General features: G+C 37.9%; 2 protein-coding genes and 2 pseudogenes across 2 annotated transcripts; 2 read left to right on the forward strand and 2 right to left on the reverse strand.

Annotated features, from left to right (window-relative positions):
* LOC104736950 (UDP-glycosyltransferase 79B8-like) lies at nucleotides 8756-10455 on the forward strand. Its single transcript, XM_010457038.2, has one exon. The coding sequence runs from the start codon at nucleotides 9037-9039 to the stop codon at nucleotides 10363-10365; it is 1329 nt and encodes a 442-aa protein (XP_010455340.1). The 5' UTR covers nucleotides 8756-9036; the 3' UTR covers nucleotides 10366-10455.
* Nucleotides 15950-17764, reverse strand: LOC104738307 (annotated as a pseudogene).
* On the reverse strand, nucleotides 45140-48413 carry LOC104736951 (alkaline/neutral invertase CINV2). Its single transcript, XM_010457039.2, has 6 exons — nucleotides 48243-48413; nucleotides 47256-47677; nucleotides 46382-46813; nucleotides 46106-46296; nucleotides 45663-46030; nucleotides 45140-45586 (listed from the first exon to the last, which is right to left on the reverse strand). Exons 2-6 carry the CDS (start codon nucleotides 47646-47648, stop codon nucleotides 45291-45293), a joined length of 1680 nt encoding a protein of 559 aa, XP_010455341.1. The 5' UTR covers nucleotides 47649-47677; nucleotides 48243-48413; the 3' UTR covers nucleotides 45140-45290.
* Nucleotides 48464-57142, forward strand: LOC104738308 (annotated as a pseudogene).

The following is a 67152-nucleotide window of genomic DNA, read 5'->3' on the forward strand; positions in this document are numbered from 1 at the left end:
TACCCTCAACCAACCTTTCTTTCAAGCCATGTTATATATTGTGTGTGTGAGGCCTATTTTTAGGATTGAGCTTGGTAGAAAGTGTTAGGTTTGAACTGACAAGAATAAAACCTTGTGTAGTTCTAGTTTGCATTTTTCAAACTAGATAGGACTAGGAGGTTTAAATTCTGGGTTGGGACTTGGTATGTTTAAAAACAGAAAAGAAAAGAGAGAAAAGATAAAAAAAAAAGGGTAAAGTCTTTAGGAGAGAAGTGTTTTAAAGCAAATTTTATACTCTAAGTGAAAGAATGGGAAACAAGTAAGAAAGAGAACCTTAGAATTTAAGAAAGAAACCCCCATTCCACTTGAGAAATCAGTAAAAAACCTCTCCTAGAACTGAAAAACAAAAGGGAAAAAAGGCAAAAGAGAAAAGATGAAGTTAAAGGGTAGAATTAGGACATTATGGGATTAGAATGTTAGGAACAAACACTTTGGGTACCTTTGGGTAGACAAGGTTCTGTTCTTGTATGAGTCTAAATGATCTTACCTTTAACCTTCTTTTATAGCTCAATCCACTTTTTGTGAGAGAACCCTTGTGTTTGATAAGCCCCACTCAAAAGAAAGACAATTTTTTGTCTCTAAACCCTTATTACCAAGCCAAATGAGTTTAAACATTGCATAATCTGATTCATGTTCTTGCTTAATGAATGTTAAAGGAAATGACTGATTTGAATACATGTGGAAGCCTAAGGCTTGAATCAGTTAAGGTTGTGAAAGGCTTGTCTAAAATCTTTAAGTATAGCTCATTCACCTTGCATCATAGTACTAGTAACTTGGACATTGATTCTAGCTAGTTTACAAACATGTTTAAGGTTATGAGATCCCACCTTCAAACCTGTCCTCCTTCTTATGTCTTGTTTGTTTCAAGCAAAGACTAAGTTTGGGGGAGTTGATGTACATATATTTTACTATGTTTAAGCATAGTTTAGCCTTCTCTTTTGCATTGTTTAGTAGTAATTCTTTAGGTTTTATAGCCATTTCGGTCCAAATTTGCACTTAGAATATTTAGAAGCATGCATTGCATACATTTGTGCATTTGGAGTATTATTAGGTGTTATGGAGCTTTAAAAGTCTAAGGAAGGACTTGGGGCTATTTATGAAGCTAAACAAGAGGACTAGAAGCATCAAGATCGTAAAAGAAAGCACTCCACCATGCCACTCGACCAGACACAAGGTCGAGTACTCTGTTGGATTCATAACGAGCTCCTCAAAGATTAATTCTAATGAAGATTTTTCGTTGAGATTCAGCTTCAGAATCCTTCTTAAAAGTTGTAGAAAATCGAGCTACCTTTCCAATGCCGGTGGTCTGAGGTCAACCCAATGTGTATTGCAAGAGTTATCGCTGTTTTACTGAATAGATATCACCACACCCGAAGTCCCTCGACCGTGTGCTGAGAGGGACTCGACTGTTGGAAGAAGTAGAAGATGAGTTCACTCGACCGAGCACATGGTCGAGTTGACCGATCCGCCTTCCTATTTTGTCTTCTAGCCATTTTAGGGCTTCCCTTCCTTACTATATAAACTTATTGTACTCTATGGCCGCAAAGAAGTCACTTTTACAGAGGAAAAATATCACAAAAACCAAGTTTTTACCCTTTTGGGAGTTTAGCTTTTGTGTTTACATCATCAGCCACTTTTAAGCTTTTTCCTTAGATTTTCATACTTTGTTGCTTCTGTAACTTTCTGGGTATTGAGAATCTAAGTTTATTTCTTTGAACAAAGTTGTAGATCTTCATCTTATCTTTCTAATCACGCAAGTTTCATTGATTTCTGGGTTTATGATTTTGTTCATCATGTTTTGTTCATCTAAGTAGTGTGTTAGGATCTTAGGGATAGATTAGGTTGGATGAGTGTTATGGTAGTTTAGACTGATCAATCTTGATTGTTTAAATTTCTCTTCTAGATTAGGCATGTTCTATGTTGTTCTTATATCTGAGAGGGTAAGAACATATCCTAGGTTGCTTAGCATCATACCAATGTTTAAGTTTCTGGATAATACTAATGCTAGAGATTATTGTGTCCATCCCAAGAGATTGGTTGTATAGGGTGGTTTTTCACATGTGATGATCTGGATCTTTATGCCTGCTTTTATATGCAATAGCTAGTGAGAACTAGGTCTAGAGTATCTAAGCTTGATTGTTATTGTCATGAGTATGAATTAACAAGTATTAGAGGATCATTGTCTAGAGATAGCTCACTGTTAATTGAGGTTTGTTGATTAGTTTAGATTAGTATAGCTCAAGTCCAGCCCATGAATCCATCCCTAGGACCTTCTGTGTTTATTGATTTCTCTATTTGATTATTGTCATCCGATTTCTGTTTGATGTACTTTCAACCTGCTCTGTTTTGATTGTTGTTCTGTCTCTGTTCTTCATCCGGAAGTCCACGCGACCCCCCCACTCGACCATGCACTCGACCGAGTGCTAGGTCGAGCTCCAGTTTACTTTCTTGTTTATGCATTGTTCTGTTCTAGTTTGCTCTTGTTTACATTTGCGTATTAGTTAATTCTGTTTATTAGTTAATTCTGCTTAGTCTTGTTTATTGCACTTGTTTTATAGTTTAATTATGCATTAATATCGCCTTAAGTTGCTTTAATCTTCTACATTTACAATTCTGTCATTAGGTTGTTAAAAACAAATTAACTTGATATTTGGCTTAACTTGAATGCATTGGTCACATCTTGACTGATTACATGTTACACTCTTTATGGGTTGACATCCTTTATGCTTCAACATCATAAGGGTATTGAAACACCTTGCACCCCATTTAAGCATCTTAGCCTAATTTTGTTTGTTTGTTCATCATCCATTCATTCATAGGTTAAGATAGAAAAATCTATGTTTCAACACACCCCTGGTGTCGATCGACACCCATCCCCAAATTGCACTATTTGGTTCGCGGATGTTACAATTCTCCCCCGCCAACAAGGATTCGTCCTTGAATCCTACAGCACCGTCCATCCGCCAAGGACCTCCGTACCACCGTCAACACGGCCCGCACGTCCTTCGACCGGACTGAACACCGTCAGCCAAGGTTCCCGTGCAGCTGTCGCAACAGTCCGTACACCTCCGACTGAACCCCAAGGTCTTTCTCTAGCCAATATACTCACATCTAAGACGTTATTTGCTCACAACTCAGTACTTCCCACGTCCGTGGTCGCAACAAACGAATCATGTCGGCTCTCTATCAGGCCAACCGCCATAAGCTACGACATCCAGGAAGTCACTCACACACACTCCCCCTGCTTTTGGGTCGCAACCCTCGACAACAACAGTCAAACATAAAGAAAAATACTCATCTTATTAATCTCAAAATGTCATAATCGTTACAACCTTAACGAAAATACAAAAGAAAAATAAGATACAACAATCCAAGCCATCAACCCGCATCCTGAGCACCACCTCAACCACCCCTAAGCGACCAAGTATCAAGAGAGATGGGCTGGAATACTCCATACCCGCTCCAACCACGGACTATCATTGAGACCCGGCTAAACAGGCTCGCCTCTCAAACCACTTCTTAAACCTTGCCTTCATCCTCGCCTCTGGCTCCCAAGTCTGCTCATCTACTCCATCACAGTCCCACAAGACTCTCATCAAAGGAATCTTCTTCTTCCGAAGTTCCTTGACTCTCCTCTCAAGCACCCTCAACGGTTTCGCCTCCAAGGTCATGTTGGGCTGAAGATCCTCGGGAATCTTAGCCAACAACCGATCACCCTCATGAAGACACTTCCTCAGCATCGACACATGAAATACCTTGTAGAACGCACGCATAACCTTACGTAACTCCAGCCGTTATACCACTGGTCCCACCCGCTTTACTACTCTGAGCGGACCCATATACCTCGGACTCAACTTAGTCTCTGTCAATGACCTGTTCGGACCCCGCAACATGGCCATCTTGAGGTTCACTCTGTCACCCACCTGAAACTCAAGATCCTTCCTCCTCTTATAAGCATAACTCCTCTGCCGATCCTGAGCCTCCTTCATGTTCAGCTTCAGAACCCGGATCTTCTCCAACGTCTCCTGAACAAAGTCTGCACCAAACATGTTCCTCTCCCCACCTGAGTCCAGCATAATGGTATACGACATTGCCTCCCAGATTGTGGTAACCCTTGCAACGAGTGAAACACATCCTCAAACTCCTCCACAACCCGAATACCTCCGACAGAAGACTGCCCCACTGACTCCGACATCGAAATTGTAACCAAGTAGGCCTCACCTCCCTTCTCAAGCATCTTCCCAGCCTGCACGGCCGAGATCACAAGACTCCCCAAAGTCGGCCTCACCCCCTCGAAGACCAACTTCCCCTTTGGACGCTTAAAGACCGTTCTACCCCTGTAACAGTTCAGATGTACCTTGTGACGATGCAAAAAATCCATCCCCAAGATGACATCATACAACTCCACAGAACTGATAATCAAATCCGCAAGCCTCGACTCCCCTACAATCTGAATATCCACATCCTTCACGCGACGAAGAACTTTCAAGAACTTGCCCTCCCCGCAACTCTGACAACCCGTGCTCGCTCCCCGGGAGCCCCTTTGATCTCTGCACCCTCTGCGCACTCTGGAGTAATGAAGCTATGGGTAGCTCCAGAATCAAACAAAACATGGGACGTAAACCCGCCCACCAACAAGGTCCCTACACAAACCTCATGTGTTGAGAACCTAACATTCTATAACAAAACAACAAGCATAAAATCTGAACTATTGAAATGACCAAGTTCGAGTCTCAGAAGTTATACATGTGATCGCTCCTGCACTGGTGCCACCGGCTTCCACAGTCGAGTACACCCGCGGCATCGGCTCGATCAACCCCACCGGCTGCACACCCAGCTGCACTACTGGCTGTCCTCCAGCCTGTACTGCTGCTACTGCCATCTGCTGTAACTTGGGACAACGAGGTTTGATATGCCCCGTCACTCTGCAGTGGTAACACAGTCGGGTATATGCCCGCTGCTCCTTCACCGCCCGCTGCTCAACCCCTGCGGACAGTTGGCCACCTTGTGGTCCATGCTACCAGACCCAAAACATCCCGCACTACCGGACCCCGATCTCTGCATCGCATTAAACTTCCGCTTCTGCCCTTGCGTAGACTTGCCGCCCTTGCTAGGAAAAAAATGCGATTGGGTCCGCTTTGGCTGCGCCGGAGGATTGACCACCACTACCTGTGACCTCAGGTCATCTTTTATCCGAGCAGCAATCTTAGATCATCCAGCAGAGCCAACAAGAACCTCCGCACCTGAGCCAATTCTGGCTCCAAAGCCCGACCTGCATACACCACAAGCCGACTAAACTCTACATCCAGCTCCCGCACTATACGGTTCCCTTGGGTCAACCCTAAGAAGCTCCCCTCCATGTGATCAAGTGCCTCCTGAGGAAAATACTTGGAGTTATACTCCCCCACAAAATCTCTCCAAGTCATACCACCCTGCACCCTCCGTACTGCCACCAACCTCCACCACACACGTGCATCTCCTGACAGATAATGCACTGCCAAGTCCACCCTATACTGGTCAACACACCAAAGCGACTGGAAAATTTCCTCCATCCGCTCTGTCCACTCATCCGCTGCACTCAGATCCGTGCTTCCTGCAAAGGACCCCGCACCCACCTACCGCAACTGTACCGACATCTGCACATACTGTGCATCCACTACCCCGGCCCCCGGCTGCACACCTGCCCACCAACCACTGGCGGCACCACTGGAACCTGCCCACCATCCACTGGCGGCACTACTGCTGGAAGCCGCGCAAAAACCTAAGCTAGCAAGGCCATTAGAACATCCTCTCTACCTGGAGCACCCTCTTCTGCAACCCCAACTCCCAGGGCAACACCGGGACCATTTGCCATGCCACCACCCAAACCAGCCTGGTCTCCAGAGACACTAGAACAAACCTGTGACTCTTCCACCTCCTCACTGGCCATGCTCTGGGTCACAATCTCGCTGACATCGGGAACCTGTCCCCGTCCACGGCCACGCCCGCGACCACGACTACAACCTCGCCCGCGACCAGCAGATCCCTCACCTCTAGCCATTTGTATCACCATGAAAAAAAGACTAAGCAAAGACAAAAGATTCTACTACACGAGAAACACAACTTACCGTGGAATCACAAGGTAGGCTCGAAGAGGATGTTCTAGGACCTCATGCCACGCACAATTGACCATATCACATAATCAACTCAAGCATGAAATCCAAACATCAACACCAAAAACACCAGTGAACCTTAGACCTAGAACCGTAAGGGCTCTGATACCAAAATGAAACAACCCTTCCCATTTTTTTTTAATAATGATAATAAATCTCTAGTGGTCCCATATCCATTACCAACCTAATAACAAACATCAGCAGCGCATATTCAAAACAATTCCAATAACCAAATAAAATTCACAGTGAAGCAATCCAATAACCAAAACAATCAAATAACAATTCCAACATCCTGTAATGTTCTATCAACTAAATCTAGCAACCTTAGATAAGCTAGACCACAATCAATCAAGCCTCTAGAACATCCTCCTCCTCATCTCCTTGATTCCATGATCACACTTTGCCTTTACCTGCTTTACAAACACAAATTGAGATGCATGAGTATTGTCATAAACACTTAGTGAGGTCATCCTCTCATCTACTGGGCTATACACACAAGCAGCTGAGATTCTATTATTAAAGCCAACAAACCAAACACAAACAACACATCAAACAGGAAAAACAAGACTCGGTTAAGTTTGGTGTCGACCGACACTATGTCGGTATCGACCGACGCTAACACATCACTAGTGTTCACTAGGTCAGTGTCGACCGATACTCAACAAAACTTGGTGTCGACCGACACTTAACTCGTGTCGATCGACACCGCCTTCGCAGACACGATCTGCACGAAGTCGAACGGCGATCCTCCGTTCCAAACCGCTTCCAAACCGTCCCAAACTCTTCCAAACTCCTCAAGAACCTATGGGAACACGAAAACAACCAAACCACACAAGCAGAACACCACAAAAAACAAAGAACAACCATATCAACAGAGATCTCAGGCTTAGATCAGCCATAGTCAAGCACTCACCTCTTTTGCAGGAAGATTTGGTTGAGAAACGGTGGAAACAACGCCTCCATATGCTTCTCCTTTGTTCCCAGCAACAGGTCTCCCTTCTATAATCAAAGATCTCTCCAAAAACACCAAGAACAAACCCAAAATATCTCAAAAACCCAAGTTCTCTCCTGTTTCTCTCTTTTCTCACTCAACGACGACAAAACAATCCAAAAACCACAACCCTTGATTATATCAACAAAAGGCTATAATGATTCATTGCTTCTCTCCATTCTCGAGTATAAAGAACAAAAATAAAGTTGGTTCAGAAATGCACCAGCTCAAGAATATAATCAACGTTACAGTGAAATGATGAAATGATTAATTGGTAGATTTCTCAATTGAACCCACACAAGAATAAACCAAAAGATAGTCAGCCAGAGGTCTCTTTACCCTATTTCTCTATATGTTGGTGAATGAACATTAGATTAATGTTAACTAAACTAGTTGTTAATGAGTTTTAAAGTAAAATTTAATTTAAAAAAACAAATTTATAACTCTAATAAGTAAAAAAAATTATATTGGAAAAGTTTTAAAACAATAATGAGTGATTAGGCAATATAATATTTATTTTCATATAAAATTTTAAATAAACATAAAAAGAAAGAAAAATGAAAAATGGAGTAATCAAAAGGAACATATTTAGGTTTATGGAGTTAAAATCTAAATTATGAAAATAATCTTTTATATTTCTATTTTTGTGATTTTATATACAATAGTAAAAATGGTATTTAAATTTTTTTTGGCATAAGGCGTCTAAAATTCTCTAACCGGCTCCAAGTCTAGAACCATCTATAGAGTTACTAGCTATCATATTAACTGTGACGTGGCTTGATCATTGTCGCATGATTCAAGCGATGTGAATCTGTTCTTTGTCGTCACTTCCGTACATGTTCCAGGTTGTTGTGCTAACGTTCAGTTCTTGTTTGCAGGTGTATATAGCCGTTGCACAAACATGGGCTTGGACTCTTGTTTACAAGCTTCTCTATTTGGTTTGGGCTTTGTATCTTGCAGGCCTTTCGCCAAAATACTGCCGGTTTGAGCTCTCATGTTTACAGCTATAGACTACTAATAAGAGAAGGAAAAAATATCTCAGCCAAAGCCTTGCACTTTCTTAAGCCAAGACTCTAAACGAGAAAGAGAGTACTAAGCCACTTAATGTTGTATTCGGACTAGTAATTATGAATTGTTATGTCAATAAGTTTATAGAAACATTAGAGAAACAACTAGTATAGATGATTGAAAAAAACAACACACACAAGAATTAAATACTTTGAAAAAAAAGAACATGGATAGCTACAATCATGGGACATATATGGACGTTTATGTTCTATTGTCATTTTTAATATGTATTTTCGAATTTTTAAAAAAAACGATAAACATCGTACAAACCAGAATAAAACAGAAGAAAGTTACTTTATGGATAAGGACATCGTCATTTACTCATTTATCTAATCTTGTCCTATTTCACCTAATCTGTCCTATTTCAATGAAGAAAAAAACAAAGCAACTGGCCAAAGAAAAGAAAAACAAAGAAGTAATTCTTAATTATTGTGATAGATTTTTGTAACGTTCTTCTTCGCTGTCTTTGTCTTGTAACATGTTTTTTGTTGTGTCCTTAATTAGCTATTCTTTTCTTTTGACACCTGTTCTTCTTTCTTCTCTCTTGTGACTTGTTTATTTTTGTAGTGAATTGTTGGCTCTCTTCTCGAGTAGTGATCTTGTGACTTGGTTTTTGTAGTGTTCTTCTTAATTAACCAATTGTTTTTCTTCAAAACATGTGCTTCTGTAATACAACAATCAAAGCAAGAGACGAAGAAAAAAAAAAAGCATATACTTCTTATTGAATTCTTGAATACTTTGTTTAGTTGTTTTGTTTTGTTTCTTTTTACAATTTGAGGAAACGAAATGGATTCGAAATTCCATGCTTTTATGTTCCCCTGGTTTGCTTTTGGTCATATGATTCCCTTTTTACATCTTGCAAACAAACTAGCTGAGAAAGGTCACCGAGTTACATTCTTGCTACCTAAGAAAGCTCAAAAGCAGGTGGAACATCACAACCTGTTCCCAGATAGTATTGTCTTTCACCCTCTCACAGTCCCTCATGTCAATGGCCTCCCTCCTGGTGCCGAGACAACCTCGGATATCTCAATCTCAGAGGATAATTTATTGTCCGAAGCCTTAGATCTCACTCGCGGTCAGGTTGAAGCTGCGGTTCGTGCTTTGAGACCGGATTTGATCTTTTTCGATTTTGCTCTCTGGATTCCAGAAGTGGCTAAAGAGCTTATGATCAAGAGTGTGAGTTACATCATAGTATCTGCAACAACGATAGCTCATACACATGTCCCTGGTGGTTCATTAGGTGTTCCCCCGCCGGGTTATCCTTCATCGAAGGTTCGTTTCGGTGAAAACGATGCTCATGCCCTAGCAAAATTGTCGATCTTCTACAAGAGACTTTATCATCAGATCACTACTGGTTTTAAGAGATGTGATATCATTGCACTGAGGACATGCAAAGAAATCGAAGGTAAATTCTGTGACTATATAGCGCATCAATACCAAAAGAAGGTTCTCTTGACTGGTCCAATGCTCCCTGAGCCAGACACAAGTAAACCACTAGAAGAACACTGGAGTCATTTTCTGAGCGGGTTCCCACCACGTTCAGTAGTGTTTTGTGCACTTGGCAGCCAAATCGTTCTTGAGAAGGATCAATTTCAAGAACTCTGCTTAGGGATGGAGTTGATAGGTTTACCCTTTCTTTTAGCGGTAAAGCCACCGAAAGGATCATCAACGGTCCAAGAAGGTTTACCAGAAGGGTTCGAAGAGCGAATGAAGGGGCATGGTGTGGTTTGGGGAGGATGGGTGCAGCAACCTTTGATATTGTCTCATCCATCAGTAGGCTGCTTTGTGAACCATTGCGGTCCCGGAGCAATATGGGAGTGTATCATGAGTAATTGCCAAATGGTTTTGCTTCCATTTTTAAGTGATCAAACTCTCTTCACAAAACTGATGACCGAGGAATTCAAGGTCTCTGTAGAAGTGTTGAGGGAAAAAACAGGATGGTTTTCAAAAGAGAGCTTAAGAGATGCGATCAAGTCTGTGATGGATAAAGACAGCGACCTCGGGAAGCTAGTGAGGAGTAACCACGCTAATTTGAAGGAGATTCTTGTAAGTCCTGGATTATTGACTGGTTACGTGGATAGCTTTGTCGAGGCATTACAAGAGGAACTGAACTGATTAGTGATTACTGATTTACTGTATGTTGAAGACTTGTAATAATATTATATCCATATTTTAAGGTTGAGAGTTGAGACGCTTTTAGATTTTAGAAATTTTGGTTTACGAATAATAAATTTTGAGCTATAATAAATTTGAAAGGAATTGTCGTTACCTAGCCTAATTAATTTTTTACAACTGTATGAGTTGTATTATAATAGAACTAACAAATGACATTAATGACAAAAAATCGTTTGACTAAAAACAACAATACTGAAAATCCAATATTTTAGTTTTTATTTAAGAAATAATTTGATGAGTTAATTTTTTTTCACAAAGATTGAGTAATATTTTTGGTTAATCGGATTCTGAAAAAACAAGGAGAAAGTGGAAAGAAAACGAAAATGACATTTAATTAATTTTAAAAACTTTTGAATCGTTTATTAATTGAATATTTTGTTATATATATATATTTTCCTAAAAAAATCATGTAAATAACAAGTAAGTATTGTGGAAGCCAGAGATAATGCAATTTATTAACTCATTAATGCTTCTACACGAGGAGGTCTAGGGTTCGAGCCCCAAATAATACGATTTATTATTTGTGCAGATTAATAGAGGCAAATTTACAGACGATCTCCAGTTATGCGCAATTATCGCCGTTCGCCGTGATTCTACATACAACTGAAGGTGAGCATAGAAAAGGAGGTGTCCATCAAAAACATGGAGCTAGAGAGCAAAAATGTATGTAGTGAATCTAATAGGGTCGGAAGGAATTTTTCATGGTAGAATCACATGTAATAATTTGCAATCAATAATAATAAATCCAGAGTTTTTTTATTTTTAAAGTAAGTATTTAAACAATTACTTTCACAAAATGTTTGCATTTTAAATTTCATAAATGCTATTTTTTAGTTTTTAACTAGGTTTTGAACCCATGCTACGCATGAGTTTATTTTATATATTTTGGTGAAAATTATATATGATCGATGAGAGTTATGAAAACTTTAAGTTACTAATAAGAAAAAACTTTTATTCACAACTTTTAAAAAACATAAAAATCAGTTGTGCTAAAAAATCAAATCTGATCAAAAGAATAATAAACCAGGCGAGATGGATCGGACATTCGAGTTGGTGACCTTGTGATATGATTTTTGAGTTTCTGATACCACTTGATATGATTCTTGAGGCTCTGATACCACTTGATCTGATCCTCCCAAAGATTCGGCACCTTCGAGTTAGTAGATAGATACACCTAGATCCTAAAGACGATGATGCCTTAAGAATAAGGATGGTGGAATGAATGGTCGCACAAGAGTTGCGGAAAGACTCTTGATATACCGGTTTGATCTTTCAGCCTCACACCAAAAAGATCGGATCTCTCAGCCTCGCACCAAGGAGATCGGGGTTTTGACTATTGGAATCACACCAAGTAGTCGGTTTTGATTGTTGGAATCACACCAAGCAATCGATTTTGTTCACAAAGAACAGAAGAGAATCACTCTCAAAAAGAAAAGGTTTTATAAAAAAGTTGGATTTTTCTATTTCTTTGCTCTTACATGAGTTTATACAGGATAAGTAAACTTGGTAACCAAGCTAAGTATTATTCTTAAAACTAAAAATAATAAAGATAGATAGTTGAATGAAGATTCAACTCTTGGTGTTTCCCTTCCCAAGGTGACTTTTGAACTTTATTTTCGTCACTCTTCTTTGACCACAAAAGAAAGTGATTATTTTGGGCTTTCTTGGACTTGAATTAGGCTCAAAGTGGGGTGGACTTGATAGACATCATCCCCAATATAATTTTCTATGCTCTCTTTGGCCATAAGCTCTTGAATAAGCCCACTAAGTACATTCCTTGATTTTTTTATCTTTTTGGCTCCTTGATCCAATTTGCTGATGAGAAACAACATGGGTTGTACCATTTATTTATCTTGGGCTTAGTAGAAAATAACTCCTGGTTGCCAAACATAATTTTGGAAGCTCTTAAACCAATTGGACCTAAAACTCTTCGAGTGTAAAACTAGATCGGACCTTATGACATCCTTTGGCAAATGAGGCCTAACCTTGTAGTATGTTGGCAAAATCATGTGTTCTTGGCCTTGTTCGAAACATAATAGATCTATTGACATCCTCCAACTGATTTCTTATCGCAATTGTGGCAGAGTTGATCTGTGTAACACGATCTTTGGCTCAGACGTGAAACTGGTACTGGGGTAGATCCATTGACTTGAAATATCCATATCTTTCACATATGAACAGATCTTAATGTGATTCCAAATCTCTGTGGTTCTATGATGGATCAATATTTCAGAACAGTTTGGTTCATAGCTGGAATACTTCTGGATTGGTCGGAATCCTCCCTTGAATGCTCGTAGGTCTAAGTCGCGTAGCCATGAGTTCACCTGAGTTGTAAAATGAATAACTCCTTCGTCTGAACTATGATTGGACTGATTCCACCTCGAGATATGCTCCAGATGAGGTAAGAATGTATCTCAAATAGTAGTTTGGCTGGAAGAGTTGATCTTTGACTTCATTCGTGTTGAGCAAGACTCAAGGGTCGTCTTGGATGGTCTCGTGATCATATCACCTTGCATATATTAAACCATTTCTTTTGACCACCATACAAACAAAATATTTTTAGAATAATGAATTAATCTCATTTTCTCATATTTAATTGACCGCCACCATCTACGTCTTTGTGTTTTTTTTCCTTTATTTTCTTACTCTTCATATTATTTCTCGTCATTTTCAATGATAATTGTTATCGTTACTTTTACGGTTGGTTCTTTGCTATACTCTTCTTCTTCCTCTTCCTTTTCAGCTTCCTCCACTTAATAATCATTCAAAACCTTTTTTTTTAGACAACCACATAATTTGTTAACCCATCAAACTTCAAAACCAAAATCATTGCCTCTTTTCTCATAAAATTTCATCAATCAGCATAGTCACCACATGCACACAAATATTGATTCTTTCACCCGTATCCTTACTCGGTTTATTGAAACTTCTCAATCCAAAATCTTTAATACTTCGAAATTGTAAATTACTTGCAGAGAAAGTAATATGAACACATGTATAGCTATTTAAAATGTGTTTGTCGTGGATCATTTTTCTTTAAACCTCAAAAATTAACTCAAACAACATCAAATCAAGGTCTCGCAACGTGATCCTTCTTCCTCGTACCCAAAAATAAAAAAATTACTAAAACAATATCAAATCACCTATTAAGTCATACAAAAAAAAACATGTTTTACAGCTCATAAGAGATGTAAAACATGGAAAGAGATAAAATAAGATATTTTTAAGATATCAAAAAATCAATTATATAATATTTAATAATACTTAAACTTTTTTATTTTTTATAGAGTTTAATTATTATGATATTTTAAAATTTAGATGTAGTTTCAATATTTATAACATCTTAAAATTTTTAGAGTAAAATATTAATGATACTTAAACTTTTGATAGAGTTTAAATATTTATAATATTTTTAGCTTTCTATGGAGGTATTTATAATATTTTTAAACATTCTATAAAGTTTAAATATTTATAAAATTTTTGAACTTATAAAGGTTTTTGTTAATTACAATATTTTATACTTTTTTGTTTTAAATTTGGACGCCTCATAAATCAAGCTTCCTGCTCATTCGTAGTTTGAATCATATTAGTCTTATTTATAATGGTTCTCAGTCATTTTCTAAAATATTTATAGCCGATGTGGGATGTTGTGCATACAGTTATTTATAAGAATTTTAATATATAGATTTTACATAATTTAAAAATATTAAATATTGAGTTGTCTAATTTCGATTGGTCATTTTAAATATATATATATATATATATATATATATATATATATATATATNTATATATATATATATATATTATAGCTTTATAATTTTAAATTATAGGTCTATAAAATTGAAAGAAATCTTTAAAATTGAAAATGATATGTCTATAATAAATTATTAGTAGAAAAAACAATTAAACATACGGTATTTATAAGAATAAAATATATATTTTGAATCTGAAATGACCTGTGTATAATAAATTATTTTTTGGGTAACTACTATAATAGAAATATTAAGATTAAGAATATTTAGGAAAGTAGAAATATATCTTTACATATTAAAGACTTAGCTAGTAATTTGTGAGAAAAAGGTCTCACGTTTAATCTCACACTTAAAAATACGATTTTATTCTCAAAGAAAACATGATTTAAAGCTTCTGTATAATATATCTTTATATATTAAAGCATTAACAAGATTAAAAGTTAGTCTAGCCATTTAGAGTTAGTCAGTGATAAAAGGAAAAATAATTGCCAGCTACGCCAAGTATAGGCTAACATATGACAACACATACAAAGAATATAAATGTTTTGTTAGCTACACGAACTATTGTTATTAAATAAAAGTTTTATTTATTTTTTATAAACAACAAAAGTTAAAAAAAAATTACATAACTATAACAAAAGATTATATAATAAATATGTACTACAAAATAATACAACAAATATACATGTTCATTTTATAAATTCAAAAGTTGGTTTTTAATTTTATACCATATCATTTTTATACCCTATTATATTTTATTATGTAGCATGCTATTAAATATTTTTATATAACAAATAATGGTAAATCAAAGTTTGAATATATAGCAAGATGCAATATACTTTGACAAAAAAAAAAAAAATAACAAATTAGACTCATCTATAAAAAGTCTATGAACCTTTTCAAGCCAAAAAATTTTAAGAAAAGATTATATGTCTCATCATTTGTTATATACAATATTATATTTGTTATAGAAAAAGGAAAAGTTTGTATTATATAAAATTTTACTACAAAGTATTATAACAAATATACATTTCCCTTTTGTATATAATAAATATTATATGGTATAAAATTTAAAACTAAATTTTGAATTTACAAAGGACAATGTATTTGTTATATTATTTTGTAGTAAAATTTTATGATATAATCTTATAGTAAATTTATGTAATTATTTTGTTAATTTTTGTTGTTTATGAATTTTATTTTTGGGTCAACGCCGGTCAACATCGGTCAATGCCGGTCAATACCGGTCAACAACTGATTCCAGCAAAGAAGATATCATAATTAATGGTATGGTGTTGTACACATAACTCATGTTTGTTTATGCATGTCTGTATGTAATGACAATAGTTCGTGTAGTTAATAAAACATTTATATTGTTTGTATGTGTGGCGTTGTGTTGACGTATACTTGGCGATAATTAGCAATCATTTTTCCATGATAAAAATGGTAAAAGAAAAATTCTGAATGTATAATCCCATGACACGATTACCAAGCCCTAAGTCCAAGCTCTACGTTCAAATTAATAAAGCTAAGTTCAAATTATCGAAGTTTCAAAGTGATTGAAAATTTCTTATTTATTAAGTCTTATCATGTTATTCTAAACTTCAGTTCAATTGTTGAACAAGGTAAGAATAAATTGTAGGAACAAAAACTAAGGACATTGTTTTTCTTTTTGTTCGCAGAGAAAACAAAGAAATCAAATGACAAGAAAAAGCAAATTAGAAGAAACAAACTACAAAAGAACCAAAGGATAATATATAGAGTACAAATCAGCTGAAAGAACCACGACAGTTGACTGAACCACAAAAACAAATCTTGTTACCTTTGTAAATATTCTCATCTTCTCCAATACGCTGTATAGAAGAAACTCCATAGTCATATGTTAACTCTGTCATTGGAGGAATATGCTTCATCGCAAAAAGCCCAATGCGAATGTATGTATCATATTCAATAGGCTGCCATAAAACATTAGGCTTACAGCTGTGATTCATGAATCGAGCAACGTTCCCTTTTTCCTTGGCGCTTATCAAGACTTGCGTCGTAAGATTGAAAACCTCAGGGACACTTTCCCATACATCCTAACACACAAGCTCAGGTTCGTAGTTCCACTTAAACCTCATATAAAATCGAGCTGAGTCAAACAAGAAATTATCGTTTTCTTGTACTTCATCTTTTGTCTTCCTCACACCAGTAAACTCGCAGATAAAAGTCTCGGCTCGGATTGGATCCCAAGAACGTAAACCCCAACCACAATTTGTCATCTTGAACACTTCCATGTGTAACTTCAAACCGTTTTGAACCAATCAGTTTTTACAGTCGTTGGGACATGAACAAGATTCACCGCACTCATAAATCAATGGTTTACGGCAAACCAAAATTGAGTTATGGTACGGTAAATCGACACTCTTTCCTCGCATGCCCATGCAAATTTGATGAAAGCATGGCTGACCTTGACAATTATGGCATCTAAGTTCTTGGGGATCGATGTTTAAATCAAGCATCATTCTTGAGTGATCCTGAGATGTGATGTATTCAAATTCTTTAGGAATTGTTTTGTCATCTTCATCTATATCGTTAACCAGCGGCACTCTTAAATCTTCTTTTCCAAAAGAAAGATCTTCAAGTATAAAACCCTGCCTCAGGTCGTGCGTCCTCAATTCTTCAGCTAATTTCCAGTTTGCATAACCAGAATTAGGTTGGTTTGGTTTCCTCACCATTTTAAACTTGAACTCTTTACGCCCGCTTTTTCCTATCACAGAATACGTCTCAGAAACTAGATAAAGTCCATCGTAAAGGTATACCTTTCTCTTGTCATCATTGGGGTCGCCTCTACCTCGGATGACCCTAACGTCATTTCCTATTCTTCTACTGGTATCTAGTGCAAGGTTTCCTCTGTCCAAAGTTTGAGCACAAGGTACACCGTTATTATCCGCTCCGCCATATCCAGAATAAATCAAGCATTCAAGATCTTCAGTTTCATCATCGTACTGTCCTGATGTAACCACACTCGCTGCAAGAGGTTCTACTGCACCATCATCAGCCGTCATATAATCAATGCCGCCAACCGTTTGTTTGTGAATCCCGACTAAGCACATTTCACCCCAGTAATAAAAAATATCACCTACTTGTACTCCAGGAACAAGACCAATCCTCCTTCTCATATTAGTTTGGACCCCCATAGTTCTACAATTAACGTTCGCTGTTGTAAGGATGTCTCTATGGAGGTTTAGTTGGCAAAATCTCTGTCTTACCGCGTCAAACCGCTTCAAAACCAACTCAACTATCTCTTGGTTTCCAGTTTCCCTTTCTGCTTCGGTTATCCCTGAATCAAAGTTTCGGGGAGAGAGAACCTTTCTGTTTTTAGGATCTTCTGTTTTTGGCTTCTTCACTGGGGTCCTCAAGTTTTTGAAACCCTTTGGTCGACCACGTCCTTGTTTTTTTGGAGCAGTACTTGGACCAATACCATAGGTGTAGTTGTTGAAGTCATCATATGGTCTAATGGTTCGTAGTGGTGTGACAGCTAGAGGAGGAAGGTCGAAGGTTGATGGTGATGTGTTTTCTGGGATGTTGATGAGGTTATCCATTGCAAATCCTATAAGTATATAAAAGTAATAAGTCATAAATTAGTCAAAATGCGAGAGGTTTACAAAAATATGGTTGTGGATAACATTATACAAACAAAAATACCTTCGTTCCTTTTCTTATAATGATAAAAAAATTAATTAATGAAACATTTTTTTGTGCAACAATAATAAGTGAAAGAGTCCACTCACTATTGGTCCTCCGTAAAACTACGATTTATGGAAACCTTAAAATAATAATCAACTATTATTATTTATGCGTTCACGTATTTTTTTTTAATCACTCAAAGGCAACAAGGGTAAAATGTATTTGGAAACTCGATTCCAAGACTTGAAATTATTCTTATCAAGCAACAAAAAAAAGAACGACTTGAACTGATGTAAAAGGAGATGTTTAAAACTATTGTTTGACAATATTCAAACCACATATTAAAAGTCAATTGCATAACACTATGTTCAGATCTGAATTCTATAGTTATGACATCCCTTGGATTAAGAAGAACTCTTTAATCAAATTGGAGTCTTCACAAACAATGGGACAGAGAAAACACATATGGTGTAAAAATATCATACATATAAATATAAATATAATTTCATTTTGACATCAACAAGAACAAAAAAAAATAACATTAGAAAATTAGCTTACTCTCATCTTTCCTCTCAACAAATTAATCTAATAAAGTAAAACATAAAATAATCATAGCTTGAATATAAAATTAAAGTGATATATATATATATAATCTTCAACAAAAATTGTATACAAATCATGTAAATAGTGACACTGCAAATCAAATCAGCATAACAGACCTTTACAATCTAAGAAATGAGATAGATGGTTTACAAAAACAAGTAGCAAGGTAGAGATAAGAGGAAGTAAAAGGGTAGAGTTAAGAGGAAACAAACCGAGATAGACAAGTAATCCTCTATTTATAATCATATAACGATATGGATTAAAAACCGTCACATGAATCTCCACCATAGATATAGTCATTAAAAAGTCATAGATTTTTTTCTATCCAATGTATTCAAGACTATCCATTACTCTTTTGACTATTTTTTGAAAAACATAATTAACATAAATGTGAAATATTATTATTTTCTATTTTACATAATATTTTCTACATACGTATGGTTTATTCAACTATATTTAAGAAAAAAAAAAGTTGAATGGGTTGAATCAACATGCACCCATAAATATTGAATCATACGTGTTTAAATGTTTGGTCATTTTTATTTGAATATGACTTCAAAAAAGACTTTCATTTGAATATGAAATATTATCTTATAAAACCTTTCAATTACTATTAAGACAAAAAAAATTATTTAAAACACACAATTTTTAAAAATATAAAATATATCACGTTATACTTCAACGTTATACTCTTTTAAAAATTCAAATCTAAAACAAAATCATGAATTTATACTTAAACTTTATATTCTTTTCTTTCTCCTCTTCGTCAGATTCCTCACATTCTTCCAGTGAATAATCATTCAAAATCTCTTTGTTAGACTACCACACAACTTGTTAACCAATCAAACTCTACGACCAAAATTATTGCCTCCTTTTTTGTTAAATTTGTGCATTTCATGAAAACCAACATAGTCACCACATGCACTCAATTATTGATACTTTCACTGTATAATTACTCGGTTTTAGATTCACACGTATTGAAACTGCTCAAATCAAAATCGTTATGTAACATCCGCGAACCGGAATCCCGGTTTGGGATGTGCATCGGTCGATGCAAGGCCGGTTTTGTGCGTATGAGTTTAAGTTAAACGTTGCGTTTTAGAGTTAGGGAAAACCCTTAACCCGGGAACCAATTTCTGGAATTTTGGTTAGGGTGTCGATCGACACCGTTTGCTGACGGTTCGATTGGTTCGATTTTAATCATTCGGTTTGCGTGGTTGGTTTAAGAGAAGCCCTAAACTCAAGTTTAAAGGGGAACTCGACTTATTTCGTCCTTTTAGCCGTTTTTGGACAGAGAAGCAGAGAGAAGAAGGAGAAAACGTTTTTGAGAGAAATTTGTGAGATTCTTTGTTGTTCTTGAGAGATCTATTGCTGTGGAGTGAAGATATTGTGCTAGGAACGAAGGAGAAGGCTTCTACGTGTTGGATTCGTCGTTGTTGAGTGAGAATCTTCCTGCAAAAGAGGTGAGTGCTTGACCATGGCTGATCTAATCCTGATATCTCTGTTGTTTTGGCTGTTTCTTTGTGTTTGTGGTGTTTTGCTTATGTGGGTTGGTTGTTTTCATGTTCCCATAGGTTCCTGAGAAGTTTGGAAGAGTTTGGGAGGGTTTGGAAGCGGTTTGGAATGGAGGTTCGTCGTTCAGCTTCGTGCAGATCGATTCTGCGAAGGTGGTGTTGGTCGACACCATGTTGGTTGAGTGTTGGTCGACACCGACCTAGTGTCGGTCGACACCAGGGACGCGTTAGCGTCGGTCGACACCGACTTAGTGTCGGTCGACACTAGACTTAACCGAGTCTTGTTTTCCTGGTTTGTTGTGTTGTTTGTGTTTTGGTTGTTGGCTTTAATAATAGAATCTCAGTTGCTTGTGTGTATAGCCCAGTAGATGGGAGGATGGCCTCACTGAGTGTTTATTAAATACTCATGCATCTCAATTTGTGTTTGCAGTGCAGGTAAAGGCAAGTGTGAACGTGGAATCAAGACGATGAGGAGGAGGATGATCTAGGGTCTCATTTGTGTGTTGTTGGTTATTTATGGTTATGTGTTGGAACCTTGGTTAGAGTTATGATAGGTTGTTGGATAGAATAGTTAGGAATGTTATTATATTAAGGATATGTCGGTTTGGTATTGTTTGTACGTTTCCGCTGTGTAAGATGATTATGGCTGGTTTAAATGATGTTTTGTGGTTTGGGTTGATTTAATTAAGTAGTATGGGATGCTTAATTATATATATAGTATTTAAAAAAAAAAAAAAACGGGTCGGGTCGTTTCAGTGTTCTTGAGGTTTTTGGGTGATTTGAGGAGGTTTCTGTACAGATCGTCGTAGGAGCTTCCTAGGAGCGTCTTCTTGCTTGTTTGTGGTTCAGAATCTTCTGTGGCAATGCTGAGTACATGACCATGACATATCTAAGCTTGAGATTTCTCTGATCTGCTTGTTTATGTGTTGTTGGCTTGTGAGAACGTTATTAGAGGCTTTGTGAAGCCTTCTTGTGGATTGTGATCGAGTTTGATGGTTCTAAGAACAAAGATCCTACGAGAAGCTTCGGAGAAAACGATGCTCGGCATGTGCATCGGTCGATGCGTTTTGTGCGTCGGTCGATGCAAGTGCGAGGACGACGCGATTTGACCTAGGAACATCGGTCAATGCCATGTGGAGGCATCGGTCGATGCAACTAGTGTTTTTCGTGGAATGTCGAGTATGCGTCGGTCGATGCAATGTGAGCATCGGTCGATGCAAGTGAACCTTGCATCGGTCGATGCAGATCATGCGTCGATCAATGCAATCCCTTCTGGTGTCGGTCGATGCAAGTTTGGCGTCGGTCGATGCAGTGCCTGGTTTGTTTGTTGTTTGTTGTTTGATAGTTAGAGTATCTCAATTGCTTGTGTGCATAGCCCAGTAGATGGGAGGATTGCCTCACTGAGTGTTTATCAAATACTCATGCATCTCAATTTGTGTTTGTGTTGCATGTGAAGGCAAAGTGTGATCGTGGAATCAAGGCAATGAAGAAGAGTATGTTCTAGTGGCTCGCTTGGTTGCTTTTTGGCTTATGTTAGGTTGCTAGAGTTGAGATCTATAGTATTTCTTAGGATTGCTGGTTCTCTGGTTTATATTGATTGGAACTTTAGTTTATGGTATTGGAATTAATACGGTTATTTGATATTGGTTATTGGTTTAATGGTTATCTATTGGTATTATTATTTCTGCTGTTTAATGTGATTCTGGTTAGGTGGCTAGTGGGTATTGGACCACTTCCTTAGTTATTTATTATTTATTATATTATTTTAATTATTTATTATTTATTAAAAAACGGGTGGGGTCGTTTCACCTTAATACTACAAAATTGTAAATTCTCAAACCAAAATCTTTAATCCTACAAAATTATAAATTACTTGGAAAGAAAGTAATATGAACAAATGTATAGCTAATAAAACATGTATGCTTGTCTTCGATCCTTCTTCTTTAACCAATCAAACTCCACCACCAAAATTATTGTCTATTTTCTCATTAAATGAAAACCAACATAGTCAGCACATGCACTAAATTATTGATATTTTCACCGTATACTTACTTGGTTTTAGATTCATACGTATTGAGACTTCTCAAATCAAAATCCTTAACACTACAAAACTGTAAATTGTCAAACCAAAATCTATAATACTGCAAAATTATATATTACTTGAAAAGAAAGTAATATAAACAATTGTATAGCTAATTAAACATCTGTGCTTACTGTCGATCCTTCTTCTTTAAACCCCAAAACATGACTCAAACGACATCAAATCTAGGTCTTGCAACGTCAAGCCTTCTTTCTTAGACCCAGAAATACTGAAACAATATTAACTCATCTATAAAGTCATATACAAAAACATGTATTAATGTTCATAAGATATAAAAAGCACAAACAAAGATAAATAAGATATTTTCTAGATATTTGAAATTTTAATACATAATATTTAGTAACACATAAGCTTTTAATTTTTTAATAGAGTTTAAATATTTATAATATTTTAAACTTTAAATGTAGTTTAAATATTTGTAACCTTTTTATTTGTTTAGAGTTAAATATGAATGATACTTAAAAAAATTATAATATTTTAAACTTTCTATGGAAGTATTTTTAGTATTTTTAAACATTCAATATTTATAATATTTGAATTTTTTAAAAGTTTCAATAATTATAATATTTTAAACTTTTCAACTACATCTAAAGTTTCAATATTGTTAATACTTTAAACTTTTAAAAATATTATAATATTTTGAAACTTTTTAGAAGTTTTAATTTGCTATAATAAACCAAAATAAAACTTTTAAATTTAGACACCCGATAAATCAAGCTTCCTGCCCATACGTAGTTGGAAAAATATTAGTCTTATTTATAAAGGTTTTCATCCATCGTCTTAACTATTCTATCCGATGTGCGACGTTGTACATATAGTTATTTATAAGTATTATAATGTAAAAAGTTTACATTATTTCAAAAATATTAAATATTGAGATGACTAATTCCAATTGGTCATTTTAAAAATCTTAATATAGGCAATTATGAAAATTTCAAAAAATGTTAATCAATGACATGTTAAATTCCGATTGGTTGTTTCAAATCCTAGGTGGGCAGCCTTAGGAGTTTATAGCTCTTACTTTTATTTAGTATAGATTACCATTTTTCAAAAATAAAGTATTTATAAAACAAAAAAAATAATTGATTGCTAAATTTGATAGCTATTGAAACGACATGATCTGTTTTTTTAAAAACTAATAAATAATAAATATAATAATAATAAATACTCTAGACTAGTGGTCCCATATCCACTAGCCACCTAACCACAATCAAACCAACCAGCAGAAATTAAACAACCAATACAATATCCAATAAATATCCAATAATAAAAATAACCAATATTAGAATATAACAATGATACAATAACCAAACAACATGAAACAAGGTACCAACAACCTAGCAAAGCCATACAACAACCAATCGAGCCACTAGATTATCCTGCTCTTCATTGCCTTGATTCCACCATTACACTTTGTCTTTACCTGCACCACAAACACAAATTGAGATATATTATAAACACTCATTAAGGCAATCCTCCCATCTACTGGGCTATAGACACAAGCAACTGACAAACAAACCTGGAAACAAGTATTGTCTTCACTGGAAGGGAGGTGTCGACCAACACTACCCCACAGTGTTGATCAATGCTGAACCTTGGTGTCAACCAACACCCTCCTGGTGTCGATCGACACTGACTCTGCAACCGCGATCCGCTCGAAGTCGAGAGTCGAATCTCGCTTCCCATCACCCCCAATCCGTTCAATACTCAAACCCAAAGCCATATGAATCCGTAGAGACCCTATAGCAACCATAACAAGCCACAAAACACCACAAACAACAAAAACAAGCAAGACAAAGGAAATCTCAGGCTTAGATCAGCCATGGTCATGCACTCACATCTTTGTAGGAAGTTTCTGACCAACCACGACGAATCCAACCCTCCTAGCAAGCTTCTAACACGTCTCTAGCCCTTGATCTTCACTCCCACAAAAATATTTCACCAAAAACGCCTTGAAATCTCACAATTTCTCACAAAAAACTCAAGAACACCGTTTCTCTCTGTCTCCACCGGCGTAAAATAATAAAAATACGACCTAGGTCATTCTCCCACTTAAATATCACGGTTCTATGGTTTTCCTTAAACCAAACCGACCAAAATCGACAATTAAATCGAACTGGTCGAACCAAAAACTATTGGTGTCGACCAACACCCACCCCCAAAACACAAAGTTTTGGTTCGCGGATGTTACAACCGTAGTGGTAAAAGTATTCGTAATATAATCGTAAATATTTACGACTATTTTATGACATTTTTACGATTAATATGATGTGAACAGAAGTTTTTTAATAGTAGTTGAAATGTAGTCGTTAAATATTAACGACTATTTTACGACATTTTTACGATTAATGCGATGCGAACAAGAGTAATTTTAGAGTAGTCGTGATGTAGTCATTAAATGTTTGTGACTACTTGACTACTACGTTACGAGTACTTGACTACTATGCTACGACTACTTGACGACTAAGTGGCGACTCTTTTCAAACGTTTTAGAGACTATTTGCCAACCACTTAAAGACTGGTTTGACAACTATAGTGATTATAATCATTTTTCTTGGTTTTGTATTATAACTCGAATTTATAATCAATGAAAAACCTAAAAGTTCACAACATTTGCAATAACCACAAGTAGACCACATTTGAAATAACCAAAAGTTTACCACATGTGCAATAACCAAAAGTAGACCACATTTAAAATAACCAAAAGAGACAACCAAAATGATCATTCTAAAACTAAGATTCTCACAAGTCACAAGGAACAACACATACACCAAAGTGACAAGTTCTTGAGAGTTAAGAAATAGAGATAAGTAACCTAAGAAATAACCTAAGAAGGAGATCGTCTTTATGTTGGAGGCTTGGCGGATGCATCACTTAATTCAGACACAAGGAATTCCACAAAGGCCGGATCAGTTTGGCGCAAGTACTTTTCCATGTGCTCTATCTTTTTCTGTTCCTCAGCCACAACTTTGGAATGTTCTGCTTCACGAGCAGCAATCTCATCATCACGTTTTGTATTATAGGCAACTTGTTCTTCAATTACACGTTGAGCTTCCTTCATTTGCTCTGGCAATGCTACAAACGATGAGGAGTCTCCTCTGTGATTGTCCTTGCCATTGAGAAGATCCTGAAGATGATCCTTGAGGCTTCCAAATCTATATACTTGAAGAAAGATGGTCGTATAAGCTTCTGTTGTGAGCTCCTGAGCTTGTGAAGGATGTGACTCGATCTCCAATATATTAGCTTGTACGTTTTTCACATAATTTGTAATGATCTTCTCGGTCTTTTGATTGATATACGTACCATCTGGCTTTGTATGTGTCTCTTTGAAAACCTCACCATAACTCACCGGTCTCCCCAGTTTCTTTTCCTATTACAGAAACATAAAAAAGGGTTCTCACATAATTTCAAGTTGCAAAGGTGTAAGAAAAATACATAAGTTACTCACCAAGACTTGTTTGACTTGTTGATATGATGTTGGCCCAGCTAAGTGCATGTAAGGACCGAGATCATTACGGTCAGACATACGAGCATTGGAATAGATTCGACTCCTTTCATGTGCTTCTTTAGTATCCCAGTGCGCAACCATTGTTTTCAAGAGAGTATCCTTGATCCATTTAGATAATAGTCGACTAGTCTTAGCTTCGCTAACCATGTTTTTCATCCGTTGTTGACATACTCATAGAAAAACTGTTGCACTGTCCTTGTTATCAAAGGATCCATAGTGTGTGTTTTCTACCAAAAAAAAAAGGAAAATAGAATTAATTTAGTGAAAAACAACACAAGTAAAACCTATCTATGAAAGATGTATGACAAAAAAACTATAGCGCAAACTCAAGGAAGTATATTTCTCGTCTATCCGGAGGCACACATGAACAATAGTATGGACCATCAAATTTGTTTGTAAAAACTTTTGTAATCTTCCGAACAAGTTGTAATTTGACATCACAAGTAGACCTGCAACACACATGAAGTGAATACAGAACTTAGAACATAAAATCCAAGGCATAAGCAAAAATAAAACAAGATGCAAACCAACAACAAAAATGAAAACATAAGCTTGTTTACTACACTCAAACAACAAAATTCAAGTTAATAAATAGAAGACAGTTGTTAAATTAAGAAAAAAATCAACATACCAAATCATTTTAGGCTTTGGTTCCAGAGAGAGGACAATGGTAAAATTATGACGGTCTGGCACCATAAGTATAACGTTTAGAGCCCTCAACGTGTCCTCTTGGAGTTCCGGGAACACTGAATTTGACTCATCGAAGTTGTTACCTTTAGAAGAAGGATGACTTTAAGCGTGAGAGTTCTGAACTAGAGATCTCGCAGCATCCTTTAGTGGATTCGATTGAATCGGTGGATTGTTCTGAACTTCTGGTGATGACCGAGTTGGATGGTCTTCAAATTCTCGATTCAGGGAGTTCTGAAATAGCATCTATGGTGGTGGATAGTTTCTAAACTGCGGTGCGGCTGGTGATGATAGTTAGGGGGAAACGTGGACTTGTTCTTGAGGAGGCTGAGGTGGTTGAGGCGTATAAGGAGTCTGAGGTGTAGGATTTTGAGCCGCCGACGTGAAGTGTTATTCTCAAATTAACCATCCCCTCATACTGAAGCTTTATGATATCAGTTAAGGTTCCCTAAAAATCCGCTACATCAGATTCATCCGTGTAATTTTCACCTTTAGCATATACCCCACAATTACATGTCTTTGTATGAAACAAATAGCCTCCTTTTAAAATAAACTGACCATGTTTTAACCCTGTTCAAAGGTCCATGTGTTATCTCTAGAACCCAAGTAGGAAATGGATTTGTGGCATTCTAGTAAGTAAACTTCATATATATGTATATAGTTATGGTGTAACATCCGCAAACCGATAGTTCATCGACCGATGCATGTTCGGTTTTCTCGGTTGAGTTTTAAGTTAAGTCGTGTTTTTGTCTCAATAGGCGAGCTTAGCCGTTTTTGAGAGAAGAGAGAAGAGAGAAAAGTTTCTTGAGTGTTCTTGGGGATTTTGGGAGATTTAAGGCTGTTCATGTAGAGATCTGTAGCTGGGATCGTTCTTGGAGCTTCCTAGGAGCGTTTTGTTCTTGTGTTTGGGTCGGATTTCTTCTGTGGCAAAGGTAAGTGCATGACCAAGGCTTATCTAAGCTGGAGATTCTCTGATCTGTTTGTTTATGTGTTGTTTGGCTTGTTAGAACGTTGTTTAGGTTCGTGTGAGGCTTTCTTGTGGCTTGGGATCGAGTCTTGTGTTTGCAGGAACGAAGATCCGGCGAGAAGCTTCGGGGAAAATGATGCTCGGCATGTGCATCGGTCGATGAACTTTGTGCGTCGGTCGATGCACTTTGGGCGTCGGTCGATGCAAGTGTGCGAGGACGGCGCGATAAACTTTATCGTTTTCGTGCTATGTCGAGCATGCATCGGTCGATGCAAAGGGAGTATTGGTCGATGCACACCATGCGTCGGTCGATACAGTCCCCAACTGGTGTTGGTCGATGCATGTTGGTGTCGGTCGATGCAGAGTCCTGGTTTGTTATTGTTGATTGTTGGTTGATGGTTAGAGATGTCTCTATTGCTTGTGTGTATAACCCAGTAGATAGGAGGATTGCCTTACTGAGTGTTTATAACATACTCATGCATTACAATTTGTGTTTGTGGTGCAGGTAAAGGCAAAGTGTGATCGTGGAATCAAGGCAATGAAGAGGAGGATGTTCTAGGAACTCGATTGGATGTTATCTGATTATGCTAGGTTGCTAGATTTGGGTCTGTAGAACAATGCTAGGTTGTTGGTTCTATGCCTTTTGTTATTTGATTATGGATTATTGGAATATCTTGAATAATGGTTATTGGATGATTGGATATTTATTGATATTGTTATTTCCGCAGTTGAATGTGTTTGTGCTTAGGTGGCTAGTAGGTATGGGACCACTAGCTGTAGTTATTTATTATTATTATTATATTTATTATTTATTATTTAAAAAACAAAAGGGTCAGGTCGTTTCAGTTTGGTATCAGAGCCCTTAAGGTTCTAGGTTTGGATGCACTAGGTTTCTGTTATGATGTTTGGGATTGCATGTCTTGATTGATTATGTGAGTTAGTCAACTGTGTGTGGGATGGAGTCCTAGAACATCCTCTACGAGCCTACAATGTGATTCCATGGTGAGTTTATGTTTTATGGTTTTGTGCTATGTTAAGATTGCTTGATAGCTTCTTTTCTTGGAAATGCAGTGGTTAAAGGTGTTTGAGTTTTTGGTCGTGGAGGTGGGCGTTGTCGTGGTCTTGGTCGAGCGGGTTTCCAATGCCAGCGAGTGTGTGGTCCATATTTCCACGAGGAGGTACGCCATAGGATCGCAAGCGTATCAGGAGGGACTAGAGGGGGTTAGCCGGTGAGCGTGCCGGGGGTGCTAGGAACCCAAGTGTGGGGTTGCAGCAGGTGGAGCCCAGGGTCGAGATGATCGCTTGGCGGATCTGTTGGCATGCTGTGGGAGCGGTTACCGAGAGGGGTACCAGTGCAGGCTCTAGTTGTACCGCATGTGGCGTGGTGCAGCCGAGGGCTGCGGATGTTGAGGACTATCCATCTTTTGTTAGGAGGATGGAGCAGTTGAAGATGATCGGTTCGAGATTCTTCTCGAGAGGTATCGAGCCTAGTGGGGCAGATAGGTGGTCATATGCATTTGGATCAAATACTTCTCTGTTTGGTGGGTAATCCAGGTTGTTATGAGAAGTTGAGTGGGCAGGTGTTACATTGCAATATTATACTCGGACCTTAGGAGGTACTTTTGGTCAGGAGATGTTTATAGTCTTTAAGGATTGTTGCTCCTGAGGGGATGGTGACTCTCCTGAATACAGATAGCTCGAGGTGTTGGGGGCTCCGAGAGTGGCAAAGGGGATGATGTTCTCCTGAGGGGATGAGTAGTTCCCCTGATACCGAGATCTTGAGGATTGTGGTCCAAGAGTGAGAGGGTATAACTCGAAGACGCTGGTCTGAGAGTGAGATCGGTATGGCTCGAAGGTTTCGACCTAAGGGTGGAGGAGTTGGGAGCAAGCAATACCTAGGAAGTGAGTATAAACAAACCGATTGAATATAGACCTCGAGAGTTTGACGTTGGTTTAATCTCGGGTTTTGGATGTGTTGACCAATGGGTCAGGGTTTTATGACCAGAGCGGTTATGAATGTGTGGCTGTTGCGCCAGGATTGCGAGGCCGGTGGTGCTGGAGTCCTGGGAAGGGGAGTTGCAACAGGTTTGAGCCGGGAAAGGCATGTTTGCCAGATATATAAGTTCACGAGAAACCTTCATGGCAGGATAATCTAATCGTTGCGACGATGTTGGATTACGTTCACTGGAGATGGACATGGTTGCTAGATTCAAGGTTTTGGTAAGCTTGCTGAGGGAAACAAGGCAAGTAGTTTGAGTTGGCGGCTTGCAAAGCATTTGATGCGGTAAATCAGAATGTGTGAACGTATGGTACTTGTTTGTTTTATTACGCTCGTATTGATGATTTGCTGTTGAGAATTGCTAAGCGAAAAGCTAACTTTGTAGTACGCTATCTTGTGGAAGTTTCCTTAAGAGACAAGTTACTGGAGGTTCTTGGGTGGACAAGAGGTGTTGATATCCGGGTGGTGGTGAGTTGATGTCAGCATACTTAATTATTAGTCTAATATAGCTGAGCAAGAAAAATAGGGGGTTCTTACGCCTTATCACTTCACCGTGGGATCGTCGGCGTTGTTCGTCAAGTAGAAGGACAAGGTATGGGTTTATGAGTTCGTGGCGATGCTGGTTGGGTTAACAAATGCGCCAGCAACGTTTATGAGGTTGATGAACAACGTGTTTCAGGAGCTTCTGGAAGTGTCTGTCATCACCTTCATCGACGATATCCTGGTTTATTCTAAGAGTCCTGAGGAGCATGCAGTGCATTTGAGAGCAGTTCTGGAGAAGTTGCGTGAGCATAAGCTGTTAGTTAAGATGAGCAAGTGTAGTTTCTGTCAGCATGAGATGGATTTTCTGGGTCATATTGCGTCTGCACATGGGGTTTCTGTAGATCCGGAGAAGTATCAGGATATTAGAGATTGGCCTAGACCGCAAAATGCCACAAAGATCAGGAGTTTCCTTGGGTTGGCAGGCTATTACAGGAGGTTTGTGCAGGGCTTTGCAAGCAGAACACGTCCTATGACTAAGTTGACAGGGAAGGATGTTCCTTTTATGTGGTCACAAGAGTGAAAGGAGGGCTTTGCAAGCCTGAAGGAGATGTTGACTACTACTCCAATTTTGGCTTTGCCTGAGAAGGGAGAACTGTAACAACCCGTCCCGTGGACCCCACTAGCCTCACTGCTAGCTTCCCCCCATAGGCCCAAAGTTGGCCCTGCAGGGCATCGATCCTAACCCCTCACCGTGGCAAATGGAACTACTCATCCAAATCCACAGTAGGTTATTGGTGCGCCAGACGTTCCTCGAACCCTGGTCCTCACCCTTTATTAACCTTCCCACAGGACAAGTTGCCACAATTGACCTTTAGCTGATGGAGCGGATCTGTTGAGCAGAGTGCGTTTGGCTCAGGAGAATGATTTGGGGCTGGTGAATGCTTCTAAGGTTATTGACTTTGAGTATCATGTCTCAGCTAATGGTACCATTTTGGTACATGGGCAGATTTGTGTGCCTAAGGATGAGGAGTTGAGGCAGGAATTCCTGAGAGAGGCTTATGCGAGCATGTTCTCTATTCATCCAGGAGCAACTAAGTAGTATTGTGACCTCAAGAGGTACTATCATTGGGTCGGGATAAAGACGGATGTGGCTAGCTGGGTCGCGAGGTGTGTTGTGTGTCAGCTAGTGAAGGCTGAGCATCAGGTACCAGGTGCATTGCTGAAGAGTCTTCCCATTCCTAAGTGGAAGTATGATATGATTACTATGGACTTCGTGGTAGGTTTACCATTGTCCAAGAAGTTTGATGCAATTAGGGTCATTGTGGACCGGTTGACTAAGTCGGCACATTTTCTAGCCATTATGAAGACTGATAGAGCAACAGTCTTGGCTAAGAAGTATGTGAAGGAGATAGTCAGATTGCATGGGGTGTCGGCGAGCATTGTGTCTAATAGGAATTCCAAGTTCACTTCGATGTTCTGTAGGGCATTTCAGGTAGAGATAGGCACTAAGGTGCATATGAGTACAACTTATCATCCCCAGACAGATGGGCAGTCCGAGAGGACGATCCAGACATTCAAGGATTTGCTGAGGATGTGTGTGCTGGATTGGGGTGGCCATTGGACAGATCACTTGATCTTGATAGAGTTTGCTTACAACAACAGGTACCAGGCGAGTATGGCATGGCTCCTTAAGAGGCTTTGTATGGGAGGCCGTGTCATACACAATTATGCTGCACTCTGGTGGGGGAGAAGAGCATGTACGGGGCAGATTTTGTTCAGGAGACCTCGAAGAAGATTCAGGTTCTCAAGCTGAACATTAAAGAAGCTCAGGATCGGCGGAGGAGTTATGTCGATAGGAGGAGGAGAGATCTTAAGTTTCAGATTGGAGATAGAGTGTACCTCAAGATGGCCATGTTGTCGGGTCCGTACAGGTTTTTTACTGAGACTAAGTTGAGTCCAAGGTATATGGGTCCGTTCAGAGTGATTGAGCGAGTTGGACCAATGGCATATATACTGGAGTTACCTGAGGTTATGCGTGCATTCCATAAGGTTTTCCATGTGTCTATGCTGCGAAGTGTCTCCATGAGGATGATCAGTTGTTGGCTAAGATACCTGAGGATCTTCAGCCTAACATGACTTTGGAGGCGAGACCAGTGAGGGTTCTCGAGAGGAGGATCAAGAAACTTCGGAAGAAAAAGATTCCTTTGATGAGAGTCCTTTGGGACTGTGATGGTGTTGAGGAGCAGACTTGGGAGCCAGAGGTGAGGATGAAGGTAAGGTTCAAGAAGTGGTTCGAGAAGCTGGTCGCGACTTGAACTTGTCTAGCCTGGTCTCAGTTGTAGACCGTGGCTGGAGCGGGAATGGAGTATTCCAGCCCATCTCTCTTGTTTACTTGATCGCTTGGGGTGGTTGGTTGTACGAATAAGTAACAAGATGAGGTGGTGCTCGGGGTACGGAATTTCCGTGAGGCGGTGGTTTGAGGGAAAGTTTCCTGAAATAGAAGTTTCTATAAGTGGAAAGTTTCCAGAAGTAGAAAGTTTTAAAATGGAAAGTTTTATGTGAGTTAGAATTTTTCCATTTTTAGTGATTGTGAGCCTTGGAAGGGCTTGTGAGGCCTTCGTGGTGGACTATTGAGTCATTGTGCCCATGTGTGGCGGTCTTTTGTGACATTGTGTGGCCTTTGTGGTGGGCTGTTTAGCCGTGTGTGGCCTTTGAGGCTGGGTGTTTAGCCATTGTGTGGCCTTTGTGGCGGGCTGTTTAGCCAATTATGTGGCCTTGTGGTGGGCTGTGTAGCCATAGTGGCTGTTTAGGCGGTCCTTCGGGACATATGGTCTTTGTGACGGTCCTTCGGGGCAGATGGTCTTTGTGACGGTCCTTCGAGATATATGGTCTTTGTGATGGTCCTTCGGGAGAGATGGTTTTTGTGACGGTCCTTCGGGACAGATGGCCTTTGTGGCGGTCCTGTTTAGGACATTTGTTTGGCCTTTGTGGCGGCCCGTGGGGCAGTGAGATGATCCTTGTGTGGTCATGAGGTATTCCAGTGAGGGGATATGTGGTTGGTAGGACATCGTGTTGTCTTACGCGAGCCACAGAAAGGAGACCTAGATAGGGATAGGACTCAGACGTGTTCAGAATTGTTTGCTCACGACTCTTGGGAGACTTTTGATATGATCATGAGACCATCTAAGAAGATCTTTCAGTCTTATTCAACACGAACGAATTCAAAGATCAATTCTTCCAGCCAAACAACTATTTGGGATACATTCTTACCTCATTTAGAGCATATCTCGAAGTGGAATCAGTCCAATCACAGTTCATATGAAGGAGTTGTTCATTTTACAAATCAGGTGAACTCATGGCTATGCGATTTGTACCTATGAGCATTCAACGGAGGATTCCGACCACGTCAGAAGTATTCAAGGTATGAACGAAACTGTTCTGGAATCTTGATCCATTACATAACCACGGAGAATTGGAATCACCTTAATATCAGTTCATATGTGAAAGATATGGATATTTCAAGTCAGTGGATCTATCCCAGTTCCAGTTTCACGTTTGAGCCACAGATCGTGTTACACAGACCAAGTCAGCAACAATTTCGACACGAAATCAGTTGGAGGATGTCTATGGATCTCGTATGTTTCTAACAAGTCCAAGAAAACAAGATTTGGCCAACAAACCACAAAGATACGCTTCATTTTCCAAAGGAGGGCAATCTAGTTCTTCACCTGAAGAGTTTTTGGTCCAATTGGTTTAGGAGCTTCCAGAATTATGTTTGGCAACCAGGAGTTGTTTCTACTAAGACCAAGGTGAACAAATCATACAGCCCATGTTGTTTCTCATCATCAAGTTGGAAAGAATCAAAGTCAAAGAAGATCAAGGATGCACTTAATGGGTCAATTGAAAAGCTTATGGCCAAAGAGAGCATGAGAAACCTCATTGGAGATGTTGTCTATCAAGTCCAGTCCACTTTGAGCCTAATACAAGCCCAAGAAAGCCCAAAATAATCACTTTGTTTTGTGGTCAAAGAAGAGTGACGAAAATAAGAGATACATGCACCAAAAGTCACTTTGGAGGAAGGGAAACATGCACCAAGAGTTTGGTCTTCATTCAACTTAGTATCTTTAATGTTTTTAGTTTCAAGAATAATCAATACTTGGTTTTGTGACCAAGTTTTATATCCCTATATAAACACATGTAAACTCATCTGAGAAAATCATTCAATCAAGAAATCTTTTATCTTTTATTTGAGAGTGGTAAACTCCTTTGTTCCTTTTGGAACTTGTTCTTTCTCCTTGGTGGGTTACATCAAAGAGTTCTCCTTGGTGGGTTACATCAAAGAGTTTTGGTATATCAAGTGATTCCACCGCACTTGACGTCGCCATTAATTAGCTGAGGATTGAAAAGTCGTTACAAGAGAGTCTAGGGCAAAAGGATTTTCGGGATTTGTCTCACGCCTTGTCATCTGTCTCTGCGAAGCTTCTATCTAAAGTTCCACTGCCTTGCTTTGTTTGGTTTGTTTTAAGAGAGTTTGGGGCATAAGGATTTTCGATTTTATCTCACGCCTTATCATCCAGCTTCGCAAGCCATCGGAGTTCTAGGATTATCAGTCTACCTACCTTAGGGCGTCGATTCCTTGGGTGGATCACATCAACTTTGGTTCTCCTAGTACTGCCATATTCTAGACTTTGTGGCTTGGGAGTATGGTTGGTATATCGACTTTGGTTGACGATCCGAGGGCGCGCTGTAGGGTGGCAACCCGAGAAACGAGTATTGGACTTCTTTTATATATTATGGCATGCGGGCTTAGGCCCGATGAGGAGCCAATATCATAGCATGCAGACCTCTGTCTGATGAGGAGCCAATAAAAAATCAAGGTTTAGACCTGTGAGTAAAGGAAAGTCCAAAAGTCGGTAGCAAATAATGCCTGGAGCGTGAGTCTATGGCCTAGAGGTGACCTTTCGTAAACCGGACGGAGAAGTGCGGACCGTGGAGATGGTTGCACAGGAGTCCTTGACTGATGGTTGTTCGAGATTTGAGGACGAATCTAAATTGGTGGGGGAGAATTGTAACATCCGCGAACCAAAATCCTGGTTTAGGGATTGAATCGGTCGATGCACTATGTGCATCGGTCGATGCATGTTCAGTTTTCTCGGTTGAGTTTTAAGTTAAACGCTGCGTTTTGGGTGAAGGAAAAACCCTTAAGTCGTGTTTTTGTCTCATTAGGCGAGTTTAGCCGTTTTTGAGAGAAAAGAGAAGAGAGAAAAGGTTCTTGAGTGTTCTTGGGGATTTTGGGAGATTTGAGGCTGTTCATGTAGAGATCTGTAGCTGGGATCGTTGTAGCCGCTTCCTAGGAGCGTTTTCTTCTTGTGTTTGGGTCAGATTTCTTCTGAGGCAAAGGTAAGTGCATGACCAAGGCTTATCTAAGCTGGAGATTCACTGATTTGTTTGTTTATGTGTTGTTTGGCTTGTTAGAACGTTGTTTAGGTTTGTGTGACACTTTCTTGTGGCTTGGGATCGAGTCTTGTGTTTGCAGGAACAAAGATACGGCGAGAAGCTTCGGGGAAAACGATGCACTTTGTGTGTCGGTTGATGCAAGTGTGCGAGGACGGCGCGATAAACTTTAGGGTTTTCGTGCTATGTCGAGCATGCATCGGTCGATGCAAAGGGAGTATTGGTCGATGTAAGTCCCACTTGCATCGGTCGATGCACACCATGCGTCGGTCGATGCAGTCCCCAACTGGTGTCGGTCGATGCATGTTGGTGGCGGTCGATGCAGAGTCCTGGTTTGTTATTGGTGATTGTTTATTGTTGGTTAATGGTTAGAGATGTCTCTATTGCTTGTGTGTATAGCCCAGTAGATGGGAGGATTGCCTTATTGAGTGTTTATAAAATACTCATGCATTACAATTTGTGTTTGTGGCAAAGTGTGATAGTAGAATCAAGGCAATGAAGAGGAGGATGTTCTAGGGACTCGATTGGATGTTGTCTGATTATGCTAGGTTGCTAGAGTAGGGTCTATAGAACATTGCTAGGTTGCTGGTTCTATGCCTTTTGTTATTTGATTATGGATTATTGGAATATCTGGAATAATGGATATTGGATGATTGGATATTTATTGATATTGTTATTTCCGCTGTTGAATGTGGTTGTGGTTAGGTGGCTAGTGGATATGGGACCACTAGCTGTAGTTATTTATTATTATTATTATTATTATTATTATTATTATTATTATTATTATTATTATTATTATTATTATTATTATTATTATTATTATTATTATTATTATTATTTTTATTATTTATTATTTTTAAAAAAAAGGTCGGGTCGTTTCAGTTACTCAATTGGTGACAGCTTGTCCTGTGGGAAGGTTGTTAAAGGGTGGGGTCCAGGGTTTAAGGAACGCCTGGCGCACCAATAACCTACTGTGGATTTGGATGAGTAGTTCCATTTTCCACGGTGAGGGGTTAGGATCGATGCCATGCAGGGCCAGCTTTGGGTCCGTTAAGACGGCTAAGGGACGGAAGCTCGTCTCCCGTGTGTTACCGCACGCGGTTGACCAAAATCCAAGCCAAGGACGCTTGGAGCGTTTCGACATGCGGTGGTGAACTTGATCCACTTTCCCTATTGTTGGTCGCTCTTGTGCGGAAGCTCTAGATGACCCAAAGTCTTCAGAGCGACACCAGGTCAGGCGACATCACCCGCTTAGTTTAAGCATATTAATAAGCGGAGTAAAAGAAACTAACAAAGATTCTCTTAGTACCGGCGAGCGAACCGGGAAAAGCCCAGCTTGAAAATCGGACATCTTCGGCGTTCGAATTGTAGTCTGAAGAAGGGTCCTCAACGATGGACCGGGCTCAAGGTCCCTGGAAAGGGGCGCCAGAGAGGATGAGAGTCCCGTCGTGCCTGGATCCTGTCGCACCACGAGGCACTGTCTACGAGTCGAGTTGTTTGGGAATGCAGCCCAATCGGGCGGTAAATTCCGTCGAAGGCTAAATACGGGCGAGAGACCGATAGCGAACAAGTGCCGCGAGGTAAAGATGAGAAGGACTTTGAAAAGAGAGTCAAAGAGTGCTTGAAATTGTCGAGAGGGAAGCGGATGGGGGCCGACGATGCGTCCCAGTCGGATGCGGAAAAGAGCAATCCGGTCTGCTGATCGATTCGGGGCGTGGACCGACACGGATTACGGCAGTGGCCTAAGGTCGGGCTCTTGTTACGCCTGCGGAGACCTCACAGCCGTGATCGTGGTCTGCAACACGCGCCTTTACGGTGTGCCTCGACATCTGTGTGCTCCGGGCGTCGGCCTGTGGGCTCCCCATTCGACCCGCCTTGAAACACGGACCAAGGAGTCTGACATGTGTGCGAGTCAACGGGTGAGTAAACCCGTAAGGCCTAAGGAAGCTGATTGGCGGGATCCCTCGCGGGTGCACTGCCGACCGACCTTGATCATCTGAGAAGGGTTCGAGTGTGAGCATGCCTGTCGGGACCCGAAAGATGGTGAACTATGCCTGAGTAGGGCGAAGCCAGAGGAAACTCTGGTGGAGGCCCGCAGCGATACTGACGTGCAAATCGTTCGTCCGACTTGGGTATAGGGGCGAAAGACTAATCGAACCATCTAGTAGCTAGTTCCCTCCAAAGTTTCCCTCAGGATAGCTGGAGTTCGGACGCGAGTTCTATCAGTTAAAGCCAATGATTAGAGGCATCGGGGGCGCAATGCCCTCGACCTATTCACAAACTTTAAATAGGTAGGACGGGGCGACTGCTTTGTTGAGCCGTCCCACGGAATCGAGAGCTCCAAGTGGGCCATTTTTGGTAAGCAGAACTGGCAATGTGGGATGAACCGGAAGCCGGGTTACGGTGCCCAACTGTGCGCTAACGTAGAACCCACAAAGGGTGTTGGTCGATTAAGACAGCAGGACGGTGGTTATGGAAGTCGAAATCCACTAAGGAGTGTGTAACAACAAACCTGCCGAATTAACTAGCCCCGAAAATGGATGGCGCTGAAGCGCGCGACCTATACCCGACCGTCGGGGCAAGAGCCAGGCCTCGATGAGTAGGAGGGCGCGGCAGTTGCTGTAAAACCTAGGGTGCGAGCCCGGGCGGAGCGGCCGTCGGTGCAGATCTTGGTGCCAGCAATCCACTAGTCAATTGCGAAACTAAATCAGTTGGAAGGTGCCAATGGATCTCTTGTGTTTCGAACAAGCCCAAGAACACAAGATTTGACCAACAAACCACAAAGTTACGCCCCATTTGCCAAAGGAGGTGAATCTAATTTTAGACTTCAAAAGTTTTAGGTCCAATTGGTTTAGGAGTTTCCAGAATTATGTATGGCAACCAGGAGTTGTTTTCTATTAATCCAAAGGTAAAGAAATGATACAGCCCATGTTGTTTCTCATCAGCAAATTGGATAAAGAAGTCAAAAAGATAAAAGATCAAGAAGGCACTTAATAGGCTAATAAAAAAGCTATTGGCCAAAGAGAGCATGAAAATTTATATTAGGGATGATGTATATCAAGTGCAGCCCAGTTTGAGCCTAATTCAAGTTTAAGAAGGCCCAAAATAAATACTTTATTTTGTGGTCAAAGAGGAGTGACAAAAATAGAGATACATGCACCAAGAGTCACTTTGGAGGAAGGGATACATGCACCAAGAGTTGAATCTTCATTCAATTATCTATCTTTTTTGTTTTTAGTTTCAAGAAAAGTTAATACTTGGATTTGTTACCAAGTTTCTTTTCCTATAGAAACTCATGTAAGAGCAATGAAATAATCATCCAACTTTTTTATAAAACCTTTTCTTTTGAGAGTTATTCTCTTCTGTTTTTTCTGAAACCGACAATCAAAACCGACTGTTTGGTGTGATTCAATAGTCAAAATCTCGATCTCCTTGGTGCGAGACTGAGAGATCTAATCTTTTTGGTGCGAGGCTGAAAGATCAAACCGGTATATCAAGAGTCTTTCTAAAACTCTTGTGCGACCATTCATTCCACCATCCTTATTCTTGAGAATTCGTTGTCATTAGAATCAAGGTGTCACTATCTACCAACTCGAATGTGTCGATTCCTTGGGAGAATCATATCAATTACTTCATAAATAAATAGAATTTTTGAGTTATTAATTAATTAGTACCTGATAAGGCAAGGTGGACGATCCAGTGTAGGAGTTCTGTAAAGATAAATGGAAGTAACTGCTCCATAAAAACATGGCAGTCATGGCTCTTTATGCCTCAAAATTTCCATTTTCTATATCAACACAACTAGCTAAGTCTGATAAATAACTATTTGGGAATTTAACCGAGTGTTTCACACATTCCAAAAAGCTTGTTCTGGCCTCGTCTGTCAATATATAGGCCGGGAAAGATGTAAGTGTGGCTGAGAACAGAACTTTACTATATCCAATCTTGACATGATGGTATCTTTGGATTTACCCTTCACACGCATAAGAGTATAGATAATGTTGTCCAAAAAAGTCTTCTCTGTATGCATCACATTAATAATATATCGGATATTGAGGTCATTCCAGTATGGCAGCTGCCACAATATGCTTTCTTTGTGCAAGCTAAGTTGTTTCCCATATCCCGACATCTTTCTTTCATGACCATTTCCACTGACGTCCTTGGTTTTTGGTGGATTTACACCATTCAACCGCTCTGAATAAACTTGTTCACCGGTCAAAGACTCAGGTGGATACTCTCTCATAGCGTTTTTCCTTTAAAGTATTTTTTATTCCTCCTAAGAGGATGACCATGAGAAATAAATCTCTGGTGACCATCAAACTAACAAGTCTTCCTTCAATTAGGTAGATAAAAAGACTTTGTATCCTCCATGCAAAGTGGACAAGACAATTTACCATGTGTTGTCCATCCAGATAACATGCCATAAGCCGGGAAATCGCTGATCGACCACATTAGGACTGCTTTTAGATTAAATTCCGACCATGGATACATCGTACACATCAACTCCAGTAGATCACAACTCTTTTAAATCCTCAATAAAAGGTTGGAGAAATATTTCGAGACTAGCACGCGGATGATTTGGCCCAGAATTCATAATTGTAAAAAACAAGTATTTTGTATTCATGCACATACGAGGGGGTAGATTATATGGCGTCAAGAGCACAGGCCAAAAAGAATGATTAAAAGACACGCCAAATGGATTGAATCCATTGGTACATAATCCAAGATACATGTTATGGGATTCTTCAGCAAATTGAGGATTTTGTTGTTGAAAATACCTCCACTCTGCTGCATCAGAAGGATGATTCATTTCTCCCTCTTTTGTTTGGTCCTCGGCATGTCATATCATTGCTGCTGCATGTGGATTTGATACACTCTCTTCAATCTTCAGCAATAGGTAGATACCACATACGACTATATGGTACTTTGGTTCTACGTCGGCCCTCCTTAGGATTCCATCTTTATGCACCACAAAATAGACATTTTTCTTCCTTTTCGTCATCTTTCTAAAATAACATACAATTGTTAATACAAACATGAATTATATGATATGGGAGCCCTAAATTGCGCATCAATTTTTTGGTCTCATTATGTGAACCGGCAGCATGGTTTCCTTCTGGTAAATAATGAGTCAACATTTCACAAACCGAATCCACTAATTTTTCACACATATTATAATATGCCTTGTTTTGCATGACTCTAGCAGCTAAGGATAAATGTGAGTGACCTTCATGACAACCATATCATATAATGGAATTTTTGCACCTTCTAACAGGTCGTAGAATTTCTTGAAATGGTTAAATACCGGTTCCTCTATATTCTGTTAACTACCATCCTGATCATAGTTATCATCTAAACGTATGTTATAACAAAATGCATCATCCACCATATCCACATATCTATCTTCTACCACATTACCCACTTCTTCATTTCCACTGATAAACGTCAGATCAACGTAACTCGTTCCTGTGCCCATATTGATTTCTTCCCCATGCTTATCCCAAACATAATAATCTACCAAAAACCCATAGCAAAAAAGATGATTCCTAACTGTACCCCCAGAAGACGGCTACAATTTTTTCACTTATCACAAGGGCACTGAAACTTACCACCATTATTTTGAGTTAAACGCTGGCTATTTGCAAAAGCCATGAACTCCTCCACCCCGGTCCTAAACTCTTCCGTGAAATTTCCCGTCACTTTATGAAGCCTCTTATACATCCATTCCCGTAAATGACTATAATTAGAACTTCCCGACATTATTAAAGACCTCACATTATCGCTTTTCCTTTTCTCTCATTGTTGACTATTTTTCTTCTTTAAGCTCGTGTTTCTATTAATGGGAGAACACACGACATATTTTATATATATAGACATATAGGCGACTATTTACCGACTATACAACGACTGGTCAGTGACTACCACTAACAATAGCCAAAAAATTGGCTCACCAACCCCCCAAAACGAATAAACGTGTTTTCTTTTGGCCGACATGTTTACGACTCGCCACATTAGTTGGTGAATAGTCGCCAAATTACCGACTCATCGCAACAGTCCTTAGGTAGTCGCCAAATTAGCTAGTCTTAGGGGACTAAATTAATTTCTTGCCATTTAGTCATAAGATAATCGCTAATTAACCACTACTGTATCGACTATTGTATTTCGTCGATAAACAACGTCTGATTTACAACTAAGTTTGAGCAGTTGTAAATTGGTCGGTAAGTAGTCCTTAAATTAGGCAATTATGTAATTAGTCACCAATTGTAATTGTAAATCCCATGTTTTCTTGTAGTGTCAGTTCACAAAACCAAATATAAAATAAACAAAAGAAAAAAAAAAGAAAATTACACTTGATATTCTTCAATTACAAGTTGTTCCAACAAAGCTCATGCATGTTTTTGGAGGGTATAAACTGTCGGTCAAAGATCTCCTGCTAGCTCAACCCCTAATGTAACTTCTAAGAGCTGATAGAACCACCCAATCAAATGTATCTTTTTACCAGTATAACTTAAAGCTCAACAACCTAGTCGACTGTGTGACTTACTTGGTCACCCCATTTCATATGAGTGTCCAAAGGGATGCATGAGCAATTTCGTCACATAATTCCTCCGTTACTTCTCAAGTGAGGGCATTAATATCATCAGGATTCTCTCAAATTTTTCTTGGGGAATAAACCACTGCACAATCCAAAACATAATAAAACTCATTATATTAGCCTTGTTCATGGCAGCGATAGTTCGCTAAATAGTCGTTGGATCTAGCAACCAATTGCAGTGATTTGCTGTAACATTTGTGTTCCACAATTATATTTTAGGTTGTGTTGAATAAATCAAAGGAGTGGATTTTAAATAATTATCGGTTTAATTATCGGTTTAATTAAATCCTGGTTTAACTAGATTAAACCAAAATCCCTAGACTCTATTTTAAAGTCTAACCTCCTTTGTTTTGATGGAGTGTCGACGTTGGGAGTCACAGAAAGAGAGAGATATGTAGAGCCTTGGTTGATTTGGTGTGAAGGAGAAGGAGAAAGAGATCAACAAAGCTTTGTCTTAGAAAGAATGAGAAGGAACAGAATCTTCAGGGTCTGGGAGAAGGAGGATCCGACTGCTCAAATCGTTTTGAAAGGTAGGGTTGTAGCTAGGAGATTTTCGTACACTCTCCTTTTTATAGAAGTGAATTTGAGTTAATATTCTAGGAGATATCAGCAGTTTCGTGGGGTGTTTCTTCTCAGTCTCGGATTGAGACCAGCGGGTGTTTCGGGATCGATTGCTGTGTCATCTGAGATCGGATCGTGCTGACATTTTGTGGGAAGCTTATGGACGTCGACCTCGCTTTTCACCGGAGGGATTGGAAAGTTAACGGTTCGTTTTGATCTTGTGAGGTTGTTATTTTCTGCTTTTTCTGGTAGTTTATTTTCAATGTTTGTTTGTTGTTGGGATTGGTTATAGGAGCGAGCTTGGTTGTTCTTGGATATTGGTGAGCTTCTCTTTTGGCTGTAGTTATTTTCGTGAATCACTTGTTACGGTGAGTGCGTGACCATGAGCTTATCTGAGCGATTGAGTTGTATGACTTGTTTTGTGTGATGATATGTAGGTGTGGTGAATATGTTATTGGGTGACCTGTTCAATGACTGGTTTGTTATGTTTTATTTGTGGTTGTACTCTTGATTTGCATTTGTGTATAACTCGTAGATGGGAGGATCGCCTCACCGGGTATTTCTGGTAACACATCTCATTGTGTTTGTGGTGCAGGTAATGAATGTGTAGCGTGGAATCAAGGCGATGAGGATGACCATAATCTAGGGTCTCAATTGTTGTGTTGTGGTTATGTTAGTTAGGTTTATGTGTTTTCGCTGTGCATGTTGATGGTTGGTTTATGTTAATTGGAGTTCTAGATGTTGGTTTATTGTTTAGGTTGTAATTATATATTATGAGATATTTAATTATATTATTATTATTAAAAAAACGGATCAGGTTGTTTCACTTGCGACCAAAGTTTTTAGTCGCTTTTTTTTCAGTGACTTCGTGTGAAACGAACAACACATCAACTACAAAATAAATAGATAAATAATAATAATAATAATAATAATAATAATAATATAATAAATAATTATAAAATGAATTAAATAATGAAAATTATAATTAACCATTTAGAATATATATTTAACCTCATTATTAAATAAAATATATACTAATTATTTATTAAAGTAAATTATTTTTTTCTCTCAAAAAAGTAAATTAAATGTAATTAAATGTGGAAGTCGGGAACTACATGAAATCAGAATTGGATATGCGAAAGCGAAAACGTTTCGAAACGTGGAAGTGGGTACCTATTAAGCAAGTGGATACCTATTAGAAATATATATATAATATATACTAAAATAAAATTTTCCAAAAATGCAATACATAGTTTGAACATAAATTCACAAATGCGCTTTGTCATCTACATAGATTAATAATATTAATGAGATATTTATATCATGTATGGAAAAAACAACACAAACAACGCGATGAAAAACAGACTACAATTAAATGATTATTAATAAAACAGATTTGAAGTGTTGAAGTGTGGAGGAGTTAATGAGACATGGTGATTGAAACTGTTAAAGATGATTTGGTCGGTCACTTTGGTTTTAGCTTTTGTCTCCCCTGGAGGAAGTGTGTAGGGGAGTCTGATGTTGTGAGTAAGATGGAGCCGGCTTATTCATATCTCATGTTAGCAGCAGCATTGTATTCTGATGAGCATTTCCCAAGTCGCTAGTGTTGTTATTTGATTGATTAATGGTGGTTTTGGTCTGTGGTTTTTAAACCACAGTTTTCAAGTGTTTTCGTGATCGAGAAAGCTATAGGTACTAGGTTTGAAGACTACCTTGATAGCGTACGCTCGCAGCAATTTTGTATTCATGTTGCACTTTGCATTTGTCTTTCTCTATTGTGGTTTCTTTCGTTTCATCTTACCATGCTTTGTTGTGTGTGTTTGCTTGTTGTTGTTCTGTTTTTTTGCATTGTAGTTTTGTAGTATTTTTCTGCTACCTGTATTTCTTTGTAAATTTCTGTCACAAACGAAAATGGTATGAAACTTAACCTTTTACCAAAAATTAAAAAAAAACTTAACTTTTAATTAAAAAATATTGTAAAATGTATTTAGACAAAAATAAATAAATTAGTTATTTTTTTAAAGGATGTATCATATTGATCCATATAATTTAATTCTTTTACTTGAAATTTATAATCTCATAAATGAATCATTTTAAAATTTAATATAAAATAATATATAAAATATAATGGGCCGATGGGTTACAGTGACTGTTAAATGAATAATAGAACAAATCAACAAATATTTGCGACAAATATAATGGGTCGTTGGCGATTGATTAACGAACATGGCCGTCATTATCACATTTAAACTCACTTTCTTAAGCAAACAAACAATAGTAGTATCCATATCCCAACTAAAGGTAATGTCGTTTCTTGCTCTTTTAGACCACCAGTTATGACGGATCCCAAAGTTCCCAGCCTCTCCTTCATTTTACCTACTAACGATGAGAAATCACTCTTCACTTGTGAACATAACAAATCAAACGTTGATCAAAGTTATATAGCAACAGTGTTTGACATGATCATGGTGGGCATAATCTACTTACAGAGAACTTCACAAGTGAAAATTTTGATTCAAGATCAGAAGATTTATTCGGATCACATAAAAACTGAGCAGAGGATAGAGACATGATGCTATCTCTGTTTCAGAGTTTCACTAAGCATCATATTCTAGAGCTGTTCACGGTTCCATGAGTCTATAATTGTTGACCTATACAAAAACGTTGGGAATGTATTTGGCATAACGGGGAAAGTAATGATCGTGGGTGCATGGGAAAAAAGCATTAAAATAGTGGGAGACCAAAACAATGGAGCTGCTTTAATCCCATTAAAACATTTTTCAATAGTTATTGTTTATAAATTAAATGAGCCCATTCATAAGTAATGTTCAAGTTGGCTTCAAAAACGTATGTCAAGTTTTTGTTTAATAGGCCAATACAAAACAGAGCGATGACTCGATAAGATCTCTTGATAAAATTATAATACAAAACAAAAGCAAAAGAAAAAAAAAAACGTAAGAAAACAAATATCAACAAGTCCATGAAGCAGATCTCTTGATAACAGGTTTCATCTGTTTGTCTTCTTCAAGAGAGATCATTCCAATATGGGAAGGATCTTCAAGCATCATCTTCGCAACCAAGTACCCCGCGATTGACCAAGTCTGGTACTTCCTAGCCTGTTTTCCAACGTACCTTCCTTGTTTACCATCGTAGTATTCAGGCCAGCAGTCTCGGTGTATCCGTGACTCAATTAGATCAATAGCACGTCTCGCGATTTGAGGCCTGCCTGTCTTGATGCATGCAGCCGTGAGCGTCCAAAGCAATACTGCACACAAAAAGATAGCGGTAAGGACCAAGCGTTTCACATGATGTCTTTAGTTTAGGACAAAAAGAATGCTAACCTGGCCAAGATCCACCGTTGTGGTAACTCCACCTAGTGTTCTTAGGATCACAACCAGTAACGATCCGCCACTCATGGCCTTCAATACAAGGATAACATATCTTGAGCGGCATCTCACCAACTAGTTCCTCCCAACGGTGCTCAAGGAGATCCATAATAGCCATTGACTGATCCGGAGTTGCCAAGGAAGAGAGGATGGAGACACAATTCCCTAAAGAAAACCACCTGAAATCCATACGGGCCGGGCTTACATTGCCCACAAAGTACCCTCCACGGAGAGGCATGAAGTCGAAAACCCACTCTGGTATCGAGTCCGGCATCACATTGAACTTGTTCACGGCTGTGTGTGAATACTCCTCTGTCTTGTACCTTAACGAAAATGAATCATTTTAGTTAGTGTTGACTTATAAATAATACATTTTCAGATCATCTTGAGGTTGGTACCTGTAGATATCGTTGAGTTGTTGGAAGTCAAGCCAAAAGTAATTGCGCATATGGAAACTCAAGGCGTGAAGTCTCTTCACAATCCTTTCTATGAACTCTCTACCTTCCTCGTCAGGTTTAAGCATCGACAAGGCACATCTTAGCGACATGAAAAACAGAGCTTGAATCTCTATAGGATATCCATAAACACCCTACAAAGCACAAGTCAAGGTTTGGTTTTAGTGTGAAGAATCTAAAAAGATGTTTGCTCGTTTAAACTAGAAGGTACGTTCTTACCATTCTCCTATCAACCATAGAACAACCATCAGCACAAAGCAGTGTAGGGAAAGTGTCAAACCCTTCGGACAAGCAGAGTGAGAGTATAAGTCTCATTCCTTTCTGACACTCTGGTGACTCAGACAGAGTCAAATCTCCTGTAGATTTTGTGTAAGCACGGAGAAGTATGATCCACCAGAATCCTGAATCCACCGGTGCTACTCTTCCTATAGCGCTTTCTCCAAAATCCGCTATGATTGTGTCGGTTTTACGGACTGGATCATGAAGCACCTTGAAGCTTGCTGGCATAACACCTTCCCCGAGCTTGAACCGATCAACCCGTTTCTCCCAACCTTGAAGCTGAAGCGTCTTGAGCAAGAAGTTTTTCACTATATCTGGCTCTCCATTCATCAGAAACGCCAGTGCACTTGGTACAAAGTCTCGTACGAACACCTACACAAAATTAAACTAAAAGTTTTAAGATATTATGTGCTCTGGATTCAAATACTCTAACCAATATAAAAACTAACGTGACCTTTATTTTATGAAATACCAAGACATTACTAGTTTGTTACTAAAATCAAATAATATGACCTTTATTTTATAAAATACCAAGAGCGTTACTAAATAGTGTTTTTAGGTTTGATTACTCAAAATCAAAGAAGATAAGGGTCACATTTCTATGTCACGATTTAGAAAAGTTTGTGTCGTTTAAACCTTTTATATATATTAGCTAAGTCTTTAACCACATTTCTATGTAACAGAGCCATTGAGAATAAAAACGTAAAATAAGCTTCTAACTAAGAGAAAATTTGCTCATTTTATAGAATTATTTCACGACTAGGTCTCCGTTTTTTGCTAATCGATTGAATTGATTATGGAATCATTTAATTACCTGATCGTAGTTCAAGACCTCCTCGGAGGCATGGTCATAAGCTGCAATGGTACCAACAGGTTGACCACGGAAGAACACCATTGACCTTCTCAAAGCTTCCCAAGCCTCAGCAATTATCGGATGAGGCTCAAACGAGTTCCTTACAGAGAGAGGAGTGTCCAATATTGACCTACTTCCAGGAGAATGAGCCATGTCTAAAAAGCTGTCCTGTCTTACATAGCCATTTGATAACTCGCTCATTGACCTCTCGTCGAATGATCTCTTCCGTTCGGTCTTTAGCTGCCTCGGCTTCTCCAAAGCCCGAGTCAGATGGAAATCATCCATCTCTGATAATGAATAATTTGTGTGTGATCCTGCAACTCTTACCCTCAATGGTTCTTTATGACCTTCCATTTCTTTCGTTTTAATTGATAGAACAAGATCTATAGATTCAGTCATTAAAAAAAAAAAAAAAGACACAAAATCAATTATTTAGATAAAATCATTAAACTGATTTTGTTTCTATCTGGAAATAAAACTATCTCCATTTTGTAACAACAATGGATTTTTTCTTTTTTTAGAAATAAATTTGTGTTTCTTTTAAGATTTTTTTTTTCAAAATTCCTTTAACAAATTACTTATCCAAGTTCCAAAGGGTTGAACAAAAAAAAAACAAAAAAGCTTATCCAAATAAATTGTGTCTAATTATATTATAATTTGTTTTTCCTCTGACTCTCTTTTATCTTATTTAATTACTTATCCAAATAATTAAACAAAAAAACTCTTGCGTCGTTGAGTCACGCGAGATTACCCATAAGTCCATAACAAAGTATACATGAGAAATCAAAACTTATCTAATGATAATAGTTCCAAACAATAATACAAGATTAGTACTGTTAATAACAAAAAATATTAATCAAGATCCCCATGATAACTAGATCTACATCTAGATTTAAATACATAATGGTTCTAACATAAGTGAGATATATTTTAAGAAAGAAACCAAACCTGAGAAGACGACGGAAGCGTCAAGAACTCGTACCAAAAACCGGCGATATCGCCGGAGAGTGAGAGAAGAAGGGGCAAGAAAGTAAGAAAAGTGGAAAAAAGAGTCATGAAGAGTGAAGCTGTTGTTTTATAGATTAGATTAGAACAAGAAGGAAGAAGAAGACAAAACAGGACTTCTTAAAGAGACCGAAACAAACAAAACGGGGCCTGGTAAGGGATACATGTCGACGAAAGGGACGGAGTTTACCGGTAGGTACCGGTAAAGATACGGTCAAGTTGTGTTATTGGTGGTACGTGGAGTAACCGGTAATGTACTGAACGAGTAAGTGAATCTCATTGTCTGATTTAGTTATTGGACTTTTCGCTTGGGATACTTATTTTATCGGTTTCCCAGTCATTTTTTATCTTTATTGTTATTATTGATTTTTGTTTTTGACATATAAACCAAACACAGTGGTGGACTGGTAGCTTGCTAGTGTGTTAGGTAGACAATATAATAATAATTAATAAGTATATACCATATTTATGTAATGTTTTATTTTTTTAGTAGAATGATGAGAGCTTTAATATAATAATAATTTTTTTTTTTTTTTCGGGTGCTCGGGTCGGACCTAGAACACAAAAACTGCATACTTTTGATGATGGTTCAGTTGTTAGACAATTTTATTTGCCTCAAGGCTCAGTAAGACTTTTATGAACTTACAGCTTGTTGGTCTGACAACAACAACGAAGCAGAGTTTGGCTGAGGAGCTGTTAAGACTAACTAACTCTTGCTTCTCAACCCAACCTTTGTGAACAATGTGGACAGGAACCGAAGAACCAAACTGAACCGATTAGGAAAATGGAAACCGAACCAAATTGTACTCGATTCCAAATAATTTATTATATTAATTTGTAATAATTTTACTATGAAATTAATTGTAAGAAATTAAATAAATTACGTAATCATTAATGTATGTGAGAAATTATATATTTAACTGGAAAATACAAATTAAAATTTTAAAAAAGAATTGCACAATCATGTTTTAGTGGATAATTGCTGAATCAAGTTTAAAAAAAAAAAATTGGCAACATTATTGATAATGTTAAATATTTAGCAAAATGTTTGGTGATTGACAATTTAACATCACTAATTTTTGTAATAAATGTTAGTAATGAATTTAAAATGTATATATTTTAGATAAAGAACCGCGTAATACACAATTTAATAATTTAAAACTTCTATAAGTTTATAAAACTATAATATTGAATAACTCAGAAATTTAGCAATATATTATTCCTAAATTATAATGTTTGTGGTATAACATACATGTCTTTTTTGGTTACGAATCTAATATGTTTTCCCGTACTCACATGTACATACTATGCTAAAATTTAATCAAACCAACCATATTATTTAATTATAAAAAGTCAAGATTTTAATTAACAAAAATTTGCTTTTAAAGATTCAATTATTATATAAAAATATTAGCAAAATTAGTAAAGATAAGTTGAAATATTGTCTGAAAATTAATATTATGGAAAACATTATTGTAATTAATATCACATATGATTTATGTTAATATGAAACATCCGTAAAATTTAGGTACATTTTATAAAATTTTAAAATGATTATTAGTATTGTACTTTAATATTTTGGAATTGGTTTTATGAATGGTTTAGGTACAACACTGAGAATAACACAAGTAAAAAACAAAATCATATTACTGTACTTTAATCAAAAATATATGAGAAAATATGTAATATATATATATATATAAATTAATTTAAATTTTTAACATTCATCTCAATTTATATACTCTAGAGAAAAAATTATATATCTTTGTGACAGCGTCTTATACAATATTTGTTTACAAGTGGTCCCGTACCTCAGTTGGTTAGAGACTTGGTCTTATGAGCTGAAGGTCGTGGTTTCGAGCCCCTCCATAACCATTTGTCATTCAATTTAAATAATAAATTTTTTCAACAAAAAGATTCATATATCTGAAAATTTTAGATTTTATAAAACTGAAATACTAAGAAATCTGCTTTTAAGGTATTAACAATTCCAAAACAACATATTTCAAAAAGTCTCCATTAAAATACCCTTTTACTATGAATTATCTTTAAATTTAGTTATACTTATTCTAAGTTATTAATATTTATCTCTGGTATTCTTTAATATTAATATGTAGAGATATGATTTACTCATCTTCTTTTATTTGTGTTCATTTTTTTCAAGAAAAGAAAATGATATGCATATTTTAAGTATAAATAAGATTTATAAAAAAATTACTTCATTTTTTCAGCAGGAAAAAAGAAATTTGAGTCCTTTTTGAATTAATATCTATCAACAAAAAAAAACCGGGTAGAATCAGGTTAATAATTAGATAAATTAGAAATTATTTTAATAATATTTAATATATATTAACATATTTTTTATGATGTATATATTTAAATTTTAATATTTTTATTTTAAACATTTTTTGTAAATATAGAATTGACATGTGTTAACATCTAATCTTTACGATTTACATGTGTCACAAATATGTAGAATTTGGCAATATATTTGATAATGGTGAATATGTAGCAAAAGTTTTGGTGATTAACAATTTAACATCATTAGATTTTTGTAATATATATGAATAAGATATTTTAAATATATATATATATATATGTAGATGTAAATTACTTTGTTCATACAAAAAGGTAAAGAATTCTATTTACTAATTGAAAATACTCTTTATTTTTTCCTCAAAAAGAAAAAAAAAACAAAAGAAAATTGCTATCATTTTCCTACAATATATTTTTAATATAAATTTTATTAAAAATAAATAACCCATCTATCTGTTAGTAATTTAGTATTATATTAAAAACAAAGGATTGTATATAAAAACTAAAAAGGAAAGGTTTGACCCAAAAAAAAAAAAACAGGAAAGCATATCTCAAAAATGATTGCTCCTGAAACTTGTATTTTTCTCTATCTTAACCTATGAATGAAAGTATGATGAACAAACAAACAAACATAGGCTAAGATGATCAGATGCAGTGCAAGGTGTTTCAATATCCTTATGATGTTGTAGCATAAAGGATGTCAATCCATAAAGAATGTGATATGTAAGCAGTCAAGATGTGATCAATGCATTCAAGTTAAGCCAAATATCAAGTTGGTTTATTTCTAACAACCTAATGACAAAAATTCAATGCAGAAGATTAAAGCAACTTAAGACAGTACTAATGCATAATTAAACAGTAGAACAAGTGCAATAAACTATGCTAAGCAATAGAAAACTACTAACAAATGCAACTAAGAGCAAACTGAAATAAAATAGAACAATGCATAAACAAGTAAGTAAACTGGAGCTCGACCTAGCACTCGGTCGAGTGCATGGTCGAGTGCATGGTCGAGTGGGTGGTCGAGTTGACTTGCGGATGAAAAACAGAAACAGAGCAACAACCAAAACATAACAAAACTAAAGTAAATCAAATAGGAAGCGAATAACAATGCTTGAACAAAGAAATCAATAAACAAAGAAAGGTCCTAAGGATGGATTCATGGGCTGGGCTCAAGCTATGGTTATCTAGATTGATCAACAAACCTCAATCAACAATGAGCTATCTCTAGACAGTGATCTTCCAAGACTTGTTAATCCATTCCCATGGCAATAACAATGGAGCTTAGATACTCATAGACTAGCTCTCACTAGCTATTACATATAAAAGCAGGCATTAAAAAGCCAGATCAATATTGTCAAAAATCAAACAAAATATCTAATCTCTTAGCATGCTTCATAATAATCTCCAGCATTAGCCTTATCTAGCAACTTAAACATTGGTGTGATGCTAAGAAGCCTGAGATCTATCCTCACCCTATCAGTTTAAGGATAACATAGAGCATATCTAATCCAGAAGAGATATATAACAAACAAGCTTGATCAATCTAAACACCCATAACCTTTACCCAGCCTAATCCATCCTTAAGATCTCTACACACTACTAAGAATCACAAAACATGATGAACAAAGTCATAAACCCAGAAATTAATGAAACTTGCATGATTAGATAGATGAGATGAAGATCTACAATATTGAAGAAAAAATCAAACTCAAATTCTCAATACTTAGAAAGTTGTGGAACCAACAAGTATCAAGGATTTATTGGTTTTTGGTACAAAAGTGGCTAATGATCTAAGCAAAAAGAAAAGAAAAAGTAGACAATTCCCAAAAGGGTAAAAACTAGGTTTAGATATTTTTCCTCTGTAAAGTGGTTCTCTTTGCGGCCATAGGGTACAATAGGTTTATATATGAAGGAAGGGAAGCCCTAAAATGGCTAGAGGACAAAATAGAGAGGCGGCTCACAACTCGACCATGTGCTCGGTCGAGTGCATGGTCGAGTGACCTCTTCTTCTGCTTCTTCCAATGGTCGAGTCCTCGATCTGGGATGATATCTGTTCAGTAAAATCGGGATAACTCTTTAACTAAACCTCCAATTGACTTGAAACCACCGGCATTGGAAAGATAACTCAATTTAATACAGCTCTCGTGAAGACGGCTGAAGATGAATCGCAACAGAAGATCTTCATTTGAATGGATCTTTGAGGAGCTCGTTATGAATCCGACCATGTACTCGACCGTGTGCCTGCTCGAGTGGTATGGTCGAGTGCCTTATTTTCCCTTCCTAATACATCCAATCCTCTTGTTTAGCTCCAGAAATAACACCAAGTCCTTCCTTACCCTTTTAGAGTTCCAAAACCCCTAATAATACTCCAAATGCACAAATGTATGCAATGCATGCTTCTAAACATCCTAAGTGCATATTTGGACAGAAATGGCTATAAAATTAAGGAATCACTTCTATATGATGCAAAACATGAACTAAACAAGGCCTAAAATATGGTAAAATATAGTGACATCGGCTCCTTATTCTCCTTCTTCTTCTTCAATATCATCGGAAGTAAAGGTTATCTCAAAATGCTTCGTCAAACCCAAAACCCTCCCTGAAAAATGGAAAGAACCATACCATTTTTCACCATTAGATCATTTCATTCTCTCAATCCATTACATCCAAAAGGGTCTTGTCTTTCTCAAACCACCGTTTTCTGAATCTGACGATGCAAAAGAGTTCATGGAGACTTTGCTGCAGAAGCTCTAAGACTCGCTTGCCACAACACTTGTCCATTTCTATCTTCTCGCTGGTCGCCTCTCGACTTTATATTCCGACAATCAAAGTCAAAGATCTCACTCAGTGTTTGTGGATTGTAATAACAGTCCTCGTGCTGGATTTATCCATGCTGATGTGTGTGGTTTTTCACTTCAAATCTTTTACCTTAAAAAGACCACACAACTGCTGAAAGTGCACAGCTAATCGATAGTAGTATTTAAGGATCGATCCCACAGAGAGAGAGTTGTTGTTCAACGGAATCCGACAGAGGTAAGAAAGGCTAGGACTAAAAAAAAATAGGGTTTTGGTTGTCACGATTGTAGCAAGCAAATGAATGTAAATAAAAGCAAGTAAAATAAATGAAACAAGCGTTGGGCATCAAGGGGAATCGTAGGGGTTCAATGATCTATCTATCTAGGAAAGTTTAGGGTTAGTTTGTTTATCTAAACCTCGGACTACGAAACACTAATGAATCTTTAACTTAAAGTTCTCAAGCTAACCGTCTAAGATCACTACAATTCGTTACTCAACTGTAGCAGGCAACGACGCATTACAAATCATTTAAGACAGGTTCGATTCTAATCCGTGGAATTCCGTAGGTAAGGGGTATGTGCTTCCTATGTCTCCCCACACATCTAAGCTAGGTCAAGCACACATGCAAGCTTTTGGCAAAGCACACACACTTTAGATCATATTTAGTTCATGAGGCTAACTTAAAGCATTAAGTAAAGACTTAGAATTAAAGCATAGAATAAACAGATTTAAATCTAACAAACCCTAAAAATTGCCACCTAAACTAAGATCATCTCCCCCCTTTGATTTATCCCTTTAAACCCAACTAGAAAACTACTCTAGAATTTTTAAGGGAATCATCAAAGCAAGGTTTAAACAATTCAAAAACATAAAAGAATAAATAGAGAAAAGGGTTTTAGATATTACTTCAATGATTGTCAAACAAAGTTGTAGGATCTTCTCCCTTAGAAACAAAGTACAAAGCAAATAGAATAGAAAGAGTTGGTGGATCTCAAAGCTTCAAAGAGAGGGACGAGGGAGAGGTCTGGACGTCGGCTGCTCCTCTGGTCGTGTCTCTTGGCTGCTCCAATGATTGTACACTCAAAACCCTAGGGCTTAGAAGAGTATTTATAGGGTTCTGTCTAGGTTTAGGGTTTGGTAAGGGTAGAAACGTCTTCTCTTGATAAGCACATGGAAATGGCGGCGTAGGAAGCTTCTAGAACGGTGGTGAAGACTTGGATTGGGCCGCCGCGGTGGTAGCTGGTCAGGCCTTCAATAAAAAGCCCATTGGCTTGATGGTTCTCCTTATGTTGGTTTAAGGTACGTCTCGGTAAATCGGGCATAACTTCCAGATGGTTGGATGGATTGACTTGATTCCACTTCGAGGAGAAAGATGACTCTCTCAGATTTCAATAGACACCAGGTACGTCGAAATGTGAGTTCTGAACGTTCTTCAAACGTTGCCCTTACTGTAAAGCTCTGCAACTTTCCTAAAACGTATTTTCCTTGCCTTTAGGTCCTTTTTGCTATAAAACCTATAAAACTTTTTTGAAACCTAAAATACTTGATAATAGACATTAAAGCCTTGAAATCATATCAAACTCATCCTAAATGCATACTAAAACTATAGCTAAATTGGGTAAAATAATGATGTTATCACATGCTGAATCAGATCTAAGTGTATCAGACATTGTTGGGTCTAAGTATGTTCCTTTGGTTGTTTAATCTTTCTTTGATCACCACAAAGCACTGACCCGTGATGGTTACACCATGAGTCTCTTATCAGTCAAGCACTACAAGAAAACATGCCATTTGTGACTCCAAATTTCTTCCCAAAATAGTCGCAAATATGCTATATACGAATATTTTGCGACTATTTGAGATGATCGTTAAAAATTGGTCGCAAATTTTCCTGATCCCAAGATAGTCGCAAAATACCGACTACTATGTGACCTCATTTTAGAGTCTTAAATTTGCAACTATGTTAAGACTCTAGTATGTAGTCATATATTAGAGACTAATTAGTGACGTATATCTATAGTGAGTTTTTTGTGACTCAAGATAGAGACTAAATTTTGACGGTATTTCAAATCGCATAATACTGACATTTTTGCGACGAACTACAGAAGAAAAAACAAATAAAAAGATTTATTATATCAAAGAAAAGGAAATGAAAAATAATTTTATTTGTAATTAAGCTCATTACAACCCGAAAATACAATAATTTTATTTGTATATATCTATTGACTATATCTATTTATTAGCATCATCGACGGAGTGACGGAGAACAAAACGGTGGGTGGTCGGAGACGGCGATGCGGTGGCCGAAGACGGAGAACAATCATTTGGTAAATTTTTTTCAAACTTACATAGCCTTACTTTAAAAACCTACGTAACATTTTCTACATGATTTGTTTTTTTTCAAAGAGTTTAATTAATACATGTAAATTCAATTTTTAAATCTGGAGGAGTTGCTAAAATGAGGCAAAATAGTCGCAAAATTAAGACTCTTTTGTGACTATAGATAAAATCCGGCAAAACATAATTAGTTTTTCTCTTAGGTTGCAAAATAGTCGGTAAAGAGTCATTTATTTATGACTATTTGCCGACTAAGTATATCCGTCGTAAATGTGCAATTCTTTTGCATCTGTTGTCATAATATTCGTTAAGTAGTCTTAAAACAGTAACAAAAGCGTCACAAATATTTGCGAACACAAAAAAAGTCAGAAAAGGTAGTCCCAAAATGCATGTTTTCTTGAAGTGATTAAAGATACATTTTACTCATTCTTGTATATATAACTATCTCTTAAAATCATATTATATATTATTCAAATATATATAACAGAGTTGTAGTAACTAAAGGTGAAACTCTTTTACTAATGGTTGATACTCATATTGTGTTATATAGGTCACAGAATTGGTAGATGGTGTGTTTATAGGATTTTCGATGAATTATGCGATTGGTGATGGAAGTTCAATCTGGCAGTTCTTCAACTCTTTTGCCTATATATTCAATTCACAAGAAGAAAGTATCATTGAGAGTAACAACAAAAAATTGCTCTGTCTCAAGAATCCTCCAATCGTTCGTGAAGTGTTCGGTCCAACATACAGCGTTCCTTTCAATGAACCTGATGATGAGTCCTTAAGTCTTTACAAAACTCCAGTTTTGAAGGAGAGAATGTTCAGTTTCTCATCAGAAATAGTGACGTTGTTGAAATCAAAGGCGAATCAAGAATGTGGAACGACAAAGATCTCTTCTTTTCAGTCGCTAACCTCATTCATATGGAGAAGCATAACAAGAGAAACAAAACTACCGAATGATCAAGAAACCATTTGCTGGGTTGCTGCTGGAAATAGATCAAGAACGAATCCACCACTGCCAATGAATTATTTTGGTAATTACATTTCTCTTGTGAAAACGACTACTAACGTTGGTGATTTATTGGAGAATGACTTCGGATGGGCTGCTTTGAAGCTGCATCAAGATGTATCGGAACACACTATAGAGAAGATCTCTGCCGAGATAAATAGATGGTTGAAGTCTCCTTTACAGATGCGAGTTTGGGATGGGGAAAGCAGTGGCGGTTAGAAGCGGTTATGGCGGTAAGTATGACGGGAAGTATTCAGCTTATCCAGGAACAGAAGGAGGAGCAAACATAGATTTGGAAGTATGTCTATTTCCCGAGTTTATAGAAGCTTTGGAATCAGATCAAGAGTTCATGTCTCTCGTCTCTTCTTCTTCTTCCTGATCCTACTGTCTTTGCTTGTTACTCTCACAGTATTCTGCAGAAGTTAAATCTTTCAACTTCATTAAGATCAGAATAAACATATTGAAATCTACGTTTGACTTTAAAGCAACAAATTCATCAGAAGATTAGAGGAGCTGACGATCTTAGTTATTAACAGAGTTCAGAGTTCTGGCTACTTTTACTTCCGGTTCGATTGGTTGACTTTGTAGTTAAGCTCCTCAACATCTTCGTGAAGATGATCATATAGAATTTAAAGAAGATTAAGAAGACAAGTATAAGAATAACTCTCTTATTGCTTAAGAAAATAGCTCAAAACTTAAGTGTTCACAATCTCACAAAACTCTCTCTCAAATACCGATGTGTTATGTCATGCCTTGACAACTCCTTTTATAATCAACACCAATCCTAATCCTATTAGAAAACCTCTATGTTTAGATAACTCCTAAACATAATTGATCCTTATCAGTTTAGGATTAGGATATCTTTCTTCTCAAGTTATCTTCAAGCTTATACCAACATTATCGCTCCTAAGCTTGAAGTCATTTCCAACTAAGTCTCCTACACCAACGAGTTCCCTCATCACCTTAAATTTAATCCTTCCGAGAACTTTAGTCAAGATGTACGCCTTTTGTTTTTCCCCTGGAACATGCTCAACCTCTATCAGTCCTTTCTCAACACATTCTCTTATGAAGTGGTACCTTGTATGAATGTGTTTACTTCGACCATGAAACACATGGTTCTTGGTAAGAGCAAGCGCAGAATGATTATCAATTCGTATGGCCACCTTCTCTCTCGGTGACTCAATGATTTTACCCAGCAAGTCTTGAAGCCATATCGCCTGTCTTGCTGCTTCGGTTCCGGCCATAAATTCAGCTTCATAAGAAGATAATGCAACCGTTTCTTGTTTCTGTGAGCACCACGTTATAGGACTCCCTCCTAAATAGAATATATGACCGGTCGTGCTTTTCCTGTCATCTGGGTCTACATTGTAGCTACTATCACTGTAATCAATCAATCTTGTGGACATAGATACTGGTAAACGCTCAAACCTGAGTCCAAGTGTGTTAGTGCCTTTAATATACCTTAAACACTGCTTTATCGCTGCTCCATGTGTTTCTTTGGGGTTTTGCATGTAACGACTAAGTACCCTAACACAATATGATAGATCAGGTCTCGTGTGGAAGATATAACGAAGACATCCAATGATCTTTCTGTAATAAGTTCCATCAATATCCTTTAGCTTCTCAGATTTTGATAACTTCAAACCCTCCTCCATCAGTGTATGAACTGGGTTGCAGTCTTTCATACCTGCCTCTTCTAAAATCTTTAAAGAGTAGCGGTTTTGACTCAATCTGATTCCATCTTTATCTTGACATACCTCGATTCCAAGATAGTAAGTTAATTTTCCTAAGTCACTCACCTCAAACTTCAAAGACATCTCCTTTTTGAATCCCTTAATGATCTTTATGTTTGATCTTAAAACAAATAAGCCATCAACGTAAACTGCAACAAGAATGATGTCTTGATTTAACCATTTCCGGTAAACCGACGGTTCCTTTAAACACCTTGTAAACTGAAGCTCCTTTAGAATCTGATTAGCTTATCGTTCCACGCCCTTGGAGCCTGCCTTAGAACGTACAAAGATTTCTTAGGTTTGTAGACTTTATCTTCAGATCCCTTTACTTTGAAACCTTCTGGTTGCTTGACATAGACTACTTCCTTCAAACCTCCATGAAGGAAAGCTGTCTTTACGTTGAGGTGGTGTATCTCCCATCCATTAGCCGCTGCAAGATTAATGAGGAGACAGATTGTTTCTATTCTCGCCGCTGGAGCAAATACTTCCTCGAAGTCGATCCCATGTCTCTGCACATCGCCTTTTGCAATGAGTCTGGCCTTGTATTTATTTATACTACCATCTGAATTCCTATTAAGTAAACACCCACTTCAGTCTTATAGGCTTTGCTCCAAGTGGGAGCTCAACGAGACTCCAAGTCTGATTTTTGTCAATTGAGTGCATCTCATACTCACAAGCACGCATCCATTTCTTGGATTCCTTTGCCTCATAAAAATCCATTGGCTCGTTATTCAAACATATCAACACTCTTTCTCCTTCTTCTTCGGCTAGTAGAACATAATCTTTAAGATATTTTGGTAAGTTCTTTGACCTTGTAGTTCTTCTTAGTTGTATTGGCGAGTTGTGATTCTCACTATGATCACTAGAATCATCCCTTTCATCATTGATGTTATTATTACCATCGTCCGAGTCCTCACTCTCATCTCTGCTTTCATTATCCGGTTCATTGTTTTCATTGTTCTCCTCTTTTTCGACATTAACGGCTCTATTTCTTGAATTCCATGATTACCGTAGACTCCAAAGTCGATTTTGAGCTACCAGATTCTTCTTGTGCAGTACTCCTTTTATTCCAGTCCCAACTCTTAGATTCATCAAAAATAACATCACGGCTTACCAATATCTTCTGAGTTTGTGGATCAAGCAAGCGATATGCTTTAGATCCTTGTTATGTACCTAGATGAACTAACACTCGCGACCTGTTATCCAGCTTCTTCAGATGCGGAGTAGTAACCTTTGAGTATCCAATACAACACAAAACTCGAAGATGGCTAATGTTGCGCTTCTTTCCTTGAAACGCTTCATATGGAATCTTATCACTAAGCACTCTTGTAGTTACTCTATTCAAGAGATATGTAGAGTGTCTCACAGCCTCTGCCCTCAAATAATTAGGAACATGCATATGTTTTAACATGCTTATATTCATCTCCATTAAGGTCCTATTATGCCTCTCAACAACTCCGTTTTGTTGAGAAGTATATGGAGCTGTGAGATGCCTCTTAATCCCTTATTCAACACAGAACGTATCAAATTCTTGTGATACAAACTCACCTCCCCTATCAGTTCTGAATGTTTGTATACTTGTTCCAGTTTCTTGCTCCACCATGACTTTGAACTTTCTGAATTTTTCCAAAGCATCATTCTTCTCCTTTAGCAAACTCGCCCATATGTACCTTGAGTGTTCATCAATGAGAAAAAAATGTATTTGTTTCCCGCCGACGTACTTGGGGTTATAGGACCACATAGATCGCCATAAATGAGTTCTAACAACTTGGTTGCTCGATAAGAAGTAGCTTTTGGAAACACTTGCCTTGTTTGTTTCCCAAGCACACAGGATCCACAAATCTTTGTCTCATCAAGAGTGCAGTCAATTCCGTAAACAAGCTCCCTCTGTATCATAGAGTTGATTGTCTTGCAGTTGACGTGTCCTAACCGTTCATGCCACCTGCTTGAGTTACTTGTTGTTGTTGTTGTCTGCAAACACATAGTCTTCTTTATTCACATCCGGACTTTGTACAACCGGTTTCTCGACTTCATTGTCTTGACAAGTAATTATCCTTCAAGATCATGAACTGTTAGATAATCACCTCTCATTCTTACATCACAACCGGACTCTATTGCTTGTCCAAGACAAATAATATTGCTTTTTAATCCTGTAATAAAGTAAACACCATTCAAAGTTCTTGCTTCACCCTTCTCGTTTGTGAATCTAACAGTTCCCTTTCCTTTGATGGCAATCTGAGAATCATCTCCAAATCTCACCTTCCCTTTATCGGAGTAATCAATCTTTGAAAAATATCTCAAGTCTCCAGTCATGTGGTTACTGGCCCCATTGTCAAGATACCAAGTATCATCTTCTCCAGTGTTTGCTTCGTATATGCTTGGTATGACTTTCTTCTCATTCAAGTGAACCACTTCATGCATCATCAGTTCATCTGCTACCTTAGTGTCATTGTTATCCGTTTCTTGTGTTTCCTACAATAATGAGTTTGTCACACCGAAAACACATGATTTTGGACATATTTCTGATCTTCCGCGACCTCTTCCTCTGTAAGTAAACCGTCCACCGCGACCTCTTCCTCTGGATCTTCCACCAAACTCACGAAACTGAGATTGTTGAAAAGTCTGTTGTGAATCACTGTTTGCAAACATTAACTTGATCTGGTCTTCTTGAGTTTCTACTTCCTCGCTAATCCGTTCTTCATACACCTTCAAACGCCCTATGATGTCTTCAAACCTAGTGGTCTTAAGATCCAAGACTTGTTCCAATGACACAACTATATGGATGTACTTAGTCCGTGGAAGGCTTGTTAGAAACTTCTTGACAACTATATGATTCTTCAATACTTTCTCCAAGAGCAGCTGATTTTGATGAAATCTCAGACAATTTTCCAGCAGAATCATCAATTTTATCTATATCTTTTATCTTGAGTCGATCGAACTCGGCCATTAGTGTTTGCAATCTTGCTTCTTTGGCGCGTTCTGCTCCCACATGTCTTGTCTGAATAGCAACCCAAACCTTTTTAGCTGTTTCAAGCTCTCCAACCTGCAGTATGAGTGCCTCCGGAATTGACTGAAACAGAAGAGTCGTCGCCATGTTCTTCATGTCACTATCGTCCGTTGGTGTTTCAATTATCGACCAGACTTTATTTACCTTGAGCAACAGCTTCATTCTCATGGCCCATACTGTATAATTTTTTGAATTCAGCATGGGGCACTTAATTGAAGATGTTCCTCCATCTATGGTTTTAACTGTCGCAGCATCAACGATCTCTCCCATTATAAAAAAAGAAATTTGTCACTCACGATCTCACAAATGCTCTGATACCAATTATAATTTAAAAAAGATTAAGAAGACAAGTATAAGAATAACTCTCTTATTGCTAGCTCAAAACTTAAGCTCTTCACAATCTCTCAAAACTCTCTCTCAAAAACCGATGTGAAATGTCATGCCTTGACAACTCCTTTTATAATCAACACAATTCCTAATCCTATTAGAAAACCTCTATGTTTAGATAACTCATAAACATAATTGATCTTTATCTCTTAAACCATAACTCGGTTTTGGATTAGGATATCTTCTTTCTCAAGTTATCTTCAAGCTTGAACCAACAGATCGAGCCATCGAGGCCATGGTTTTGCCTGCAATTTCCTATTTGTTAAACCAAAGAATGTATGAATATTAAGATAGGAACAATAAATAATGAAGTTCAAAGTAACAATATATAATTTTAATATAATATTAATTTAATTGACAACATATATAATTTTTGTTGTAATATAATATTTTTTATTTCGTAAGTAAAAACACAACAAAAATTGAAAAACTAATGAGTTTATAAAAAATATTTTTTTTATTACTCAATGATCATATTAGTATCGTTTTACATTTTTTATTTTATAGATTTTGTTAAAAAAAAATAAAAATAAAAAGGATTAGAAACCTAATTAGAAACCAGTTCTTTTCGAGAAGAACTTTTTTTTTTCATTCTTAAGAGAGAAGTCTACAAATATTTGAAGTTAACAAGGGGAGGTAGTTCCTTTTATAAAGAGAAGAAGATTTGAAGTAGGTAAGAGCTAGGATATTGTCCCAAAAAAAAAAAACCACCGGGGATATTCTAGAAGGTTTGAGACTTACAACATGAATGATAGTATGCAAACTTTCATAGCCACGACTAAGTCGGTGGTGTCGTACGCTAGAGACAAAATGGCCAACGTCAGCATGATTAGGGGGCTTCATGCGTTCATAGTCCCAAAGATCCAGCCCGAGGTACTGAAGCCAACCAAAGAAAGAAATATTATCACATTATCATATCAATATTGTTTTGAACTGAACTACAAATTAACCAACTTACGTTATTGTTTCTAGGCGGATACATGAGATTGTATGTACCCCGGTGCCTCCTTCGATTCACATTGAGATTCATCATCATCATCATCTTCATCATCATCATCATCATCATCATCATCATCATCATCATCATCATCATAATGCTTTCTTTTTTAGTGAAATGAAGACGGCGGAGGAACAGTAGATCGAGATTTCCATCTTGAGAATCTATATAGAGTTAGGGTTAGCAGGCCCATTAATATCTGGCCCATCAAGAAAAATGATTAGGAAATGGGCCCATTATATCAAACTTTTATGTTAGAAAACTATTTATTTTATAAAAAAAACTTAATGATTCCTTACATTCTTCTCCGTAAAAAAATTTGAATGATGAACTATCTTTCTACCAAATCCTTCTCTAGAGATTGTTGGCAAGTAAATCAATGGGTGGAGGAAATGGATGTTCACCGGTTAAGAGGGAAGTAATTAGAAAAGTTTTGCTAATATATTTATTAGGATGAGAAAGGTTTTGTTAAACAAAAATAAAAATAAAAAAGATGAGAAATCTAATTAGAAATCAGTTCATTTGTAAAAAAAGTTTTTTTTGTTTTTTCTTTTTTTCCTTCTTAGGAAAGAAGTCTACAAATATGAAAAATTAACAAGGGGACGTGGTTCCTTTTATAAAGAGAAGTATATTTGAAGTAGATAATAGCTAGTATTTTGTCCCAAAAGAAAAACAAAAAACCACAAGAGATATTTGATGCAGCAGCATCTTGATGGCTTAGATACGTATTATTGGTTTTTACGTGTTTTTGTTAGTCTCCTTTTTCTTGTTTTCTAAGAAAGACTTCTTTGGGTGTTTAAGTCTTTTTATTTACTTTCTCCTACGTCGGTTGTGACCTAGGTTGGAAACTATATAAGTGCTCTTGGGGTTTTAAGGCACCTTTTGATAATTAATAAACGAGATTTGTTTCTCATCCCTTGCCTTGATTTGATTAGCTTCATCAAAACAGGAAGTCGGTCTCAAGAGATTTACGCAAATCTCTTGATTGAGCGAAGTAGGTCTCAAGAGAATAATTCAATTCCCTTTATTGAGCTACAAACCAGTTTCTTACGCTGCGCCAGGTTGGTATGAGAGCTTCGCTACGATCCGTAACCATGCCGCGAGCAAAGAAAGAAGTCCAGCCAAGTGAGGGAGAGCTTAATCGCCAAGACATCGCAGAACTTCGAGCTCAAGTTCAGAGCTTAGCAACGGCGGTTCAAGCGATGAGTTTGCGTACAGCGGCTCCGGAGGAAGACAAAATTTTTGAAGAAGATGACAAAACAGAGTTTGACGAGAATCCTTTTGGTGAAGAAAAGGTGAAGCTTATTCGTCAAAACGGGGAAGATGATAATGACGTGAGATGGGAATCTGGCTTTAAGCTGGAGATTCCAGAGTTTCATGGAGGTTCTTCACCCGAGGAACTTTTGGATTGGTTTGTTACAGTGGAGGAAATTCTGGAGTTTAAACGTGTACCCTTAGAATGTTGTGTGCCTTTAACTGCGATTCGTTTTCGACATCGAGCTGCAGCGTGGTGGGCACAATTGAAAACAACTCGTTCACGTCAAGGGAAGGAGAAAATCACATCTTGGGGCAAGCTTCGTAAGCATGTGCAAAAAAATTTTTTGCCATTCAATTATGAGCAACTATTGTTCCAAAAATTGCAGAATTTACGTCAAGGGAATCGTACGGTTGAAGAATATGCTACTGAATTTTTCCTATTAATCAATTGTGTGGAAGTTAGAGATTCATAACAATAGTTGATTGCTCGTTTCATTGAAGGACTTCGTCAACAGATTCAACACACACTCAACCTGTTTCACCCTCTTTCTCTTGCCGAAGCTCATCAACAAGCAATCAACATTGAAACACAGACCAAAGGCAATTATTCGTGTTGGAGTTCTTCCCGCCTGAATCGTCCACCTTCCCCTGCTACTCCTTTTGCTCCAGAAGTCATTGTTCCTGTTCCAGCTAAGGAGACAGCTATTGTTCCTGTTGACACGAACCGACCAGTCCGTACGGGAACTCTCCGTTGTTTTGCTTGTGGAGAACCGGGGCATCGTCAGTCTGCTTGTCCGACACGCAATCGAAGAGGACTACTACTTGATGATACTGGGCGTGATGTTGAAGTAATATATGATGAGTATGAGGAGGATCCAATTGTTACGGAGGAGTTAGAAGCAGATTCAAGTCAACTTTTGATGTTACGTCGTTCTTGCTTAGCACCACGTAGCCAATCTGAGGCTCCGCAATGTCATAACCTCTTTCATTCACGGTGTACGATTGGTGGTAAGGTTTGTAATTTCATAATTGATTCGGGTAGTTGTGAGAATGTTATTGCAGAGTCTGCAGTTCAAAAGCTGAGTATTCCCGATGAGCCACATCTCGTCCCTCATAAATTGGCTAGGTTGCAAAAGGGCAATGACGTGAGTGTCACACGACGTGCACTTGTGACGTTCTCAATTGGTGAAGCTTATAAAGACAAGCTTTACTGCGACGTGGTTCCTATGGATGCTTGCCATTTATTGTTAGGTCGACCATGGGAATTTGATCGAAAGGTCGTACATGATGGGTATCATAACACCTACAACTTCAGCTTTCAAACTCGCAGCTTTATTTTGAAGCCTTCGTTGCCTGCTCAAGTATCCTCCCCCTCTAGCTCAATCTTAATTTTACAAAAGCGTCTTTTTGAAGCTGAAATGTGTGATGCGGGTATTGTTTTTGTCATGCTTACGACTCATGCGACTATTCCAACGGAACGTGTTATTCCTTCAGTGTTTCAAGACGTGATTCATGAGTTCGCCGACGTGTTTCCTGATGACCTTCCTGCAGGGTTACCACCTTTACGAGATATCCAACATCGCATTGATTTTGTGCCGGATGCAGNTATGAGGAGGATCCAATTGTTACGGAGGAGTTAGAAGCAGATTCAAGTCAACTTTTGATGTTACGTCGTTCTTGCTTAGCACCACGTAGCCAATCTGAGGCTCCGCAATGTCATAACCTCTTTCATTCACGGTGTACGATTGGTGGTAAGGTTTGTAATTTCATAATTGATTCGGGTAGTTGTGAGAATGTTATTGCAGAGTCTGCAGTTCAAAAGCTGAGTATTCCCGATGAGCCACATCTCGTCCCTCATAAATTGGCTAGGTTGCAAAAGGGCAATGACGTGAGTGTCACACGACGTGCACTTGTGACGTTCTCAATTGGTGAAGCTTATAAAGACAAGCTTTACTACGACGTGGTTCCTATGGATGCTTGCCATTTATTGTTAGGTCGACCATGGGAATTTGATCGAAAGGTCGTACATGATGGGTATCATAACACCTACAACTTCAGCTTTCAAACTCGCAGCTTTATTTTGAAGCCTTCGTTGCCTGCTCAAGTATCCTCCCCCTCTAGCTCAATCTTAATTTTACAAAAGCGTCTTTTTGAAGCTGAAATGTGTGATGCGGGTATTGTTTTTGTCATGCTTACGACTCATGCGACTATTCCAACGGAACGTGTTATTCCTTCAGTGTTTCAAGACGTGATTCATGAGTTCGCCGACGTGTTTTCTGATGACCTTCCTGCAGGGTTACCACCTTTACGAGATATCCAACATCGCATTGATTTTGTGCCGGATGCAGCTCTCCCTAACAGATCCCACTATCGTATGAGTCCTAGTGAACATGAAGAACTTCGCCGCAAAGTCGAGGAGTTGGTGTCTAAGGGTTTTTTGCTTATTCCTAAGAAAGATGGTTCTTGGCGCATGTGTGTTGACAGTCGTGCTATTAACAAGATTACTATACGCTATCGTTTTCCGATTCCACGTCTCGACGATTTACTTGACCAGATTGGTAAAGCAAGTGTGTTCTCCAAGTTAGATTTAAAAAATGGGTATCATCAGATTCTAATACGTCCCGGAGATGAATGGAAGACTGCATTTAAGACTCGTGAAGGTCTCTTTCAATGGTTAGTTATGCCTTTTGGTTTATCTAATGCCCCGAGCACTTTCATGCGTGTTATGAATGAAGAACTTCGCCCTTTTATCGGTAAATTTGTAGTTGGTTATTTTGATGACATCCTGCTCTTTAGCTTGTCTCTTGAGGATCACATTCGACATCTCCGTGATGTCCTTCTTGTTTTGCGTTGTGACAAGTTTTACGCTACTATGAAGAAATGTGAATTTGGATCACCGGAAGTACATTTTCTTGGTTATATTGTCTCGGCTGAAGGTTTAGCTGTTGATCCTAGCAAAGTATCGGCTATTAAGTCCTGGCCTGAACCTAAAACACTTACTGATACTC

The sequence above is a fragment of the Camelina sativa genome, chromosome 13 (assembly GCF_000633955.1).
Source record: "Camelina sativa cultivar DH55 chromosome 13, Cs, whole genome shotgun sequence".
Taxonomy (NCBI): Eukaryota; Viridiplantae; Streptophyta; class Magnoliopsida; order Brassicales; family Brassicaceae; genus Camelina; species Camelina sativa.

Bases quoted from the DNA above. Each gene is read 5' to 3' on its own strand.
- LOC104736950 (XM_010457038.2), top strand. From the start codon at position 9,037: ATGGATTCGAAATTCCATGCTTTTATGTTCCCCTGGTTTGCTTTTGGT.
- LOC104736951 (XM_010457039.2), bottom strand. From the start codon at position 47,648: ATGGAAGGTCATAAAGAACCATTGAGGGTAAGAGTTGCAGGATCACAC. The intron at 46,297-46,381 runs GTAAGAACGTAC...TGTGCTTTGTAG, and splicing joins CTATGGTTGATAGGAGAATG to GGTGTTTATGGATATCCTAT. The intron at 45,587-45,662 runs GTTAGCATTCTT...TTTTGTGTGCAG, and splicing joins CAACGGTGGATCTTGGCCAG to TATTGCTTTGGACGCTCACG.